At 39.4% G+C, this 53878-nt stretch overlaps 3 protein-coding genes and 1 gene segment (V, D, J or C); 3 read left to right on the top strand and 1 right to left on the bottom strand.

Annotated features, from left to right (window-relative positions):
* The first annotated feature begins 9590 nt into the window (after nt 1-9590).
* On the top strand, nt 9591-13347 carry LOC127360943 (YLP motif-containing protein 1-like). The gene is made up of 3 exons (XM_051395462.1): nt 9591-10218; nt 11665-11973; nt 12082-13347. Exons 2-3 carry the CDS (start codon nt 11760-11762, stop codon nt 12381-12383), a joined length of 516 nt encoding a protein of 171 aa, XP_051251422.1. The 5' UTR covers nt 9591-10218; nt 11665-11759; the 3' UTR covers nt 12384-13347.
* An 8646-nt stretch (nt 13348-21993) lies between these two features.
* LOC127360945 (N-lysine methyltransferase KMT5A) lies at nt 21994-26509 on the bottom strand. The gene is made up of 5 exons (XM_051395465.1): nt 26460-26509; nt 23214-23333; nt 22651-22813; nt 22282-22474; nt 21994-22107 (listed from the first exon to the last, which is right to left on the bottom strand). The coding sequence occupies exons 2-5, from the start codon at nt 23323-23325 to the stop codon at nt 21994-21996; spliced, it is 582 nt and encodes a 193-aa protein (XP_051251425.1). The 5' UTR covers nt 23326-23333; nt 26460-26509.
* A 5120-nt stretch (nt 26510-31629) lies between these two features.
* On the top strand, nt 31630-44026 carry LOC127360944 (immunoglobulin lambda-1 light chain). Its single transcript, XM_051395464.1, has 5 exons — nt 31630-31753; nt 31846-32162; nt 40800-40848; nt 42685-42993; nt 43110-44026. The coding sequence occupies exons 1-5, from the start codon at nt 31711-31713 to the stop codon at nt 43385-43387; spliced, it is 996 nt and encodes a 331-aa protein (XP_051251424.1). The 5' UTR covers nt 31630-31710; the 3' UTR covers nt 43388-44026.
* A 9282-nt stretch (nt 44027-53308) lies between these two features.
* On the top strand, nt 53309-53798 carry LOC127360942 (T cell receptor beta variable 16-like; the record flags this gene model as incomplete). The annotated part of the segment is given in 2 exon segments: nt 53309-53379; nt 53472-53798. Coding segments are annotated over 2 exon segments (370 nt in total), but the record flags the coding sequence as incomplete, so codon positions are not given.
* Nucleotides 53799-53878: the final 80 nt, after the last annotated feature.

The raw sequence follows: 53878 nt of genomic DNA, 5'->3' as shown, positions 1-53878 counted from the left end.
AGTATTGATTCCAGCATCCTTTGCACTCTGAACCATTGCACTATTGTCGACTGTGTACAGCTGTTATTGTTGTTTATATTTGTAGACTGTACATATTAGTCTGTGTGTATTGTGTTGAGCCTGTTGTTCTGTTTCTTTATGCTCAGTCTGTGTTTGTACACTGAGAGCAACGTAAAACCAGAGTCACATTCATTGTATGTGTGCACATACCTGGCCAATAAAAGTGATTCTGATTCTGATCTTACAACCAGCAAATGACAGAAAATCCAGCGTTTACAATTTCACATGCAACACCAGCTCAGTTAACGCCGCTAGCCGTTAGCATATAACGGTTGTGAGTTTAGCTCAGCAATCTCTCATTCAGAAACAGTTCAACTCACAGAGGAAAGGAAATCAAAAAGTTTATTTCAGCCTTCATTTGACTGTTAATTAGCAACAATGTTTTTCTGGAAAAATCCCACCAAAGGAGGCCATCCACTCTTCTTGTGTAACCCGGATCTCAGGTAAGTGTAACTGATCATTTAATTAGCTCTGAATTAAAGCTGGGCTAATATCAGAAAACTCTAGGTACGACTACGGAACCTGAAGTAGTAAAAGGTCAGCAGAGAACAGACAACACAAAACAGGTAAGTTTGAGGAATATATTATACAAAATTAAAGACAGTTATTTACATTCCCTGCCTACCTAAGCCGGCTTCCTGAGTGCACAGGCGCACAATAAAAGGGCCCCAAAATAAATAACCTCAAACAAAAACAGTCCATGAAAGTTCTTGGTGTGTGTGTGTGTGTGTGTGTGTGTGTGTGTTCTTTTCACTACCCGGTAGGTTTACGTGGGTTCTTATCTGTATTTCAAATGAAGGCACAGGATGATGATGGTTCTTGGTCTCTTGGTCCGTTCACTGACTTCTGCGGTTGGCTCGCCACTGACCGCCAGGGTCAGATTCAGATGATCTATCCCTCTCTAAAAAACCAATCTATGCATACAGTACAGAATGCATTAGTTACTATTGTCTCATTTCTGTTTAAATACGATCAACTTATCTCCATTCAAATGTCAAATCAAATATATAACCAATTGTAAAGGATATAAATACTCTAATCATTATGTAAATGAATAGGTACACATCACCCCACATAAGATAGGTCAGTGCCAATGAACAACAATCAATCAATCATGTACTTCCATCTCACAGCATAGAAATAAAATCATGAGATTTCTGAAACCAAATATTTATGTTTTTAACCTTTTAAATCTATTTATGCATCTTAATAACATTTTAAACATTTTAATATATTCATTCTTTTTAACAGTTAAGATGAACTTGTGTTCCTCATATCCATATCAAACATGTATATTGGCAATTAAATGAACTAAATCATCTAAACTAAACTAAATCTACACTTGGCTTAAGTTTCCTTTCCTAATATCCCTTTGTTGTTGTTTATTCCAGATTTGAATGTAGCACTGTAAAGGTTGCAGTTCAGAGACCATGGCATTGTTATCTGAGATCAAGAAGAGACACAATGATAAGAAGATGGCCAGAACCTTTGCATACAGGAGGCCGTCAGAGACGAAGTTCAAGATCATCTTACCAGGACTGTTCACTGTGGCAGAGGTATGAAATGCTTGGTTATAATCAATATTTTTAGTCATTTGATAGATTGTTATGTATCAAATAACAATGTGAAAGAGTTGTAATGGCTCACAGAATTCCAGTAGCATATGGAAATGTTTATCAGTATGTGTAACATGTAACATTGGCACAGAAACACTTTGAGTTGTTTAGAGCATTGTCTGCTGTTTATCATTTTGAGAGAGAATCTCAGTTCAAGTCTCTTAGTACTTCGGGCGGTTATGCTGGGGACACACAGTGTCTGCTCGTCTCTCTGCTTAGACACAACTTACAGTGGAATAAGTATGTCATTTAAAAAACACAATCCACAGCAGTGATATTGTTTCTAATAAATACAGTGGATTGGCAGATTCTTATATTTCATCATGTGGGCCAAACATTGGGGGAATCAAAAGTCAAGGAGGACAGTGGGGAGAAGGGCAGAACAAACAAAGGTTTGGTAAACATGGGATGCATGTATCATTATTTATCAGAATCAGATCATTTCATTTGATCCTTTATATTGTTTCTAATAGATTATCAGAGTGTTTTGTAAGCCGAGCTCCGCAGTGTGCTCTGTCTGATCCACCCAATTGGTTAACATGAGCACCGAAAGGAGGCAGGCAGCGCTTCGGGGCACTTCTGCCTCCTGTGTGTTCCTGGTCTTACTATAAAGTACAAGTTCTTAGTAGGTACCATAACAATAATATGTTGTGTGTGTGGATATTGTGTTTTCAGGTGGAAACAGAATGTGTGAGGCTTACTACTGCTCCTCTTCTCTCAGAATTATTTCCCTCAGCAACGCCTTTGCTACTGAGACAGCAGTTGCCTGTCTACATGGGAAACATTCAATCCACTTTGAAAACATATCCACTATTACAAGGCAATACTTATATCCCCTGCATGGAGTGAGCTCAATAAAGTCCATCATCATGTGTTCAAATGGTCCTTCAGGTTTAGGATGGGCTAATAGAGGTAGTGAAATTCCTCTCCCTACATTGTTCGTAGCACAAATAACACATTTTTTACAAAAGTTTTCAGCAAAAGTAGAAAACCCTGGTGCATACCAAAATTTATTTACAATATCTAACATCCCCCCTTTTGACACATGATCTGGCCCATGGGTCAATTTTGCCAAAAAAGGGAATATAGACTTCGGCAATACTGGGAACCCATTGGTGTTTACCCATACTCCGGACATGAGTTTAGTGCACCCTTTCCTTTTCCAGAGGGCGTTCTCCCCCAGCGTCAGCTCCTGCTTGAAGCAAAGAGACATCATTAAAGGAAAGAACATCATCCTGGACAGAAAGGGGCATTTGCAAAATAGGGGGAGACAGGCGAAAGAGCAGCAGCCTTTGCTGCTTCATCAGCAGACGCATTTCCCTGCGCATTCAGCTGCCTGTGCAGAGAGGTTGTTAGGCAGTCTGGCACTTTCAACAATTGCATGTTCATTACACACAGCAAAGGACACACTTGGTAATCCATTTGATGGATGCCTCATGCCAGAACCATCTACAAAGAAAACAGAATCAGAGTTAGGAAGTGGAGTGTCGAAAAGCGCATCTATTGGTTGCGATACTGTGTCCACCACCTCCAGACATGCATGTGGTTCTCCATCATCAGCTGTAGGGAGTAAGGTTGAAGGGTTAAGAACAGTACAGCGCTTTAGAGTGACATGCGCCATGGTTAGTAAAACATTCTGCCAATGTAATATTCGTGCTGGTGTCAAGTGAGCTGTTTTAGCTTGAAGGATTAGAGAATGGACAGCATGCAGAACATGAACAGTTAGTGTGCACATAGCAACAATGTCAGCGGTGGACTAAGACTGCTTCAGTAGCGGCTGCTACAGCTCTTAGACATGCTACCATAGCCCTCTCAGTAATAGACAATCGTTTGGAATAATAACCTACTGGTCGTTGTCTATCCCCATGGGGTTGAGTCAGGACTGCTGACATAAATCCATCCCTCTCAGACACAAACAGATTAAATGGTTTGGTAGCATCTGGGAGTCCTAAACAAGGAGGACTAGATAAAGTCTGTTTTAAGTCGATGAAGGCTTTTTCTGCCTCAGAAGTCCAAGTCACACAGTCAGTCATGGCCAGGTGTTTACACCCGTGAGTTATGTCATACAGGGGTTGGGAGATCTCCGTAAAATTCTGAATCCATGGAAGGCAATAGCCTACTAAACCTAAAAATGACATCATTAGTTTTTTGTTGTTGGTTTTGGGACATCCAAAATAGCTTGAATGCGGTCCGGACCTAATTTGCGACCCTCTGGTGTAATTATATGACCCAGATAACGCACTGATTGCAACACTAGCTGCACCTTATACTTAGAAACTTTATGACCATTATCTGCAAGAAAACAGAACAATGACACTGTATCCCTTTGGCAATCCTCCCTTGTAGCTGAACATACAAGCAAATCATCCACATACTGCACAAGCGTACTTCCACATGGCGGCTGCCAATGTGACAGGTTTTCAGCTACAGTTATAGAAAACAATGTTGGACTTGAAGCATAACCCCGTGGCATTCTCGTCCACGTATACCTCTTGCCATTGAAGGTGAAAGCAAACCAGAACTGTGAGTCAGGATGAACAGGAATACTGAAATATGCATTAGCCAAATTGTGCAAACTTCCCTGCTCTGCCGTGTACGGGAAGAGCCGATCGCTACCGGAAGGACCCAAGTTGTCCCGAAGGAACGTCAGAACCGTCCCGACGGCAGCTAATTTACCTGTCGAGTGCTGCACACCTCCTTCTCTGTTACGACAGCGTTGAGCAGAGCCAAATAACGTTGTGCGTGAGTGCAGAGTAAGTTTATATTCACTGTTTATTGTTATGTTAGCCGCTATGTTGTAAAAGTACTGACGCACACACGGTTTTTTGTACATTAGATATATTACCAGAGTCCGGTTAATATGTTTGAATTCCCTTATATGTATGTTCTAGACATATAATACTATTTGATTGTGTGTTTAATATTGCGTACGGGCTCTGCACCCGACGACATTTACGTTTATTACAGTTGCTGTGTATGACATTGTAATGATGTGGTCTGAGGCGCCCACGTGCGGCCATTACGGAGTGTCATTCCGACCTCATGTTATTTTACTGCTTAGTACTGTGTATCTGTTTAGTTCACAGTCATATTGCTTTATTTCGTTAAAATAATAATATATTTGCTGTTTATTTATTTTGTGTAATTCAGGAAACCACAACAAGACACATCCTGTACGTTGTTCATGTGAGGAATTAATAAAGAAGGAAACCATGTTCTGGAGTAGCTGCAGTTTTTCTTACCGGAAACTAAGGCCAGACTGTGTACGCCAGCATCCAAAATATATTCTACACAAATCAATTACTGTAAACCAACAAGCCCCTGATGGCACTTGTGACATTAATGTTGTAACATTGGGTACAGTCGGTGCCAAATGTTGCACAGCTTCATTTATACCCCTAAGATCTTGAACTGGTCTCCAGGACCCATTTGGTTTCTTAACAGGTAAGATGGGGGAGTTGCATGGTGAGTTAGGGCATTCCACAATGGCACCCTGATCTATTAGCGCCTGAATGACCGGAATGCCCGCAACAGCTTCTGGACTAAGTGGATATTGTCTTTTAGCCTGTACTCTAACAGGGGTTGCTCCCTTTATATCCCCAAAATCAAATTTACTCTTAGCCCACAAACTTTCTGGTACTGTTGATAACAATGCTTCCTCTTCAACTGTCAAAGGCATTAGTCTGACTCCATGTATGTGTGTATGTACAGTCCTAACATGATACAGACCTGCAATAACTGATGTTGCTTTTATCCCTGTTGGATTACAATGTACATCAATACTCAAAGCACACATTAGATCCCTACCCAGAAGGTTCACTGGGCATACATCAGAAAGGAGAAATTGATGTTCTCCCCTGTAATCCCCAAAACTGACCGATAATAGATCAGATACCGGTTCAAATGATGGCATACCTGATGCACCTATCGTTTTTAGACGTTTTGTTGTTCTAGGGGCTTCAGGAATTACTTTACTTTGGATTACAGATACCTCTGCTCCTGAGTCTACAAGGAATGTCACTTTAACTCTATGCACAGTAAGAGTCAACCTAGGAGGCGTTCTAGAATCCAATGTTAACTGTACGTATTGCTGATATGTAACAACAGGTTTGTTATGGTCTGCATCTGTTTCTATGTGTGTGCATGTGTCTGTGTGTGTGTTTGTCCCTATCTCTATGTTTATGTGCTGCTCAATTCTCTGACCTGCCTCCACTGTCTCCTATGGTTGCTCTGCCTGGAATCCTGGAGAATGCACAGCAAGTCCTCTCGGTGGTGCATGTGGCCACGTCTCCTCTGGCACGTGTCCCCTTTGTCTGTGGGGCCCTGCGTTAGGACACTCCCTCCACACATGGCCTAGGTTGTTGCATTTGTAACACCTCATCTGGATTGGCCTTCCCTGTGGGCCCCCCTCTCTTCCTCCCCCTCCCAGGAGTTCTGTTGTTGTGGGGTTGCCATTGCTGTCCTGGGGTTGGTGCACCCTGCTGATAGTACAACAGCTGAGCAGTTTGTAGCTTCTTTGTCTGTTGAGTTTCCACTTCAACCTTGTTCCTTTCAGCATGTAATACATGTGTCCACACCATCGCTATGGACCCTTTCTCCCAGCCGACACACGTAGCCATCACACCATTCTTCAGGGTAGGGTGGAGTCCATTCACCAAGGCAGTTTTTAACAAGTCACTGTAAGCCTCATTGTCTGGATCAATGCCTGAATGAGCTGCAAAAACAATCTCCATACGAATGCGATAATCAGCAGCTAGTTTATATTTTTACTTTCCTTCACACATACGCCCTCATTGTATTACACTCTAATACGTCACTTAAGGGCCACTTTAATATGGGTTACTATCCACCCAGTGTTATATACTTAATACTTTTTACTTCTACTTATTTTACTTTTATCCACAAGTCTGGTTATCCTTTTTATGTTTTTTTTTTTTTTTTCTATTTCGTTCCAACACCTCCTTTGGCGTTTACATGAGTACCAGCCCAATACCACAATAGGATTTTACATGGAAACGCCAGTACCCCTCAGACGCTGGGCCAGTACCCCTCAGACGCTGGGCCAGTACCCCTCAGACACTGGGCCAGTACCCCTCAGACACTGGGCTTGTACAGACCAAGCACAACCACTCAGGAAAATGCTATCTACCTAGGCTTTTTCCACACATGAATTGATTCAAAACACCGTATGGAGCGGTCGCTGTCCACAACCCCGGCCTGACGTCCGGCGGGATCCTGTCCTCCGTTTGTCGGAGCGGAAATCTCCCTACTGCAGTTTTACCTTCAGTCTAGACCCAGGCGTTGATCAGCGACACGTCCATCCCATCCTCGTCGCCAAAATGTAGTGGAAATTCTTCTCAAAGTTGAGAGGTGCTAAGTCTCTGAAGAACTTTCAAGCCGGTGTGATAATCAAGTCAATTTAATTCATGCAGCATGGAGAGAAGGTCACGTCATGAATGTTCTCTCCCGACTTCCAAAATGCTCTCCCTCATATACATTTCAGTACATCTCATTACATCACAAACAATGAAACCCCCTGTGTTTCTTGCAAATGTTACTCCTGTAAATCCAGGTCTCTCTCACCAAATGGTCCTTGCATTTGTGCCTTCCCCCTGGCTCTTCCTATCATAAAACTCAACCCTTTGACCAGGGGCACATCTGTTTTATTACCCCCAAATCCTGTTTCTTTCCCACACTAGCAGTGGCTGGTACATGAGCGCACTGACACCACTCAGTATTACTTCCAAGTTCAGGAATCCTTTAACTTTCACCGCTGTTGTCCGTCTCCATGGGGACCGCTCTTATCACTATATTGGCTCTTATTGGCTCAAAGGAATGGGCCGGTGTGTTTGTGACTTTGTCAGTAGTTATTTGCATCTAATCAAAACTGTCAAACTCCATTGTATGAACATTGAACAGCTAGTTTGGCTCGTCTGTAGTACAGGGTTGTGCCAGTGTAACCCCTACCTGCACCTGTCACTTTAAGACAGTGCTAAATATCAAATAGGAAAATGAGGGTTGACTTTGATTCTAGATTCAGTGAGGAGACTGCTGAGATTTACCTGCCTAATTGTTGAATCAGACCTGCAATATCTACCCCAAATAACACACATGACAACAGACTGACAATTTTAAAGGAGGTATATTGAACCCAGTACAGATCCTTCACAACACAGTATCTCAAAAAGGTAAATTAAAGTGAATACTGTATTATAATACTACAGTACCTATATCATCAACTCAAAGTCGGACTCACAATACACAGTTCTTTTAAATATCTTTGTTTGATTTTAATATTTTGAACCAAAATTAAAAAATTAAAAAAACCTCTGAGATCTCAGGTATGAAAAAGGAAATTGTCCCAAAAGTTAAAATGAATAAAAAAATGAATAAAAAAAATAAAAAGTAAAAGGGAAAATATGAGTGCACTGAAAGTCCTACCACCCTCTTCTACAGTGAATGTCCAAAGTGAGTATTGTGATGGGAAAGAGATGGAGATGTGGATGTGGATGACCCCTCTTCCGAAGGTGAGTAGCAACCAGGATGGAGATGCAGATGGATGACAGCAGAAGATGGTAGAGGAACCGAGGACTGAGGACCCAATGGAAGGACTCAGCCTACACAGCCAGGCAAGATAATTACTCATGTAGTCCACATAAGGTCCATCTGGATATACTTAAATAAAGTTACTGCTTTACAGTGTCCATTTTACTTTGTGTTGCATGAATTCTTAATAGCCATCATAACTCACAGTACACTTAACATGAATTCACATAAACCTTTCAAAATAAAGTGTTTCCTTAATATATAGCTAATACTGTAACCTATTTACATTCATTTTACTGTTCACGACTCCAAGAACTCAACACACTCATAAGCTTAACTGCATGAAATTTCTGCTGGCCTAACAGCGTAACAGCTAATTAGCCTGCACCAAGCAGTTATCAAGCGTTTCACACACAGTAATAAATGGAATAATAAAGCACATAAACACAGACTTCAGACATTAATGAATTACTCCAACCTGCTTCAAGTTCATCCCGACTGGTTTTAGTGAGAGTAAAAGGCTCATCTTTAAGTTTTTAACAGCGTGCTAATGTAGCACAGTGATGGTTACTCACCGGGAAATCAATTGTTTACGACTCTAAACTGTTCTACGGTGTCCTACTTGAAGTCGCAGCTCGATGATCGCCTCTTCTACATCTGTGTTCAACTTATCTGTCAGTTTTCTGACTTACTTTTATCATCTACACACACACACCATGCATCAGTTGAGGGGATTGTGCAGAGATTGGTACCGAGGTAAAACCACCACTCCAGTTTGTGCTCACCGAAAACAGCGCCTAACAACTGCTGCTTCAATTAAAGGGACAGTAACACGTATAGATCAGATCGGAGTAACGGCTGGCTGGACCGCAGTTATCATATCACAGTCATTATCTCGAGATCTCAAATTAATTATATCTTTATCTCGGGAAAACGGAGGAAATAAAATGTATGAATACATGGCCCTTTAGGGCTTCCGTAGAAAACAATGATGGAGGTATTAATAAATACATTTTCTTAACGGTGGCTTACTTTTATACGGTAATTTATATATTATTATATATTATTATCATCTATATATTTTAATGTATGTATATTTGACTGTTTCATCTCCACTTTAAGACTCATCCTTCACCCAATGAACCAATATCACAAATCACCAACTGGCCTCAAGGGGCTTTACAATCTGTACAGCATAGGACACCCTCTATCCTCACAGCCTCCATTCAGATAAAGAGAAACTCCACAAAAACCCTTTAACAGGTGAAAAATCAAGGTGGAAAACTCCTGATTATTTCTACTGCTTTGGGAACGGCTGCACATTCAGATGCTGCGGTCGGTAGGCTAGCTCCTTCAAACTTCTCTGTTTAGGTTCAATCTGTTTTCAGCTTTATTGCTCAAACACGTATTACCTCTGACAGAAATAGACTGCAGTCATCAGCAAAGGAAGTGTGGGGTTTGGATTAAAGAGACGATCCACCCAGCCAGAACGGCAGGACCAGCCCACCTGCTACTTTCTTTTCATTGTGCAACCTTGGTTGTATACTGACAGAATAACTTACTTTGTACCTTGAAGAGCAACAGAGGAGGGATCCCTCTTCCAGGATGAGATACAATAAATGTTGTATGTACAGAATAGACCAAAACAACAATATGTACAATAGAATGAATAGTATAGGTAGACTGTAAACGTATATGAAGAATATGAATCAGGGAGGACATGGAGCAACTTCCAGGAGCCAGGACCAAGAATGTCTGTACAAGATTTTATTTGTCCATCCATCCATCCTTTGGTCCAGGTCCATTCCATGTGGACTAAAGTAGTGGACGGACAGACATTACCATCCATAAAGCAACACTGCTAGTGTGTCTAAAGAGTCATTCAACAGCAGACAGGTTTTTGTATTAGTCTCTCTCACTGTGGGAGGGAGTTGGGACTCCCTCCTTAGATACTACTACTACATCTTTGGCTCTGGAACTAAACTGTATGTAACAGGTAAGAATAAACCTTCATTTTCCTTCAGTTGTTTTATTGAACAAGTTGAAAATGTGTTTTTAATGAGTTTCTGCTGCTTCAGGCTTTACATGTTAGTTTTTTCATAATTAGTAGAGAATTCTTGCAGCCATGCAGCTATTGTTACATAAAAAAGGTTCATAATTCCTGAAAAGATGTTTAAATCTCACTGCACAACTGAAGTTATTCTTTATTTCTGCATGAGATCAAACTGATTTATATAGAAAAAGTATGATATTGGCAATGTTACAGATATACAGTATTTGATCATCTCAGTAATTCAGAACCATCTCCTGTTTTAATGAAACTAGATAATATATGATATTGGATATTGTTTAATGTATGACAGTAATTGTATTTTCAAAAGGAAATAAATATTTTTGATGTAAAAATGTTTTTCTTGATACATGCCTGTTAGTCTAAAATATATTTATACATGAAGACGGACACTGAATATAATATTTCAATAAATACAATGACTGCATACTAATATATTTATATTTATATAAATTAAACATTATATTTGCAGTGTTACAAATATAAAGCATTTGATTAACTCAGTAATTGAGCACCAGCTCTTGCTTTTATAAAATAGATAATATATATTATAATAAATTTAATCTAATTTATGTCAGTAAATGTGTTTTGAAAATTAAGGATAAATAATTTGTCATTTTTAACTTGTAAAATTAGCCTCATGACATTCGAAGAAAGATTTATACATGAAGGAAAAATAAATATGAAATACAACATTACAAAAAACTGAATTTATGCAAATTGGTCATATATACATATTGATTATATTATATTTATAGATTGATAAGTTCCTTTGTTATATCTATCACATGGCAGTATTCTTTAACATTCCATGTATCTTAACATTTTCATTGTAATTGTGGATAAACGTGTAAAACCTTTCTAATTGATAATGTATTGATATATTGATTTGCTTTTCAGTCGTAAATATATGTTCTAACTACTGACCACCACATCTTCATGTGCCACTGTATACATTCTGTAATCAATAAAATTACTGTTCTATCTCATATAAAAGTAAATATAGAAAAACAATTCTCTACTTTATAATCATGAATTTAATTATTGTATGAAATTATTGTTAGTATTAATCAAAATCATAATAATATGTGTGAAATTATAGTAAATGGACCGCACATTAAAACAAAGAAGTACATAATACATAATGTTCTTTATTTTGCCGTTTACCATCTGCTGACATTAGATGATTGTGTGTCTGATATGAAGGTGAATCCAGTATATGTAGTGGACTTTGTGCTGTATTGATGAGTAGTTTAGTGATCAGAGTCCATGTAGTTTCCAGGATCAGACTGAATGCAGTGCAGTGCTGTAAGCTGCTGTTGACTGTGTGAATGTGTGTCTGTGCTGCTTGTTGCTGCTGTCAAACTTCAGATAAGCAGATAGTGAAGCCCGTGGCGAGCGTGTACCCAGCAGCATCCAGAGCCCACCTGGAGGGGAAGAGCTCCCTGCTGTGTGTGGCCTCAGACATGTTTCCTCCTCTGGTGCAGTTCTCCTGGAAAAGACAAAAGGACAGTGGTCCTCTGGAGAAGGTGACCTCTGCTGACACAAAGCAGCTGAAGCTCAAAGAGTCGGGATGTACAGCCACCATCTTGCAGATCCCTCAGCAAGAGAGCAGCACATATAAATACCGCTGCTTCGTCCATCATGAGGGGGACACAGTGGAGGCCCAAATAAAACAAGGTAATGAAGGATTGGTGACTGTGTTCAGCAGTGATTCAGCTTCATGTGGAGACGCTGTCAAAGAGAGCAGAGGACTGACATTTCTTTTTGACTCCTTTTCTGTTTCAGGGGTTTCTACACTTCCGCCACCTACAACTTCACCATCACCTCCACCGTCACTTCCACCATCACTCCAACCATCACTTATTCCATCACCTCCACCATCACTTATTCCATCGTCTCCAACATCGCTTCCACCATCACTTATTCCAGCGCCTCCAGCTTCTGCCCCGTCTCAGTACCAGGTGAAGCTGCTCTGTCTGATGTACACAGTGCTGATAGTGAAGAGTCTGGTGTACTGCTGTGGACTCTCTCTGCTGATGATCCTCAGAAACAAGGGACCGTCCACCAACTGCACACATGCTGACTGACTGTTTTCTGCTCTCCTTTTCTCTCCGTCAAATCTCATCAATTCATCTCATTTATCACTTTGATCAGCAGCCAGAAATTTCAATTTAGATATAAATTGGGAAACCAATCTTTTTATAAACAGGTTTGATAAAGTGCTCCAAAAAATATAAATACATACACATACATATTTGCAGTTAGTGAGTGTAAATTCTGTGCTACTGTAGTGTTAATTGAGTTTAGTTTGGCTCTAGTTTATTTCCAATTTTTTAATTGTGACTCGTATGATCATAGAAAAGCTGAATCATTATCTGTCTGCTAGATATTCACTGTTTATTTTTTTCTATGTTCTTATTTTGCAAATTTCAGTTTGGCTTCATAGCAATAAAGTTAGAAACACAATCAATGTCACTGGCTTTGTGCTGAGCCCCTTTTATAATTGTGTCAGTGTGGATGTAAAATTCTACGCTGATGACACTGTTATTTCCACACATGAACAAACAGCAGAGCGAGCTGCTTTGAAGCTTCAACTGTTATAAAATGATGATACCGTTGCTTGATCAGTTGGTTTGAAGTTTGAATGTTGGCTAAATGATGATTGTGTATATTTTTTATAAACAGTTTGACAACGATGAAATGGATTAGTATAGTTACTGATTATACTTTAATTACGATGTATTAAAGTAAAGACAGCATCACAAAATGCTTCATAAAGAAACACAAAAGTTATACATTGTAAAAAAAAAATTTTAAAACCTTCTATTTGACATAATTTATAATAAAATTCTAATTTGAAACATGTTCAATAAGAACCAATAAATGAGAAATTATCTTTGTATTGATGATGTTAGAAATGTATGCAGGCTGTGATCCTTTCCCACATGTCCTAATATGTTGTATTATGTTACAAGTTGGAGTCAGGCTGGAGAAACTGCCATTAAACTATCACCTTTACAGAATCAATAAAACTGTTTGAATTAAAGACAACTTTCACAGTGAGTACTGAGAGCTGAAATCAAACTGAAGTTCCTGGAATGATTCTTTAACCAGAGTCGATGGTTGTAACTGTCATTGTGTTATTAATGTGAAAAAGTGCAGCTAACGGTGAGGAGGCTGCAGAGAGGAAACCCACACAGCCCGTCTGCTGCAGGAAAGGAAGTGTTGATTCGCTGTCAACAATTTTTTATGAGTCCTAATAACTACTGAGAACAGATTCATATCTGCTGCTGTACACACTCATGAACTCCTCAAACTCTGCTTAAATATTGTTTTCTAAAATTTTATAGGAATGATTTTTCATTAGTTTCTAAGTTTTGTTTTCCTTTTTTGTTCTCTGCAATCTTAACTTACACACTCTAGTAAGTGAAATTAAATGAGGAATTGGTGACAGTTTCAAGATGGTTTCACATTGCACATTAAATATTAAAAAGTGAGATTTCATAATGATTGTGGGAAGGGGCAGGAGGTATGACAGAGATTATGCTAGAGTGTCAGTAGAGGGAAAATACATATCTCAAGTTTCTCAACTAATAAGAAATTAAATTGGAAAAAACTTAAACAGGGATCATCAGAAAACTACTAATGAACTTTTTTGCTGAAAAAAACAATTTGTAAGATTGTCAACTCTCTCAAACTCTAATGAGGCCTCTGTCCTTCTTATCAGAAAACTGAACATTGTGTCAGTATATGACATTTTATTCATCAGATATTTGTGTTTTTCTGTTCCATCATCGTTTCTTCAAATTGAATTAACATATATTATTTCAAGACATGTTTCTCTCTTGATGATTAATTCATGATGTCTCATTTTTTGTTTTTATTGTTTATTGTACTCATTAGGGGAGGGGATTTCTGGCTCCTTGACCTCTGTTGACAAGTCTTATTTCTTCATGATCTGGATTTTAAACAATCTTATGAGTCAGCAATCAATAACATAAAATAATAATAAAGGTACATTTATGATATATTTAATATCATGTTAAGAGATGGTTTTTCTATCATGTATGTTATAACCCTGAACAGTTTGATCATTTTCAACATATTGCAACTGTCTCACCAGACGAGACCTGTGTGACATTACATGTCTCTGTACGGTGTTAGATAGGTGTCACACCAATAAATAAGCTCTTCCACCATGACTGTGTGACAGATTGGAAACTAAAGTTTATCATATGGTGGATTTCTGTGTTTGCTGCTGGTGCTGACATTAAACATCAGAGAGAAACACCACCACCCTGTGGTTAGTCAGAGGAAGTGCAAGGGTATCCAGAGGACGCTCATGATGGTCGCCATGACAACATGATGATGCTCTTGCCGCTAATCATTTTAGATTTTTTTAATTTTAGATAGTTCTCAGTGCCTTTAACAAAGGGAATCTAAACCATGAAGTCCCCAAATACGGACAGTTTATTAAAGGAGACATATGATGCCCCTTTTCAGGTTCATAATTGTATTTTGTGGCTCTCCTACAATAGGTTTAGATGTTTTAATCTTCAAAAAACACATTATTTTTCTCATACTGCCTATAGCACCTCTTTTCAGCCTCTGTCTGAATCGATCGGTTTCAGCTCCTGTCTCTTTAAGACCCCCCTCACGAAAAGCCCAGTCTGCTCTGATTGGTCAGCATTATGTCGCGATCACGCAGATGACGCTCTGGCCCCTCCCCTTCGTTGCCGGCAGGTAGTTCCTCACTGCTACTGAGTTTATCTGCATTTCTACCGTCAATATTAATTCAATAACTGCTTCTAAAGCAAAAACTTCACCAGCGGACATGTTAGAGCGGGAGTCTGACCTGAAATCACAGAGGAATGAACAACATCAACAATCAGGACTACAGCTTTCTGTGACGTGTTCCTCAGGTAAATACTGCTATATTAATTCATCCATATTTCATAGTCTGATTTTTTAACTTGAAAGTATTATTGCCAAAGTTAACCTTCAGATATTTGTAAAAGCTGCAATTATGTTTGGACCCTATTAAAAATACTGTATACTGAATATTCTATCATTTATATTATATACTGTATTATGATGTCATTTATCTTCCAACATAATAAAGTTTGAATGTGAGACAGTAAAGTATTGTGTTGCTTACAGTCATTAATACAGGTTTAACATTTTCATATTGATAGATGTTACACGAACCAGGTTTTCAACTCTTGTACATCCAGGAAATCTTCATAAAACCTCTGTGAAATAACATGTTATTTATATAAAACCACACTTATTACTGAATTTAAAAATGACCAAAACTCTTCTTAAAAGTAAAACACTTTGTTTCATTCACATTCCAGTTACACATGTTGTAAGTAACAAAGCTATAACTTCAATGTAAACCGTGCAGATCGTGTCCTTTACCCTGTCCGGTAACACTTTATAATGAGTACACACTATTAAGCATTAGTTAAGCATGAATAAATACTGAATTCATCATTTATAACGCATGAATACACATTAGTATGTAGTTTATAAACACAGTTAAAAATGTTTTATTCATCATTGATAAGCACATTAGTTATGGATTAGTAAATACTGAATCCATCATTTATAAAGCATGATTCTGCTGTAAATAGTCATTACTATGTGGTTTATAATCACAGTTATAAATGTTTTACTCTTCATTGTGCTGTACATTTCTGCATGCACTTGCACATCCACTATTCAGACATGTATTAATGATTAGTGACTGTGTTAGCAGATGTTCTATAAAACCCACAACAAATTCATGTTCTAATGATGGCCTATAAACAGTGATTAATGCAGGAATTCACAGTTACAAAGCACTTACTACTCGTTAATTAAGTATTTTACGCGAGCTTATCTAAAGTGAGCACTATCTATGGCTTATTAAGGATTTACAAATGAGATATAAAGGCTGACAATGCCTCGAGACTCACAAAATGTTCAGTTATCTTAACAGACGAAGGAGAGACACAACACAAAGGGATATAGAACATATTGTATTGATATTTACTGCAACTTCCCAACATATTGTATGAAGACGAACAAGGCTGGTTTATGAAGACATGCTATTGTTGTGATCTTATCTGTTTGGGACGTGTACGTTGAGCTCCCGCTCTCAGCACGTCATCAACGTGATGACGTGCTGAGAGCGGGATGTTACGTCATATTTACGTTAACTCTCAGAAGTTTCTGACAGTGCAGCCAAGGGGAGCATGGAGAAGCACATTGGAGTCGGCGGCCATCAGCGGCACTAGTGGAGAGTATGTGTCTTTGTTTGGTAGCACACATTATGGTTGAAAGATAACGTTAGCTTGTCAGCAGCTGCAGGTGTTTGCCCTCGCTCCCCGACTAACGTTACTAACGTTACTAACGTTACTAACGTTAGTAACGTTATCTTTCAACCATAATGTGTGCTACCAAACAAAGACATATACTCTCCACTAGTGCCGCTGATGGCCGCCGACTCCAATGTGCTCCTCCATGCTCCTCTTGGCTGCACTGTCAGAAACTTCTGAGAGTTAACGTAAATATGACGTAACATCCCGCTCTCATCACGTCATCAAGTTGATGACGTGCTGAGAGCGGGAGCTCAACGTACAACGTATCTCATTTGTAAATCCTTAATAAACCATAGATAGTGCTCACTTTAGATGAGCTCGTGCAAAATACTTAATTAACGAGTAGTAAGTGCTTTGTAACTGTGAATTCCTGCATTAATCACTGTTTATAGGCCATCATTAGAACATGAATTTGTTGTGGGTTTTATAGAACATCTGCTAACACAGTCACTAATCATTAATACATGTCTGAATAGTGGATGTGCAAGTGCATGCAGAAATGTACAGTACAATGAAGAGTAAAACATTTATAACTGTGATTATAAACCACATAGTAATGACTATTTACAGCAGAATCATGCTTTATAAATGATGGATTCAGTATTTACTAATCCATAACTAATGTGCTTATCAATGATGAATAAAACATTTTTAACTGTTTATAAACTACATACTAATGTGTATTCATGTGTTATAAATGATGAATTCAGTATTTATTCATGCTTAACTAATGCTTAATAGTGTGTACTCATTATAAAGTGTTACCGACTGTCCTGATGCTGCAGCTGTCTCTGTCCTCTGATGGGTCCAGGAACACCTGAGCTTCATCAGCTCACCTGTAAGACAAGGCAGATTCAGTGTTACTTGTAAGGCAGCATATAATATACAGTGTAATATAATACAGTATAATATAATACAAGTACAACAGCTCATTGTGGCTCAAAATAGTCCTAAGTTATAAAATAATAAATCAGTGTTTGACTCCACAAAACAGCCTAGTGAGCGTCGTAGTTACACAATATTACTAAACTAATGAATCCCTGCAGTTTGACCCCCCCCCCACACACACACACCACCACCACCCAAAAGATTAAATTAAAAGAGATGTGCTCAAATAAGAATAGAGGAGATAAGATAAACAGGCAAAGAGAGTTTAGATGAAATAAGACTAAAATAAATAAGATCAGAACAGCTCTTTTCAGATAGAGATTAGGTAAGAGAACTATTGTATCCATTAGAACATTAGTATCAAAGACAAAAAACAGAAACACTGAACAGTATATATCTGTTTACACCTGGTAGTAACAGGCTCCAAATGTTGTGTAGCAAATGATAAAGTCTATCTATCTCTATCTATGAATAACATAATTTACATGTTGTGACACAACAAGCATAACCAGTGTAAACATACATTAAATGATCACTTTAAACTTTGTTCTTGAGAGCTGTGATTCGATTCTTAATGTAGAACTTTATGGCCAACCAATTTCTGTTTTTGAGTGCTACTTTTTCCTGCAGAAGGCACTTATCACAGACGCTTTTCCCCGGGACGCGGCACGAAGTAATGAAGGACATCATGTGCTTCTCGACAGCAAACACCTCCTCTTTCTCCCACATCCTTTTCTTGGAAGGCTGGCGACCTGTAAAACAATAAACACAAATGAATATTTCTGTGCTTCTCTATGGAAATATTACATGAGGAACAAAAGTCAAGAAATTATTGACTATGAGACTGTGTACAAAATTTGGACAAGATAGAGGTCTGATATTGTAATAATATAGGTGCAAAATCATGTGAAACTGCATATTTTGTATTGAAAAACATACCAATTTTAAGCTACTCCAACTTGTGTGAATACGGGCTGGTCTCGTTAAAACTTTACCCCTTTTCCTTTTTGGTGATTGTTGGTGACAGGCTTGTGGAGGTGTCATTGGGCGCTGCCATGATCTTGCATCGCTATGGCTCACATCTGGCGATGTGGTCTCGTCCTCTTCCCTCTGACTAAATGTCTCCTGAGTCTCTGAAAACCAGAAAAAAACAAATTACAAAAATATCAATAATGAAATCTTATTTATACCACAGTAAATAAGACATGTCCCAAGCAGAATCTAAGGACCGGTTTTGGGACCAATCTAGGTGTGGTTTAATGGACTGGTATCAGCTAAAATACATCTGATTAAAATCTGATCCTTTCTTCTCTGTATTTTGTGTTTTGCTCAATTCGGCCTGCTAGTGTTGCTGAAATTCTCTTCATACAACCAGGCTCTACAGTGGAAGTATTTTGCTAAGAGTCTATAAGAGTCAGATCAGAGTCAGTTACAGCAGATACCAAGACTTGGAACAAGATAAGAGTCAAAACACTTGATTTTGACATCCTGGATTACCTAGGCAGGGTTACATTTAGTAATATATCAAAAGTACTTACCTTGTGAGTCTGAGTCACATGCCACCTCAGTGTCACTGTCCATGTGCGAATTTTCTGTGAGTTGGGGAGGGGATGGGAGGGAGGAGAGTGACTGTTAGTGATCATAGAATGCAATTCATTTGATTCTGACAATCAATCACTTTAGACAAGCAAATACAAGAATCCAAGAACAACAAAATAAATAATTAGTACCATCGGGATCAATGCTGATGTCATCCAGGCTCTTGCCCTTGAATTGTGCTAGGCGTCCCTGATCCAGAGCCATGAGAACTTTGCTAATTTTAGCAAGTTGGAGTGTGCCCTCAGGAAGTCTGTAGAACTGTCGATGCACCCTTATGTCATGGCCAAGGAAATCAGCTAACTGATCCAGCTCTGTATTACTGAAGTTGAGAACTTGAGACAGAGTTGCAGTTTGTTTGCGCAGTTTTGTAGAAGTGAGACTTTCAGGACTCTTTGCGCCGCAAACTTTGGAGAAGTGTCGAAGACAATCAGACCCACGGTAGCAGGTAAAAGCAGATGGTCTTGCAAATAAGTAGATGTTCTCCTGAAGAACCCCACATTCCTCCCGTTTGCTGACAAGCAGATCCAATGCTTGTTGCATTGCTGGGGTCAAAAGCACAGGAACTTTTCTTCCCCTTTTTCCTCTTATCTCTATCCTCCTGAAGTGCTGACAGAGTTTCTTTTCCAGATCTGAGAGGGCTATGTTCACATCTTCCTCAGGGTCTGTTGGATTTTGAGACAAATATGCAGAGCGGGGCATTTTTGACACCTCTCCTGCTCGCCGTCGGTTGAACAAGATGACTTCTGTCAAAGTAACCTTTGCCAGCTGTGTCCATGCCTGGGGGGGATGTCTCTGTGGACAGCTTGCTGTAACTATGTCGTTGTTGCACATCTAAATAAGAATGAGAGTCTAGACATCTTTTGTGAATGGTAGCAACAGGGGGGCATTCCACTTAGATTCCTGAAGTGTTCTCAGTGACGCAGCTGATATTAGTTCATTCCACCTGGTTTCATATACTCTGCGGAATGTACGAGCATCTTTTGCTGCACTGTAGTCAGTCTGTACATTTGCACGGCTTTCAACAAGCATCGAAGTCTTTGTTAAGCTGTGTCCAATTTTGAGAGCAAGACTTGGTCGCGTGTATGCATTGGTTTCACTGTCATAGCCAGCTACACGTTTCACTGCTTCCACAACATGCATGAAATTTACAGGTCTGACGTGGTCTTGAATGGTCTTCAAGGGAGTGGTTTTCCTAGAGCAAACCAGAAGCCGTGTTTGCCAACATCATGTCAAAGCCGGTTGTATAGATGCTCACCAAACTCCATGATACAGACATCAGATTTGACTGCAGAATAAACTTCATCTTGAATCATGTTGCTTAAGAGCTTCCAAAATTCTACTTTGACACCAGGGGGTGGAGGTGCAGCAAATGCACAGAGGGCCTGAACACGTGTTTTGCCAGGTTTTTGTGAAACACCAGGTTTGAACTTGCAGATCGTCATGTGCCGCCAAAGAACTTTCTTTGTGAAAAAGCCATGACAATATATGCAATGCAGGAAATTTTGTTTTGGTTGCTTGCGAGGAACAAGATTTCCAACACCAGAATTTAACACATCAATATTGTGTGCAAAGTTGCCCCTATTCCTCAAATGTCCCAGATGCATGCGTCTCTCTTTGGAGCCTTTTGGGAAGGACACAGCCTGTGCAACCTCTGGTTTATTCTGATGAGCACGTTCCAAATGCCTTGCCATTTTTACAACTCCCAACTTACAATACAAACAGTATTGTTTTTTGTTGTATATTCTTGATCCATTCTCCTTTTTAGAGACAGCAGGTATGGAAAGTGAACCACCAGCCACACTATCAAGTGGATGAATCAGAATGAATGAATGAATCTGATTATTCACCTTTAGAAAAGAAAATATGAATGAAATTAAAGTCAGCAAACTAATATCTTGTGTGATATATCAGTAACAAAGTGTTAATCTCTACACTGTGTCTTACCTGTATGCTTTTGGTCCTCCTCAGCAGTGGGACACACTCTTGGTCCTGTTCAGACAGGCTGAGTTCAGTCTGCAGTGACAAAAACAAATTCAAGTTATGTTATGTTTATTTGGACATTGACATAAAAGACAGATTGATAACACAATACAGGGAAATGCTAAAAACATTTATTAAACGCAATTTACCTCAGATGTCTTATCAAAATTGGCAGGACATGTAGATGAACACTGAGATTCATCAGAATCCATGTAGTTTACAACAGACTGATTCATTCCAACATTTTTCTTTGGAAGATGGAGTCCTAGTTCATCTGAGCACTATAAAAAAAAGAGACAAGTAAACAATAACGCGCAAACATAAATGCATACTTTACAAACAGGAAATTTTTAAAAAAACTTTGGAATCAAGAGAAATTTAAATTCTGCTCCTGAAGAAAATTGCACTTTGGGGGACTTACTTTAGTGGCCCAAAAAGAAGATATTTTGGTTCATACAAAAGATGAAGGCTGGCAAGACAATATTGACTTGTAACCAACAGTTGGTATGACTGGTAGAAGGCAAACTGTGCTCAGCTTCAACAACACATGCCATACATGGCATTTTTGAAGTTTAGGGACAGAAAAACTTAAAGAAGTATAGTTAATTATGTAGAATATCTTTCAGTTACCGTGGACCCCACAACAACAAAAGATCTGACAGGTGTGTGTGAGACTGGCCTTCTAAACACACTGATTGGACCCCATTAAATCACAAAAACCAGAAAGTGCTTGTTGGCAGCATATGTATGAATTCAGACTGACACTGGTGTTAAGAATTTAACCAAAATGTGCCAATACTTAATTAATCAAACTGGAGAGGCTTAAAAACTGAAGTTTTAACAGATAATTGACAAAAAAAGAAATTCAGACAAATATTAATACCTGGTTCTGGGAGCAAGTAGATCTATCAGGATCCTGGTCTTTGGTTCTGGAGATGTCAGCATGAGAAGACTCAGTGACAGTCAATGGTCCTCCAACCTGAGGATTGAGTTCAACACACATATTCAGATCATTTTGATGAGTGGTCAACACCAGCTATCATACATGAAAACTGAAACGCTATTCTGAACAATACAAAAGTTAAATTAACCAGTGGCACAACACCAGTATTGGATTAATTATTTGGCATTCAAGAACTCAATTATTTCAAACCTTTTTCCTCCAAGGCCAGTCAGTTCCTCCATAGTCATAGGTTATTTCTTCTCCAACATTAATGTCCCGCAGAGCAAAGAGACACAGGTGTGGTTTGCCTTCTGATATGACCTTCTTCATCTTGCAGTTTGGATGGTTGTGGTCATCATTGACAAGTCTTCCCAGACTGCCATCTTCTCGAGCTGCATCAATACTGCAGAAAAGACAAATCCGTGATTAGGCTTCAAAAAATTAAATCACTTCTCTCCGTTGTCAATAATCCATCAATATTTTGAAAATGTACTTCAGATTATCTGAACTGACTGATGAATTAATATCACACATTTGCTGCTTAACTGTTCAGAAATGTCAAATTCATGTAAGCCTTACCACCATGTTCTTTCTTGCCAGTGGAAGTCAAACATGAAGACTGTACATTTAACATGATATGTCCTCCTCCTCCGTTGAGATTCTTCAGAATTTATCAGTTCTCCTCTGTACTCCACCACAAAGTCTCCTTTATGGAAATGTGCCTTGGCAAACACCCCTCGACCTAGTGCACAAATACAGATACCACACTGGTTCTCACCCTAGAAGTTAGCGCAATGGACAGGATATTATTAACAGGTTTAAATTATTAAACCCCCCCAATCCTTCTCAATAAAGAAATAATTCCCTTTAAAAATAATAATTCATAATTTGGTTTTAGCATCCTTATGGCACACTATGTTGGTCAAAGTATTGTATAACCACTATAACTGGCCTGAAACAGTGGCAATATTGAAAATATTCAGTTAGGCCATCACAACAAAACTAGGCTAAGATGAACAAAATTCACTGCCTTATTTTATGCAATGATCCTTTATATTTAATAAATCCCTAAGTCTTATCAAGACTACTACATAAAACAAAAAACTACATAATATCCAAACCAAATTATATCAGATTATTACCTTTAAAAGAGTTTATGTATTTCACTTCCAACTCTGCTGTCTTGTCCAGGGCCTTGGCAGCATGTTCTACTGCATCCGTTTTGGGAGATTTCCTGCGTCTCACTGCAGCCATTGATGATCCTATAATTACATATAGTGGCGTTTTAATGTAACCAGATACTCCACTAAAGCATACACTGTATTAAAAATATTTATATGGTAGGCAACTACATCGAAACATTGAGAGTACATTTCAGCAATAATAAGTGGCTTATCTCAGTTTCAGCCCAAGAAAAATTCACAGATCCATCAGAGAAATAACTATTTAACATGAAGTTCAATTGCCATGTGTCATTAAATCACAGATCCATCAGAGAAATAACTATTTAACATTAAGTTCAATTGCCATGTGTCATTAAATCACAGATCCATCAGAGAAATAACTATTTAACATTAAGTTAAATTGCCATGTGTCATTAAATCACAGATCCATCAGAGAAATAACTATTTAACATTAAGTTAAATTGCCATGTGTCATTAAATGTCCTTCTGTGTCAGAATCAGACTTTCACCTTGAACTTAACTCAACAAAATGCTGGGCTTTTTTACTGGGGATAGTTGGCACGTTAAACTTGAAACTGGAGTTTAGATAAATAATTGTTGTCTTGTGTCACATTCATCACACTGTAATGTGGTTTATTGATTCAATTAATGATCAAACTCAGGTGGCATAACATAGCATAACATCCCACGGTAGTAAGAGAAGCAATACACAAAGCCTGTTGCTTTAAAACTTTATAATGTGCAACAGCATTGTAATAATTCACATATTTGATTTCATGTTCAGGTGAATGTGTCCTTTTTATCCATTAAAGAAACGTTTCTCTGATTTTGACCACATGCTAACATTTAGACTTAAACACTTAAACCAAATAAAATCTGCTCAGAAAGAAATCTTGATAAAAGTACTTTTATTAACGCTCTCATTTCCATGTGCAGACATCAAACACAGAAGTCCAGTGCTGCTGTTGAGGAAGGGAGCGCTTGTTTTGTGTAGTGAGCACGTCCTGTAAGGGTGGTCATGCTATCATTGCCTAAGACTCCAATGTCCCCGCCCACCAGGCACGTCACTGTACATGTATCAAGTGAACCCAAGCTGTCTTTTGATACAAACGAGGCTATTTATTCAGAAATAGATGATCAGTTTTTATTTATTGATAGAAGTTAACAAGATAACTTTTAACTCCGTTTCATTTTTAATATGTGTGATCTATATTTTTAGCTTAGCGTTAGCATCTCCGTGCTACACATACAAACATAAAATATTGCTAATTAATGTATTTACTGGCAAAAGTTTAGGATCTTATGTGTGAATATTATGGACATAGTGCATTTAATATATATGTTCAACAATTATTAATTGCTGATAGTATTGAGTCTTTACAGTTAATTAATTCAATTACCTTTAAATTACCTTTGTATTAGCAGCTAGCTAATCAAACAGTTAGCCTCCGTGGAAGTCAGCTGCTTGTGTGTGTAGAGTGTGTGTGTAGAGTGTGTGTAAAGTGTGTGTAGAGTGTGTGTAGAGTGTGTGTAGAGGTAGTACCAGAGCCCGTCTACAGAGAGCCTGGCCTCTCTCTATTAAGTCCCATTGTACTGAATACTGGTTGCAGTTCCAGCAGAGGTCCACTGGGGGCGCTCTCCCATCAGTGCAGAATGAATGGGAGCAGATGGAGCTAGACGGCTACATTTGTCTCTTTCACCTGATTGTGGTTGAGAGATCTCAGATGTGATTGTAGTTTTTAAAGTTCAACATGGGTTATAGGTCGAAAGCTGAATGAACGAGTTCTGATGTCCTTTAGATTTCTTACAGGACGAGTTGTTGTTGCCCATAACGCGCTAGCATTCTGCTAATGAACGCTGATTGGTCAGTGAAGGACTGATTACGACCAGAGATCCCGCTTGATGGCATCGTGGCATCCGAAGCCCGACCACAATGTTAAGGCGGATTTTTTTTTTTAACACAGAAACTTTTTTTGTGTTGCTGGTACTTTTATCTGCCTATCGTTACGTCTGTGTCGTCGATGCCTCGAGAGAAAAGGAAGCACAAAGAGACTCGAGGCTTGCCGTAAAGCGGTATCTCTGGCCGTACGATGTGTATGACGTCACTGACATTTTAAAAGACTTTTTAAAGAAAATAAGTGACTCTAAAGAATCTAACACCCAGCAATGTGTCATTTCTTTGCGTCCCCTTTCGAATGCAACATTCAAATTACTAGACAAACAATGATATCCTGAGAAAAGTGGATTGTGAGGGTACAGCTCCATAGAGCTCCATTCATTCTGCACTCATCCTGTGAGCGCCCTCATGTGGAACCAGAGGGGAACTGCAACAGTTCAGAACCCGGAAGTTTACTGAGAGTGGAACTTCTCTCCTTATTAGACATTCTCTGGTAGTACCACCCTCTGCCATCAGGGGGCGCTACTGAGTGAGATCGCCCACACCCCCCGAGGGTTATCGATCACACTGCCCCTCATATTACATCATAAAGTCCGACAGACTCAGTAACCATAGTAACACAGTGACATCACAGAGCTGCTGTGTGCTAATCAAAGCTACAATGCTACCAAACTAATGACCTCCGCTGCTGAATTACACACAGTACGGGGTCTTCTTCTGATCACAGCTGTATTGATCCACACGGTGAACAGATACTGAGCTACCCAGCAGATAATAAGTTACCAGGTTAAAGACAATTAAACCTATCTGACGTTATCTTCCCGGTTCTATGCAGCTCAACGAGCTAACAGCTGATGAGCAGCTACAGTTTGTTCACTCGGAGGTTTTCTGCTCTTTCTAACAGCGACACAAACATATTACTGACTGAGCACGTTTAACTCAATACAGACCAACATAAAGCCAATTTAACAGTTACAGTGTTACGGACCCCCCAGCACGAAGCTGTACATAATCAAATGATTCAAAAGCTGGTTTTGCATAATATGTCCCCTTTAAACAATCATATTTTTTAAATAGAGGACAAAATTGGTAGATCAGGACATCTCTGCACTTATTGCAGAAATATTGGAAATATTTGGATATTGCACTCAACCTTATTATGATTTTGACAGTTTTTCAGTATGCTGTCCTGACTTGTAGTAAACCTACTTCAAAAGATGTGGCTTTGCTATTTTTACTATGTATAAATCAGTAGTGAATTCATTTTTTCACAAATCTGCATTACTAGTGGCCTTTTCTGCTCTCACCAGACTGACGATACAGCTGAAATTTTCGCTGTTTGATGCCCAAATATAGCCCCTCGATGTTCCTCTGCAGGTCATTTTGGGTTGTTGCTCCTTTGAATGACAACAAATTAATTAATGCCCATCTCAGTTTACAATCAGCCTCTTTTCAGATCCCCTGTACAAGAGCAGAGCCAAATGATTCTTTAAAATATGCCATCAAATAATTTTTTCCAAGTACCTGAGGTCCGCTGCTGAACATCAGACACCCACTGCTGGACTGTGTCTTGCTGTAGAGATAACTCAGCGGTGAGTTTCTCCAGGTCCTTTGTTGCCTCTGTAATCCTTTGTACAGTCTGTCCGAAAGAAATCTGTGTTAACAAATCCTGAGACACAATTTAAAAACAAAAATGTTATTATACATATTTGCCTAGTTAGTACCTTGATGTATCTTTCGGCCAGTGTCCGGTCAAGGTTTTCTGCCTTTCGCTTGTTCCAGCCACTTGCCTGGATTGTTAGCATGTCTGTGCGAACTTGACACACAATGTATGTGCAGTAATTTAGGTTCACAGTGAGGACCAAAGGTCAGATACTACATTGATCATTCTCTAATATTGTCACATAAACCTGGAAAGAATCATACACTTAATTAACGTGTCAGAAGTTAAATTATTAGAAAGAGAATCCTGATCAGTGGAAAAGTGCTGACTAGACAATTGTTTTCAAAGGGAGCACCTATGCATGGAACTCTAAAATGCAAAGGCCGAGCCTCAGTGTTCAAACCCCTTCTCAGAATATGGGAAATATTTAAGTCTGGTGCTGTTTGTCTTCTCTGGAGTTGGACACCTGCAGAGATTTGACTCCACCTGACCACGAGGAAGCACTCTATTGTAGAGAGGTGCTACACCTTCTGGTTTGGTCGATGTGGAGAAGGATTCATACTGCAGCATGATAACGACCCCAATCACACCTCAAAGCTCTGACAGAACCACTTGAAGACCAAAGACTATAATAAAAAAAATAGCGCTACTATCAAAACAAACAATATGTCAGCTTGTGGTCTCAATTTGGACACAACTATACATGAACAATGCTTACCGGCTTTTGACATGTACTTGGAACATATGGCTGCTCGGGAGAGGAAGCTGTTAACCTGTTCAACCTCCTTCCCGATTGTTGTTCCAGCTCCTTCTTGATTGTATGTCTCCCCCCCCCATTTTAACTAACACATTTACATGAATGTTATCATTTGGAAAACAAAAAGTAGGGGCAGAGGACAGTCAATCATAATGTGTGGTACAGATGGTAAGAAATACATCTAATTGTCATTACACACATCCATTAATGCGCTTTTGCATGCATGATGGGGAGAAATGGGCGCATGTTCAGCAAGTCCTCCAGCTCTGGACAGTGGTCCACAACTCTCTGCAGATATGGCCAATATTTGCAGACCACATCAGAGCAAAGAAACTGGACGGTCTGTGAAGCTAGCTGTATCTGGAGATATAATGGGTATGCAAATATTTCTCCACAGCACGGCTTTTGAATCGATGTAATTTGCGGTTCCCATCCGCTGCAACTGCCAACATGGAGGGTGTGCATGCAGGACACTGAAAATGCTGGACCTGAGACAGCTTGTCAACCTCAAATTTGGCATAGGCCTATTCGCGGAAGGCCCTCTGCATCGTGTCCCCACATATCTTACCACTCTGAGAACAAACATTTTTTAGATCCTGTGGCGGGACAAGAATGGACCAGAATCAAAGTTCAGTGAAAACCCACTAAGGTGGGTGCTTTATTTTTCTTTGTGCAGCAAAGCAATGAGTGCAGCGGTGTAGGCCCCTCGTGGTGTGGCTGGTGTGTCGGGTTGGGTCAGGTCTTGGGGAAATCAGCTGGGTAGGCGAGGTGTGGTAGAGGGGCTCACTGGTGAAGTGGTTCATGGAGGGAGCAGGAGACCTCGAGTTCCAGTGCAGCTGGGCGGGTCGTTCGGCTCCAGTCCTCCTTGTGTTCACTTTACGGGCTTTCTGGGTGCAGGAAACAGAGCAGTGGTTAGCTGGAGAGGCAAACACAGACTCACCTCCCTTGGTCAGTGTGGCTCCTTTTGTCCTGGCCTGACGAGGGCAAACGGGAGGCAGCTTGAGGTGGTAATTAGTGGTTGCCAGCCGTGCCTTGTTGTAGCCTAGCTGCTTGGCCATGTGCTTGGGTTGACAAACACAATAGGAGGCAGCACTCCACCGGCCATGTCCTCTAGAGGGTGCTGAAGCGACCTTTGAAGGCGTGCACCCGGCATGGCAACGATTCAAGTGCCATTTGGCCACAATCCTCATACGTGGTGAACAAGTCCACCATGTACAAGGTCTAAAATTGACAGTGGCTGGCCAGTAACCACTTTCAACCAGATCACTTATGGTCACTGGCAAGGTTTTTCCACAGGAGCAGTTTACTAATGGAAGGAAGAGGTTGTATCTTCCTGAAATTTCAGAGAAAAACAATTATCTCTTGTTCACAAGAAACAAAAAACACAATATGAAGAAATACAAAAACAATGTTACCATTAACCACGGAATAATGAGTTGATCAGCAAATCAACCTCAGACATGTAGTGGGCGAGGGTTTGATCCGTCAGACGGACTGAAATCACAAAGGGAGTCCTATGTGGAATCTGGGGCCACAGCTATGCTCTACGTTTTGGCACTTTGGACCAGCGTAGACAGGGTACGTTTTTATATGAGACTGGGTTGAAAAATACATGTCACATCATTTCCTGCTCCTAAATTCTGATAAAACTGAGATGCTGCTCATTGGCCCTGCTCTACATAAACACCAGTTTGATCAAGCAACAGTAACTCTCAATGACTGTGTGATTGAACAATAAAATCTAAAATAGAAACAAAATACTAGAGATGAATTCAACAACATCAGAAGGCACTAATAGTAGAAACAGTTGTAGTAGTAGTGACAGTAGCAGTGTGAAGCAGTGTGTTGTTGCAGACACTAGAGGGCAGCAGAGTGAAGGTTTTATTCTTCACAGCAGCACAGAACAGATAGAAGTACTGTCATATAAACTGTAGTATGAGCTGATAACTACAGGTTGAAAGTGAGGGATTCACTGGAAAATAATATATGAACATAGTAAAGATGAATTCTATAACATAATTTAAAATAATTATAAAATTGGGTAATGGTTAACCTAAGGCTAAATGTTAGTCTTAATGAATATTGTATCACTGTTCTTAAAATTTGTAATGCTAATCACTAGCAAATAAAGTGAATTAAAAATAAAAGTAAGTAAAAATATTAAAGGTGCATTGCACTTATTGTGTTCATATTAAAATCATTCAGCTTTAAATTGGTTATACATTTTAATAAGTTGTAACCCAACTACACTGTGTTTGAGCTGCTTTTGTTTATTAAAATGTACATGATAAATACATTAGTAGTGATCCAATTAAATTTCATATTTAAAGTCTAAAATATTAAAATGATGTCTGGAAACAGTTAAAAACAATGTCACATATAGAAAGTGATGGTAAATAATTAATTTGTAGATGTTAAAATACCAATTCAGAATCAGAATCAGACATCCTTTAATAATCCCAGGGGGACATTACTTTTGTTACATTACTCCATACTATAATAGACATATATATATATATATATATATATATATATAGTATAATTTAAAGTCCCACTTTCAAATATGCAAAAATGGCAAGTGTAAAGTGGTCGCAGGCATAAGTGCGTTCAGCTGTTCTCTGGAGTAAACAACGGCAGCGTGTCCCGGTGGAAGCGTTATTAAAACACAAAAACTCTCTCAAACAACCTCGTTAGAGAGGGCAGGACTTCATAGAGTTACAGTGAAAAAATAAGAATGAACAAAAAGAGAATAAAAGTTAAGAAGTTAAAAAAAGCAGACTCAAAGGCTGGAGTAACAGGCAGCATGCAGCTTTACGCGCATGAGCCAATTGTTGAGGTTTATAGAAATTCATGATTAAGATTTGTTGGTGCTTAAAGTACCAGTTGCTATTACATGTGCTAATTCATTCCATTGTCAACAAAGTATGTTCTAGTCACTGGTTATTGATGCACTAAGAAAATAAGTTAATGAGGTCTCATGTTAGAAATAAGAACAGAACAGAGTAACTTAATACTCGCACTACTTGTGCAGGTTGGTTTATTGAGCTACCAGAAAGAATCTAGAGGATCCAATGATGGCGAGCCCAGAGTGACTGTGGAGGGTCGGGGACGCAGTGAGGACCGCCGCACGACCAGACACAGACAACTTTACCCATTCAGGAACAGATAAGACTGCGTACACACTATTAACTCTACCCGGGTAGTAGCAGACTCAGTGCACACACGTACAAGGATCAGGAACTGAACCCTGAACTCTGAACTCAATATCAGACTCCTTAAAGGACTATTTCTTTTATTTTACTATACAACTGAGAGAGCTCTATTTTACTTTAGATTTTATTTTCATTCCATCTAAATTGCTGTTGATATTGTTGGGTGAGGCAATAAATACTGTCAACTGTTCGATCCCCATACTAACTCGTCCTGAGCTATTAAAGGCACCACACCTCGGACCTAGCTAGATGTTAGTTGCCCTACTACTACTTCCTTTGGGTTAGCATTAGGGGCACTACAAACAGAATCCACAATAAAGATGTGATACTGTGTGTGGAAAAGGTTTTATGTGTCCTAGAAATGAAATGATGAAATGAAATGACAGAAATGTAAGGGGACGTTTAAGGCTTCAAATCACAGTTGAGGAGTTTTGTGGATTTGTAGTTTTGTATTTTCATCCCAGCTGTTAAACAACAGATAACAGTCTGTGTTACTAAATTCACCACCAACCTGAATGTGTTTGTGCCAACAGGAATGCTTTTTTCTATTTCTGCATCATCGTCACCCAGATTTTTCATCTGCTGTCAGATTCAAATCAAGACGAAGAAACTTCTCACTGAATCAGTTCAGAGAAACAGAGAAGTCTGGGAAAAAAGAATCATCCAGAAAAAAGCTCCAAATAATGAGAATAAAACAAAGAAAAAATAGTGTCAATAAGAAATTAAAAGCACACAGCAGCTTCAGCCGAGCTGTCAGTCAGCAGCGGCAGCCTTATCTGTCGGCCGCAGGGGCTGATGGGAGGTCTGAGGACCTGTTAGAAACCACGTGGCCCTCGTCTGATCTCACAGCTCGTCCTTGTTTGGCCTCAGCTGCATCAGAGCGCCACTTCTCCCCAGGTTCACCAGAGGAAACACCACTGCACAAAATGCTTTTCCTCCCAGCTGCTGCTCTGTGCTGTCTGTGTTCAGGTGAGTGTTTCCAGCCAATCAGGAGCCAACAAAGTCAACCTTTAACAAACACTGTCACACTAACCTTCATCTATCTGTCTGTTTCTCTACAGCGCTGGTTGCCATGGCAGCAGAGCTGAGTCAGGATCATTTAACATTGACCAGGAGAGTTGGTCAAACCGTCTCCTTCAGCTGTGGAGGAACTCACCAGTGTGACCATCCTTATGTATTCTGGTACCAGAAGAAAGACACAGAAACATTCAGACTGATTCTTGATATTGATAGGAGTAATGGTAACATAGATAAAAGTTACAATCATCCTCAGAAAGATGATTTCTCAGCTGTGAATAAAGAGAACGGCTGGGAGTTGCAGATCAAGACAGTTAAACTCAGTCATTCAGCCACCTACTACTGCTCCTGTTATAAGTCTGTTCCCCACAGTGAGAAATGATCCCTGCAGCCTGAACAAAAACCAACAGATGTCAAACAGTGTGTGTGACAGGAAGAGAGCAGTAAACCACAGCCCAGGTTCACATATTTCACCTCCATCTCAGCCAGAGTCACAAACATACTGAACTGAGGGACTGATTTTCTTTCCTGCTGTCAGGATTGATTTCATATTCTATTGATTGATATTTTGATCAGATATTTCAGCAGGTTTATTGTTGTTCCACACAGTGAGGAGAAAGGATACAAACAGAAGCACAATGATGAAATCAAATCAAGAGAAAACAATAAAAGTACAAACTAAACAGAAACAGATAAAAAAAATTTTGTATAATAGAAGAACAAATTCCAAAGAAGATGTTTGAGATAAAGATTCAGATCCTCCTCTTTGTTCTGCTGCTGGATACCTACAGCGTCACATTTTGAAGCGGAGGGCCACTGACCGAGCTGCAGGATTTGACCACTTGGGAGTGAGACCGGGTTGCGCCTGCAGGAATCTCTCTACACCCCCTGGGACTCTGTGTTCAAAAAGAAATGATCAAATGAAATATTTGCTCAACAGAAAGCTAAAGCTTCATCCTGCACTATTTCCACAGAATCAATGCTCCACCGCTACACAGCAAGCTCGCCAGAATTACAGCCAATATTTCAGAAGAAAACACGAGTGCTTCTTACTCAAAGCGGCGCCAAAGTGTAGCTTAATATCTGAATAAACACAAAGAATGAACAGATTCACTGGATGGGTGTCACCAGGCCCAGCCCTAACCAATTTGGTGCCCTTGGCAAGATTTTTGCATCGCAATAAATTCCACTGCCAGTTATATACAAACATATACTCACACAGGAAACTGAATAGCTCTGTCTTTGACATTTAATTTTATTTTTAGAGAAACAAGTTGCTCAATCAAAACAGTTTACAAGAAAATAATAAATTAGAAATAAATAATACAAAAAGTATAAATAGCCCACACAAAGTATAAAATTTAACTATGTACAAAATAAAAACTGTAAACAAGTGATAAAATAAATTAAACTACACCACCATATATATATATTGGCAGAGTTGTAATGGCTCACAGAATTCCAGTAGCATATGGAAATGTTTATCAGTATGTGTAACATGTAACATTGGCACAGAAACACTTTGAGTTGTTTAGAGCATTGTCTGCTGTTTATCATTTTGAGAGAGAATCTCAGTTCAAGTCTCTTAGTACTTCGGGCGGTTATGCTGGGGACACACAGTGTCTGCTCGTCTCTCTGCTTAGACACAACTTACAGTGGAATAGGCCCTTTTCACATGACGTCACACAACTTCCGTTGTGGAGCGAAGCAGGGTATCCTGACTTCCGCCTTTGCTTCCGCTATCTCACTGAGCGGTGTTTCCAAAATGGATTTCACACAGTCACTCCTCAAGCTCCCAAAATTTCGTTTAGGAGACGTACACAGACTGGCAGAAAAATTCTCAAAGACTCCAGCCTCTAAACTCGACAAGGGTTACAAGTTCTTTATAGAACAGTACCTGTTTTATTATCAAGGTAAGTGTTTTGTCGTTAGTGGAGATGCTAGGGTAATGATAACTTAACGTAGGCTACAGGCGTTTTGATCATCTATTAGTTGTCTGTTTCTCGATGAAGTTGCTATGGTAGCTTTATAAATATTATTAACAGCTGTTATTGAGTCGTGCCTTGAATAAAGTTTAATATTGTTTAGCCTTCATGTGCAATGCCGAGCCTTCTCTCACCTAACATTGTTTTGGAACAGTGTCAGACGCTGTTGACCACTCGGTCACAGTGAGAGCACGCTGTCACAGGTCAATGAAGAAAAACGAGGAGCCTCATTATCTCCAGCTTTTTTGAATAGGATTTTAGGGCTCAGTTTTAGGGCTCTTTTGTTGTGTTATGCTGCGGTTGCAGACTTTGCAGTATCCCACGAAGTTCCACTGTGGGTGTAGTGTGTTTCTCAGTCTCATGTCAGTATTTTAGGAGCCACAATCAATAAAACAGCTGCACACGTAACTGTTAAGGCCTAGGTTAGTTGAGGACAGCAAAGACTGAGAAAGACACTGTTGACGAGTGTTTACATGCGCACTAATAATCAGTGTATTATTGTATTTCTGGATTATCATTGAAGTGGCCATGTCAGTTCAATTCAATTCAATTCAAATAACTTCATGTATCCCAGAGGAGTAATTGAACAGCACACTGATCATTATTCTGGGCATGTAAATGCACTCAATGAAAAAAAAAAGTTCTTTACACCTACTGTTCCATAAGTTTATATTTTGTCACGTGACTGTTTTAATACTTTAGAAATTATTTATCAGAATCAGATCATTTAGACTGTATGAGGATTACAAATGGCTGGAATATTCTGCTTCAAAGGACCGTGTCTTCTGCTTTGCATGCCGCCACTTTCAACGTCCAGGAAACCATGGAGAGAAGGCAGCATTTACCCACGATGGCTACCAGAACTGGAAGAAGGCGACAAGTTCATTCAATACACACAATGCTAGTGTGGAGCAGTTCACTGACACTGCCACTGCCACTGCCACCGATCTCGGGCACTCAGTTTTCACAGGCCTAAAAGAAAAGCGCACAGAGCTCTCTTTCTCTTGGAGAGCCATATGGAGCAAGGCAGAGGCCCTGTGCACCAAAGTCGCAAAACCACCGTAGCTGGCGCAGTTGTATGGGATCAAAAAGGACGACCTGCTGGCCGAGGTGCACCAAATGCGCCGGCTCTTGGAAAGAAAAAAAGAACAAGATGAAACAGTCAGCAGCACACTGGAATTTCTGTCCATGCTTAAACCTTACAAAGACTCCTTTGAGGACATCTATAAACTTTTGCGCATATCTGTTACACTGCCTGTAACCTCCGCTTCATGTGAGCGCAGTTTCTCCTGCATGCGCCATGCGGCACGTAAAAACCTACCTGAGAAACAGAATGGCAAACCCTCAGCAACCTTGCCTGCCTGTCCATACACGCAGAAAGAACCAAGGCCCTGGATGTCCAGAAGATTATAGACTCATTTGCACTTAACCACAACAATAGACGCATCGTCCTCCTGTAAAACAACTCTGAGTTTTTTCCTGACGTTGCCATCATAGACTGGTTGTGATACATTTGATGATGATGATGTGACATTTAATCCGTTACACTGTAACGAATGCACAGCAGGACGTGGCATGTATTTTTGTTTGCAGTAGAACTATAATCACCAAGATTGTGATGAGCCAGTTCCTTTTACGCTCTTTAAGTGTGTGCCCAGTTAACAGGCACAGGGTGTTTGCACTTCTCGCTGTGGCTGCACTTTGTAGCCTATGTTATTCATTTCACTATTAATTTAACTTAAGTTATGATGTTGTGATCCGAGACAATATTGCCAATGCATAGTTGTTTGTTTTCATTAATTATGCATATTTGTACCTTTAATATAACAGCTTCGAAGTCATTTCGATGGTAAACGAACTCGTAGTATAGCGAATCATCCTCATAGCAAAGCTGGGGAGGGACGCCGCTGGCAGAACCAGCAATGCAAGTCTGAAGGTGGCGCCCCGCCAAATCTCGCAAGAATCACAAATTACGGCGCAACGTCACATACATCAGCGACATAATCACAATACAACATCAATGGAAAACACTAGCAGGCAATCACTCAGACGTGAATCATGGCAGATTCGGCGAAGAAAGCGCGGTCGGAAGAGTCAAGGAACAGGAAAGGAGAAACAGACAGCGTGAGGAACCGGACAAGAGTCTCACTCGGTCAGACTTTCACTCGTTGGCGAGAGCTAAAAAGCAGCAAAGGATGTAACAGCGATGCTGAACTGGCTTGTAAACTTACTTGCTTTCTATGTGGTATGTTGTTGCGCTTGCTTGTTGTATGTCAGTTTTTACGAAGTTGTTCATTCATCCATTGTTGATAATAATACCACTCAACTAATGTCCTATGTCTAGCTAGCTAGAATAGCGGAGCTGTTAGCAGACACGAGCGAGTTTGCCAGCTGAACTCAGGTGTTGTGAGGTGTATTTATCACGTAGTCCTTTCTCTGGTTCCGATGTCGTATGGCGTGTGAACTGTGCTTATGCAAACTTTAGCTGGCTAACAGTGAACTCTCGACTGTACCTTTACTTGAAATTGTGATTTTTACGAGTCAATTACATCTTACCGAGTTACGGAACCCAGGAATTCATACCTAGTTTGGAGTGCAGAAAGTTCCTACATGTGTCTCAGCTTCTCTGTGGGAATGATGTTGATCATGGTATGGTGGCCTGTGGACCTGCAGCAAGTGCTGGCTCAAATACTGGCAGCCTAGCAGTGGCTGGTACATGAGCGCACTGACACCACTCAGTATTACTTCCAAGTTCAGGAATCCTTTAACTTTCACCGCTGTTGTCCGTCTCCATGGGGACCGCTCTTATCACTATGTAGCGCCCCTAGTCTGACTAGAAGAACACACTATAGACATATATCTATAGAAGGGGGTGAACACAGTAAATGCTGAAATGATCACCTACATGTGCCCTGGAGGGGACGGGCCTGTAAAACCCTTTTTAGAAAAGATGAGCAGGGCATATGAGTACATTATTAAAAGTAAGGCAAACATCTGTTTTTTATGATTTATGCTTTGGGATCTGCTGTCATTGTGAGTAATATTTATATTAATATTATTTCAGATTCTCAAAGGATGCAATTGCCAGAAGCTCCCAGCCCATCTCCAACTCCACAGTCTACCTGCTCTCCCTCCCAACCCTCTTCTCCTCCTCATCCTCCAGACCCTTCCACCTTTCTCCCATCTACTTCTCATCCCCAAATGGACTATGAGGAGGGAGACTTACACCCTAACCCTCGTCCCTGTCCGGCCTCCAAGCACCGCCTCAGCATCTCCCTCTCAAAAAACCATGACTGAAAGTGAGTGTTAGCATTAATCACCTTCTGCCATATTTTAAGTAATGTGTCTAAAGTCATCCACCTTTGTCACAGGTGTGTCTGCACAGTGCTCCTGCTCTCCCACACCTGCTATCTCCCTGACCAGTGCAACAGGTGAAGGGAAGAAAAAGAGGAAGACAGGTATTTTTTGTTTTTGTGCTACAGCCTACTCATCAAATTAAATGTGCAATGCAATTCCTTGATAGCAGCATGATAATATTGTTTGTGTGCATGTAGACACAATGAACCAGACACATGGAAAGAGCGATTGCAAACAGAAGACTTTTCGGAGAACAGTTTTTTCCCTAATCCCTGTTATTATCAGTAACAATAAAAAACATAAAGGATTACTCACTAACTTGTCCTCATCTACAGGTAGAAGATAAATTATTCATGAGATAAAACAAAAACTAATGTGGACACATATGAGACAAGATGGACACTTTTTCTCTTCCTCTATGCGTCAGCATTGTACAGCTCAACTCTACTCTATTCACTTTTGGGTCCTCGACTTCCTTTTCCACTGTAGATAGAACTTTGGATGGGACCCCCTCAATGTAGGCAGAGGTGATTGTCAGAGCAATGAAGTTGGGAAACAAGCTTTACTTTGGTCTTGAGAAGCTGCGGCCTTTCTTTATTGACAGACTCTAAGCTACACTGTACATTTACTGCCACACTGACAACACACTACGCACATAAACAGCTACACTACTCATAACAGAGGATATGAAGCTATGTTCTGGACAAGTCTGGACTTTGTCAGTTGACCACAGCATGGTGTTGTGGGCTGCCATTTTTGAGTGAATAAAAAAAACGTAACTATTAATGATAGTTTGGCTTTTTAAAAATCTAGGCTTTATGCAGGACGTCAACTGTCATGTGACTCATCAGTGGTTGGCAGTAATGTCACACCACCTTTTAGTATCAGATCAGCTAGCTCGGAACCTTGACCAAGGTGTACCAGGTCCACAATAACAATCAAAGAACAGTGAATAGGTGAGATATCATGATCAAGAAGGTGGTTCAAACCCAGGGTGAAGCTCAGCCATTGCTTCGGTTGTGCTGACCCCTGTGAGTTCTTGACAGTGGAAATGCAGCTGTATTTACCTGGGGGATGTCATAGTCTGTTTCTACATTTATTCTCCTTCTTTCTTCTGTTTGTTTTTAGCATAATTTTAGGCTTCCGAAAATGTTAGAAGCAAAAAATATTTCACTACAATGAAATAAAAGAAACAACTTAAGGAGGTAATTAACTGAGTGAGTGAAATAGCAGTTCATTTAACAGTGGTTGCTGGAATGGCTAACACTTCTTTTTGTCTGTGTGTGTGTGTGTGTGTGTGTGTGTTTCTGTGATTCTGTGTGTGTGTGTGTGTGTGTGTGTGTGTGTGTGTGTGTGTGTGTGTGTGTGTGTGCAGGGAAGAGAAGAGGTAAAAGTGAGCTGGCTGCCTTGTTCCTCGTGGTAAGAGCTCAGAACTTTGACCCACATTAGCTGATTTTAAAGCTTTTTTTACAGTATGCTTTATAAATATATATGTACTTACTTCCACACTGGTTAGTAGCAGGCTTCTGTTGTTCTATGATACCCCATTGATATAAACTAATATTGTGGTATATGCAATGATCTTACACTTGTTTGCATTCATTATTTTTTTTCAGTGGCAAAACTTGGGAAGACACCTGGGAGCCTGCCAGCAACTTTATAGGCCCCAATTAATGTTTTTGTTTGTGTGTCTTTAAGACACCTGTATGTTGAATGTTGTTCTCTCTCTCTCTCTCTCTCTCTCTCTCTCTCTCTCTCTCTCTCTGTGCATGAATAAAAATAAAGATTTGTTCATTTGTTTTATTTCAGTTCAGTTTCAGTTTGCCTTTTTCATTACATTTTGAATAAATGTTTCTTTCACACACTCATCCACATCTCCTTTAGTTTTTAATATGCAAGTCATATATACAATGTTACACCAAAATATACATAGGGATGTGTAAAAACATCAGTATGTACAGAATCAATGGCATATATGCAGTCAGTGTTGTACTGACCGAGGTTGTGAAAACAGTCCGACACAAAGTGGTTCACACACAAAACCAAAATAAAAAAATAAAATAAATACAATTATGAACCTGAAAAGAGGAATAATATGTCTCCTTTAAGCATGTTGTTCTCTAGCCAATGTCTACAGGTCCAGGAAATGGTCAAAACAAACCTGCTGCTTAGCCAAAAGGAGCTCTGTACGTCTGCACTCGATTGCTCTTCCTGAACACCTTGACCCGTCTGTGACCTTAAAACTGTAATCTAGTGGTTTGAAATTGGTTTTTAATTTAAAATTTTTTTTTTTTAGTTTGATTTTTAAAAAATTATAAAAAGTTTTTTTTTTTGGGGGGCTTAAATTTTGTTTTAAAATAAAAAATTTAAATTTTTTTTATTTTTTTTTTTAATGCAATTATTCAAGTTGAGCAATTCAGATTCAGTTTCTACTGACACAAAAATCAGCCCATACCATCGCTCTTACTAGGTTGGGTGAGTTGGACCTCTACATTATTCAAATGAGGGAGCGTGAAGTTGAAAAGTTTACACTGTTCACAATGATACAAACAGTACCAAGGTGAGTTCAAACATTAGGAAACATTCCTGTAGCTCCGATTGGTTTAATAAAAGTATCTCAATGAAAGGCATCTTCACACAACAAGCTACATCAACAGCTAATAACGGACGAGGCCTCTTAGCATGTAGCAACCAGGCTAACCGGAGTTTCTCTCAGAGGCTCACTCAGTGAAGCTCCTCTTATCCACATAATGTACAATTCTTGTTCCTAATGAGCAAGAGACTTAGATTATTATTATCATTTATATATTATAATGTATGTATATTTGACTGTTTCATCTCCACTTTAAGACTCATCCCTTCACCCAATGAACCAATATCACAAATCACAAACTGGCCTCAAGGGGCTTTACAATCTGTACAGCATACGACACCCTCTATCCTCACAGCCTCCATTCAGATAAAGAGAAACTCCACAAAAACCCTTTAACAGGTGAAAAATCAAGGTGGAAAACTCCTGATTATTTCTACTGCTTTGGGAACGGCTGCACATTCAGATGCTGCGGTCGGTAGGCTAGCTCCTTCAAACTTCTCTGTTTAGGTTCAATCTGTTTTCAGCTTTATTGCTCAAACACGTATTACCTCTGACAGAAATAGACTGCAGTCATCAGCAAAGGAAGTGTGGGGTTTGGATTAAAGAGACGATCCACCCAGCCAGAACGGCAGGACCAGCCCACCTGCTACTTTCTTTTCATTGTGCAACCTTGGTTGTATACTGACAGAATAACTTACTTTGTACCTTGAAGAGCAACAGAGGAGGGATCCCTCTTCCAGGATGAGATACAATAAATGTTGTATGTACAGAATAGACCAAAACAACAATATGTACAATAGAATGAATAGTATAGGTAGACTGTAAACGTATATGAAGAATATGAATCAGGGAGGACATGGAGCAACTTCCAGGAGCCAGGACCAAGAATGTCTGTACAAGATTTTATTTGTCCATCCATCCATCCTTTGGTCCAGGTCCAATCCATGTGGACTAAAGTAGTGGACGGACAGACATTACCATCCATAGAGCAACACTGCTAGTGTGTCTAAAGAGACATTCAACAGCAGACAGGTTTTTGTATTAGTCTCTCTCACTGTGGGAGGGAGGTTGGTACCTCATCTTTGGCTCTGGAACTAAACTGTATGTAACAGGTAAGAATAAACCTTCATTTTCCTTCAGTTGTTTTATTGAACAAGTTGAAAATGTGTTTTTAATGAGTTTCTGCTGCTTCAGGCTTTACATGTTAGTTTTTTCATAATTAGTAGAGAATTCTTGCAGCCATGCAGCTATTGTTACATAAAAAAGGTTCATAATTCCTGAAAAGATGTTTAAATCTCACTGCACAACTGAAGTTATTCTTTATTTCTGCATGAGATCAAACTGATTTATATAGAAAAAGTATGATATTGGCAATGTTACAAATATACAGTATTTGATCATCTCAGTAATTCAGAAGCATCTCCTGTTTTAATGAAACTAGATAATATATGATTAAGTATTTAATATTTGTCAGTATGTGTCTTTAAATGTTTGTATAAGAAAAAAGTGTTTTAATGGTAAGATTTTGCTAATTGTTTTGTATATGATGTTATAAATGTCTTTAAAAGGAAAATTCATATTCATATATTCATAGCTGAAGGCCAACAGATACTGGATTTAATTATAACAAATACACCTCAACATATATTTTAATGATGTCAGTGATCATTGTGCAATATTGGCAATGTTACAGATATACAGTATTTGATCATCTCAGTAATTCAGAACCTCAGTGGGTAGAATTCAATTTCAATTCAATTTTATTTGTATAGCGCCAATTCATAACAGAAGTTATCTCAGGACACTTTTCAAATAGAGCAGGTCTAGACCGAACTCTTTAAAACATTAATTACAGAGACCCAACAGCTGAGCAAGCACTTGGCGACAAGGGCAAGGAACAACTGCCTGTTAAAAGGCAGAAACCTAGGACAGATCCTTCGGCTCTAGGTTGGTGGTCTTCTGTCTCTACCAGTTGGGGTGAAAGAGAGAGAGAGAGAGAGAGAGAGAGAGAGAGAGAGAACTGGCGACCCATGTATCAAGTCCTTGCTGCAGCGGCCCAGGGTTCGAATCCGACCTGCAGCCCCTTGCTGCGTGTCATCCCCTCTCTCTGCCCCCCCTTCCTGTCTGTCTTCAGCTGTCACTATCATAAACGCAATAAAAGGCCCCAAAAATAATACTTAATAAAAATAATAATAATAATAATTATAACACATAGCGTAAATATGTATCAAATATTGAACATATTATACTTTCACAAACTATTCAATCAATCAGATTTTCAAAACAAACACAAAGATAAAAATAAATAAAATTAAATACAGTTAATAAGACCTTACAGATATAACAATAGTGTTTAAAGCTATACTAAAACTAGATCAAATAGATTAAGAAAATCAATAAGATTGATTAAAAAGCAAATAAAGAAAGTGATCAAATACATTAACAATGAAATTTACAAGGAAATATGATAAAATAACAGAATAAAATGAGGTGAATAATATCTAAAAAACATTTTAGCTACAGAGTTCACTTTGAGTTTACATTTAAAGATTTCTACATTTATTTTATTTTATGACGTTATATTAATTATTCTCCCATGAAGGATCAATAAAGTCTCATATCCGTAGATATCTGGCAGTTAGAGTGAAGAATATTGGTAAATATATAATATATCTAATATATTGTAATCATCCATCGGCTGTTGTGTTTGATGTTAAGATCAATTTGTCCTTTGCTATAAAAAATAACATTAACCATAATATATAAAATACTTTTTCTTTTCTTGAAGGCAGATTGAAGAATTGAACTTTGTGCTGTATTGATGAGTAGTTTAGTGATCAGAGTCCATGTAGTTTCCAGGATCAGACTGAATGCAGTGCAGTGCTGTAAGCTGCTGTTGACTGTGTGAATGTGTGTCTGTGCTGCTTGTTGCTGCTGTCAAACTTCAGATGAGCAGATAGTGAAGCCCGTGGTGAGGGTGTACCCAGCAGCATCCAGAGCCCACCTGGAGGGGAAGAGCTCCCTGCTGTGTGTGGCCTCAGACATGTTTCCTCCTCTGGTCCGGTTCTCCTGGAAAAGACAAAAGGACAGTGGTACTGAGGAAGACGTGACCTCTGCTGACAAAAAGCAGCTGAAGCTCAAACAGTCGGGATGTACAGCCACCATCTTGCTGATCCCTCAGCGAGAGAGCAGCACATATAGATACCGCTGCTTCGTCCATCACGAGGGGGCCACAGTGGAGGCCCAAATAAAACAAGGTAATGAAGGATTGGTGACTGTGTTCAGCAGTGATTCAGCTTCATGTGGAGACGCTGTCAAAGAGAGCAGAGGAGCAGAGGACTGACATTTCTTTTTGACTCCTTTTCTGTTTCAGAGGTTTCTACTCTTCCGCCACCTACAACTTCACCATCACCTTCACCGTCACTTCCACCATCACTGCCACCATCACTTATTCCATCGTCTCCAACATCACCTCCACCATCACTTATTCCAGCGCCTCCAGCTTCTGCCCCGTCTCAGTACCAGGTGAAGCTGCTCTGTCTGATGTACACAGTGCTAATAGTGAAGAGTCTGGTGTACTGCTGTGGACTCTCTCTGCTGATGATCCTCAGAAACAAGGGACCGTCCACCAACTGCACACATGCTGACTGACTGTTTTCTGCTCTCCTTTTCTCTCCGTCAAATCCCATCAATTCATCTCATTTATCACTTTGATCAGCAGCCGGAAATATCAATTTAGATTTTAATTGGGAAACCAATCTTTTTATAAACAGGTTTGATAAAGTGCCTCAAAAAATCTAAATACATACACATACACATACATATTTGCAGTTAGTGAGTGTAAATTATGTGCTACTTTAGCGTTAGCTTAGCTTAGTTTAGCTCTAGTTTATTTCCACTTTTTTAATTGTGACTCGTATAATCATAGAAAAGCTGAATCATTACCTGTCTGCTAGATATTTACTGTTTATATTTTCTATGTTCTTATTTTCTGTTTTTGTATTTGTGAATTTCAGTTTGGCTTCATAGAAAAAAATTAGAAACACAATAAGTGTCATTGGCTTTAGTGCTGAGGCCCTTTTATAATTGTGTCAGTGTGGATGTAAAACTCTACGCTGACGACACTGTTATTTCCACACATGAACAAACAGCAGAGCGAGCTGCTTTGAAGCTACAACTGCTATAAAATGATGATACAGTGGCTTGATCAGTTGGACTGAAGTTTGAATGTTGGCTAAATGATGGTTGTGTTTATTTTTGACAAACCAATAAAATGCGACTTAATTCTAACAGTTTGATAACGAGTAAATTGATTTGTTTTGTTACTGATTATACTTTAACCAGATGTATATTCATTTTTATTTTTTTATTATTTTTTAAAACACATTTAAAGACAGAATCACAGAATGCTTCAAAAAAGTTATACATTGTAGAAAAATATTTTTAAAACTTTGAAAACTTTAAAACTATTTGACATAATTTAAATTAGAAATTGACTTTGTATTGATTTTAAAAATGTATGCGGACTATTATCCTTTCCACATGTCCTTGCTATGCTATATTATGTTACAAGTTGGAGTCAGGCTGGAGAAACTGTCATTAAACTGTCACCTTGACAGAATCAATAAAACAGTTTGAATATTATTATATTCAGACAACTTTCACAGTGAGTACTGAGAGCTGAAATCAAACTGAAGTTCCTGGAATGATTCTTTAACCAGAGTCGATGGTTGTAACTGTCATTGTGTTATTAATGTGAAAAAGTGCAGCTAACGGTGAGGAGGCTGCAGAGAGGAAACCCACACAGCCCGTCTGCTGCAGGAAAGGAAGTGTTGATTCGCTGTCAACAGTTTTTTATGAGTCCTAATAACCACTGAGAACAGATTCATATCTGCTGCTGTACACACTCATGAACTCCTCTCCCTCTCTGCAGTTCTTTGTCTTTTCTCAGGTTGTCCATAGTTCTGTGAATTTAACATTTTATTTGCTTAAATATTGCATTTTGAAAATATTTTCTTAAATCTTCTTTAAATAGAATAACACTGTCAAACCAAACCAGATAAATGTGAGTCTGTGTTCAGTAATATTGTAACACTTTACACTCCTTTTTTGTTAATGCAGTCTTGACTAACACACTCTAATGAGTGAAATCAAATGACCAACTATCATTGTACTGTATTATAGGCGTAAGGAGTTGGTTTTAATTCTATTAATTCAAAATATAAAGACAAACCAAACCAAACAAGACAACTGTCACTCTGTCCTATAAGAAGCTTTAGAGTTCCTATATGTACCATAACCATCTAGGTCACTTATCTTTTATTTTCTCATTACACTCTTTCCTATTTGGTTTGCTGATATCTCATGAATTCTGAAAGTGTGTATGTTAGTGTAATTTTGTGTTAATTATTAATAAATAATAAAAAATTAGCAATTGGTGAGAGTTGTATGATGGTTTCAACTCAAAAAGCTCTCATTAAATATTAAAAAGTCAAATTTCATAATATTAGCAGGAAGGGAAGAAGTGAAGTCACTGGGGATCATCAGCAATATGTGAAGTTTCATGAATGTTTCTCGTTTATGAATGTATTATTCCAGGATTCATCCCTGTTTGATTTAATATTATAATATTAACTATATTAATATTGTTCAGTCACATACGTACCCCTCCAATATTCATAAACTTTATGTCTCAAACTCTAACGAGGCCTCTGTCTTCCTGTTTAGAAAATTGAACATTCAGTCAGTAAATGACATTAATATTCATCACAGATCTTGTAAACAAATATATTTTCTTCTTTTCTACCATAATCGTTTGTTCAAATGTAGTCATTTAATATTATTTTAGGGATGTTTTTTTAATTATGTTTGTTCTAAAACTTTGATCATTTTCACCATGAAACACTGTTGGAAGAATGACAACATATTGCAACTGTCTCACCAGACGAGACCTGTGTGACCTTACATGTCTCTGTACGGTGTTAGATAGGTGTCACACCAATAAATAAGCTCTTCCACCATGGCTGTGTGACAGATTGGAAACTAAAGTTTATCATATGGTGGATTTCTGTGTTTGCTGCTGGTGCTGACATTAAACATCAGAGAGAAACACCACCACCCTGTGGTTAGTCAGAGGAAGTGCAAGGGTATCCAGAGGACGCTCATGATGGTCGCCATGACAACATGATGATGCTCTTGCCGCTAATCATTTTAGATTTTTTTATTAGAATTATAGTTCTCAGTGCCTTTAACAAAGGGAATCTAAACCATGAAGTCCCCAAATACGGACAGTTTATTAAAGGAGACATATGATGCCCCTTTTCAGGTTCATAATTGTATTTTGTGGCTCTCCTACAATAGGTTTAGATGTTTTAATCTTCAAAAAACACATTATTTTTCTCATACTGCCTATAGCACCTCTTTTCAGCCTCTGTCTGAATCGATCGGTTTCAGCTCCTGTCTCTTTAAGGCCCCCCTCACGAAAAGCCCAGTCTGCTCTGATTGGTCAGCATTATGACGCGATCACGCAGATGACGCTCCGGCCCCTCCCCTTCGTTGCCGGCAGGTAGCTCCTCACTGTTACTGAGTTTATCTGCATTTCTACCGTCAATATTAATTCAATAACTGCTTCTAAAGCAAAAACTTCACCAGCGGACATGTTAGAGCGGGAGTCTGACCTGAAATCACAGAGAAATAAACAACATCAACAATCAGGATTACAGCTTTCTGTGACGTGTTCCTCAGGTAAATACTGCTATATTAATTCATCCATATTTCATAGTCTGATTTTTTAACTTGAAAGTATTATTGCCAAAGTTAACCTTCAGATATTTGTAAAAGCTGCAATTATGTTTGAACCCTATTAAAAATACTGTATACTGAATATTCTATCATTTATATTATATACTGTATTATGATGTCATTTATCTTCCAACATAATAAAGTTTGAATGTGAGACAGTAATGTATTGTGTTGCTTACAGTCATTAATACAGGTTTAACATTTTCATATTGATAGATGTTACACGAACCAGGTTTTCAACTCTGTACATCCAGGAAATCTTCATAAAACCTCTGTGAAATAACATGTTATTTATATAAAACCACACTTACTCAATTTAAAAATGACCAAAACTCTTCTTAAAAGTAAAACACTTTGTTTCATTCACATTCCAGTTACACATGTTGTAAGTAACAAAGCTATAACTTCAATGTAAACCGTGCAGATCGTGTCCTTTAGACTGTCCTGATGCTGCAGCTGTCTCTGTCCTCTGATGGGTCCAGGAACACCTGAGCTTCATCAGCTCACCTGTAAGACAAGGCAGATTCAGTGTTACTTGTAAGGCAGCATATAATATACAGTGTAATATAATACAGTATAATATAATACAAGTACAACAGCTCATTGTGGCTCAAAGTAGTCCTAAGTTATAAAATAATAAATCAGTGTTTGACTCCACAAAACAGCCTAGTGAGCGTCGTAGTTACACAATATTACTAAACTAATGAATCCCTGCAGTTTGACTATTTCTCTCACCGTAGCTCTATCGTTAACTCTGGTGCACGTAGATCACACACACACACACACACACACACACACACACACACACACACACACCGAGGGTTATCGATCACACTGCCCCTCATATTACATCATAAAGTCCAACAGACTCAGTAACCATAGTAACACAGTGACATCACAGAGCTGCTGTGTGCTAATCAAAGCTACAATGCTACCAAACTAATGACCTCCGCTGCTGAATTACACACAGTACGGTGTCTTCTTCTGATCACAGCTGTATTGATCCACACGGTGAACAGATACTGAGCTACCCAGCAGATAATAAGTTACCAGGTTAAAGACAATTAAACCTATCTGACGTTATCTTCCCGGTTCTATGCAGCTCAACGAGCTAACAGCTGATGAGCAGCTACAGTTTGTTCACTCGGAGGTTTTCTGCTCTTTCTAACAGCGACACAAACATATTACTGACTGAGCACGTTTAACTCAATACAGACCAACATAAAGCCAATTTAGCCCGGTCACAAAACCCACAACAGTTACAGTGTTACGGAGCCCCCCCCAGCACGAAGCTGTACATAATCAAATGATTCAAAAGCTGGTTTTGCATAATATGTCCCCTTTAAACAATCATATTTTTTAAATAGAGGACAAAATTGGTAGATCAGGACATCTCTGCACTTATTGCAGAAATATTGGAAATATTTGGATATTGCACTCAACCTTATTATGATTTTGACAGTTTTTCAGTATGCTGTCCTGACTTGTAGTAAACCTACTTCAAAAGATGTGGCTTTGCTATTTTTACTATGTATAAATCAGTAGTGAATTCATTTTTTCACAAATCTGCATTACTAGTGGCCTTTTCTGCTCTCACCAGACTGACGATACAGCTGAAATTTTCGCTGTTTGATGCCCAAATATAGCCCCTCGATGTTCCTCTGCAGGTCATTTTGGATTGTTGCTCCTTTGGATGATGACAAACAAATTAATTAATGCCCATCTCAGTTTACAATCAGCCTCTTTTCAGATCCCCTGTACAAGAGCAGAGCCAAATGATTCTTTAAAATATGCCATCAAATAATTTTTTCCAAGTACCTGAGGTCCGCTGCTGAACATCAGACACCCACTGCTGGACTGTGTCTTGCTGTAGAGATAACTCAGCGGTGAGTTTCTCCAGGTCCTTTGTTGCCTCTGTAATCCTTTGTACAGTCTGTCCGAAAGAAATCTGTGTTAACAAATCCTGAGACACAATTTAAAAACAAAAATGTTATTATACATATTTGCCTAGTTAGTACCTTGATGTATCTTTCGGCCAGTGTCCGGTCAAGGTTTTCTGCCTTTCGCTTGTTCCAGCCACTTGCCTGGATTGTTAGCATGTCTGTGCGAACTTGACACACAATGTATGTGCAGTAATTTAGGTTCACAGTGAGGACCAAAGGTCAGATACTACATTGATCATTCTCTAATATTGTCACATAAACCTGGAAAGAATCATACACTTAATTAACGTGTCAGAAGTTAAATTATTAGAAAGAGAATCCTGATCAGTGTAAAAGTGCTGACTAGACAATTGTTTTCAAAGGGAGCACCTATGCATGGAACTCTAAAATGCAAAGGCCGAGCATCAGTGTTCAAACCCCTTCTCAGAATATGGGAAATATTTAAGTCTGGTGCTGTTTGTCTTCTCTGGAGTTGGACACCTGCAGAGATTTGACTCCACCTGACCACGAGGAAGCACTCTATTGTAGAGAGGTGCTACACCTTCTGGTTTGGTCTATGTGGAGAAGGATTCATACTGCAGCATGATAACGACCCCAATCACACCTCAAAGCTCTGACAGAACCACTTGAAGACCAAAGACTAATAAAAAAAAATAGCGCTACTATCAAAACAAACAATATGTCGGCTTGTGGTCTCAATTTGGACACAACTATACATGAACAATGCTTACCGGCTTTTGACATGTACTTGGAACATATGGCTGCTCGGGAGAGGAAGCTGTTAACCTGTTCAACCTCCTTCCCGATTGTTGTTCCAGCTCCTTCTTGATTGTGTGTCTCCCCCCCATTTTAACTGTAACACATTTACATGAATGTTATCATTTGGAAAACAAAAAGTAGGGGCAGAGGACAGACAATCATAATGTGTGGTACAGATGGTAAGAAATACATCTAATTGTCATTACACACATCCATGAATGCGCTTTTGCATGCATGATGGGGAGAAATGGGCGCATGTTCAGCAAGTCCTCCAGCTCTGGACAGTGGTCCACAACTCTCTGCAGATATGGCCAATATTTGCAGACCACATCAGAGCAAAGAAACTGGACGGTCTGTGAAGCTAGCTGTATCTGGAGATATAATGGGTATGCAAATATTTCTCCACGGCACGGCTTTTGAACCGATATAATTTGCGGTTCCCATCCGCTGCAACTGCCAACATGGAGGGTGTGCATGCAGGACACTGAAAATGCTGGACCTGAGACAGCTTGTCAACCTCAAATTTGGCATAGGCCCATTCGCGGAAGGCCCTCTGCATCGTGTCCCCACATATCTTACCACTCTGAGAGCAAACATTTTTTAGATCCTGTGGCGGGACAAGAATGGACCAGAATCAAAGTTCAGTGAAAACCCACTAAGGTGGGTGCTTTATTTTTCTTTGTGCAGCAAAGCAATGAGTGCAGCGGTGTAGGCCCCTCGTGGTGTGGCTGGTGTGTCGGGTTGGGTCAGGTCTTGGGGAAATCAGCTGGGTAGGCGAGGTGTGGTAGAGGGGCTCACTGGTGAAGTGGTTCACGGAGGGAGCAGGAGACCTCGAGTTCCAGTGCAGCTGGGCGGGTCGTTCGGCTCCAGTCCTCCTTGTGTTCGCTTTACGGGCTTTCTGGGTGCAGGAAATAGAGCAGTGGTTAGCTGGAGAGGCAAACACAGACTCACCTCCCTTGGTCGGTGTGGCTCCTTTTGTCCTGGCCTGACGAGGGCAAACGGGAGGCAGCTTGAGGTGGTAATTAGTGGTTGCCAGCCGTGCCTTGTTGTAGCCTAGCTGCTTGGCCATGTGCTTGGGTTGACAAACACAATAGGAGGCAGCACTCCACCGGCCATGTCCTCTAGAGGGTGCTGAAGCGACCTTTGAAGGCGTGTACCCGGCATGGCAACGATTCAAGTGCCATTTGGCCACAATCCTCATACGTGGTGAACAAGTCCACCATGTACAAGGTCTAAAATTGACAGTGGCTGGCCAGTAACCACTTTCAACCAGATCACTTATGGTCACTGGCAAGGTTTTTCCACAGGAGCAGTTTACTAATGGAAGGAAGAGGTTGTATCTTCCTGAAATTTCAGAGAAAAACAATTATCTCTTGTTCACAAGAAACAAAAAACACAATATGAAAAAATACAAAAACAATGTTACCATTAACCACGGAATAGTGAAATCACAAAGGGAGTCCTATGTGGAATCTGGGGCCACAGCTATGCTCTACGTTTTGGCACTTTGGACCAGCGTAGACAGGGTACGTTTTTATATGAGACTGGGTTGAAAAATACATGTCACATCATTTCCTGCTCCTAAATTCTGATAAAACTGAGATGCTGCTCATTGGCCCTGCTCTACATAAACACCAGTTTGATCAAGCAACAGTAACTCTCAATGACTGTGTGATTGAACAATAAAATCTAAAATAGAAACAAAATACTAGAGATGAACTCAACAACATCAGAAGGCACTAATAGTAGAAACAGTTGTAGTAGTAGTGACAGTAGCAGTACAGTTTGAAGCAGTGTGTTGTTGCAGACACTAGAGGGCAGCAGAGTGAAGGTTTTATTCTTCACAGCAGCACAGAACAGATAGAAGTACTGTCATATAAACTGTAGTATGAGCTGATAACTACAGGTTGAAAGTGAGGGATTCACTGGAAAATAATATATGAACATAGTAAAGATGAATTCTATAACATAATTTAAAATAATTATAAAATTGGGTAATGGTTAACCTAAGGCTAAATGTTAGTCTTAATGAATATTGTATCACTGTTCTTAAAAATTGTAATGCTAATCACTAGCAAATAAAGTGAAGTAAAAATAAAAGTAAGTAAAAATATTAAAGGTGCATTGCACTTATTGTGTTCATATTGAAATCATTCAGCTTTAAATTGGTTATACATTTTAATGAGTTGTAACCCAACTACACTGTGTTTGAGCTGCTTTTGTTTATTAAAATGTACATGATAAATACATTAGTAGTGATCCGATTAAATTTCATATTTAAAGTCTAAAATATTAAAATGATGTCTGGAAACAGTTAAAAACAATGTCACATATAGAAAGTGATGGTAAATAATTAATTTGTAGATGTTAAAATACCAATTCAATCAGAATCAGACATCCTTTAATAATCCCAGGGGGAAATTACTTTTGTTACATTACTCCATACTATAATAGACATATATATATATATATATATATATATATATATATATATATATAATTTAAAGTCCCACTTTCAAATATGCAAAAATGGCAAGTGTAAAGTGGTCGCAGGCATAAGTGCGTTCAGCTGTTCTCTGGAGTAAACAACGGCAGCGTGTCCCGGTGGAAGCGTTATTAAAACACAAAAACTCTCTCAAACAACCTCGTTAGAGAGGGCAGGACTTCATAGAGTTACAGTGAAAAAATAAGAATGAACAAAAAGAGAATAAAAGTTAAGAAGTTAAAAAAAGCAGACTCAAAGGCTGGAGTAACAGGCAGCATGCAGCTTTACGCGCATGAGCCAATTGTTGAGGTTTATAGAAATTCATGATTAAGATTTGTTGGTGCTTAAAGTACCAGTTGCTATTACATGTGGTAATTCATTCCATTGTCAACAAAGTATGTTCTAGTCACTGGTTATTGATGCACTAAGAAAATAAGTTAATGAGGTCTCATGTTAGAAATAAGAACAGAACAGAGTAACTTAATACTCGCACTACTTGTGCAGGTTGGTTTATTGAGCTACCAGAAAGAATCTAGAGGATCCAATGATGGCGAGCCCAGAGTGACTGTGGAGGGTCGGGGACGCAGTGAGGACCGCCGCACGACCAGACACAGACAACTTTACCCATTCAGGAACAGATAAGACTGCGTACACACTATTAACTCTACCCGGGTAGTAGCAGACTCAGTGCACACACGTACAAGGATCAGGAACTGAACCCTGAACTCTGAACTCAATATCAGACTCCTTAAAGGACTATTTCTTTTATTTTACTATACAACTGAGAGAGCTCTATTTTAGTTTAGATTTTTATTTTCATTCCATCTAAATTGCTGTTGATATTGTTGGGTGAGGCAATAAATACTGTCAACTGTTCGATCCCCATACTAACTCGTCCTGAGCTATTAAAGGCACCACACCTCGGACCTAGCTAGATGTTAGTTGCCCTACTACTACTTCCTTTGGGTTAGCATTAGGGGCACTACAAACAGAATCCACAATAAAGATGTGATACTGTGTGTGGAAAAGGTTTTATGTGTCCTAGAAATGAAATGATGAAATGAAATGACAGAAATGTAAGGGGACGTTTAAGGCTTCAAATCACAGTTGAGGAGTTTTGTGGATTTGTAGTTTTGTATTTTCATCCCAGCTGTTAAACAACAGATAACAGTCTGTGTTACTAAATTCACCACCAACCTGAATGTGTTTGTGCCAACAGGAATGCTTTTTTCTATTTCTGCATCATCGTCACCCAGATTTTTCATCTGCTGTCAGATTCAAATCAAGACGAAGAAACTTCTCACTGAATCAGTTCAGAGAAACAGAGAAGTCTGGGAAAAAAGAATCATCCAGAAAAAAGCTCCAAATAATGAGAATAAAACAAAGAGAAATAGTGTCAATAAGAAATGAAAAGCACACAGCAGCTTCAGCCGAGCTGTCAATCAGCAGCGGCAGCCTTATCTGTCGGCCGCAGGGGCTGATGGGAGGTCTGAGGACCTGTTAGAAACCACGTGGCCCTCGTCTGATCTCACAGCTCGTCCTTGTTTGGCCTCAGCTGCATCAGAGCGCCACTTCTCCCCCAGGTTCACCAGAGGAAACACCACTGCACAAAATGCTTTTCCTCCCAGCTGCTGCTCTGTGCTGTCTGTGTTCAGGTGAGTGTTTCCAGCCAATCAGGAGCCAACAAAGTCAACCTTTAACAAACACTGTCACACTAACCTTCATCTATCTGTCTGTTTCTCTACAGCGCTGGTTGCCATGGCAGCAGAGCTGAGTCAGGATCATTTAACATTGACCAGGAGAGTTGGTCAAACCGTCTCCTTCAGCTGTGGAGGAACTGACCAGTGTGACGATGATGATGTATTCTGGTACCAGAAGAAAGACACAGAAACATTCAGAGTGATTCTTTATATTGATAAGAGTAATGGTCGAGTTGAATCAGGTTACAATCATCCTCAGAAAGATGATTTCTCAGCTGTGAATAAAAAGAACGGCTGTGAGTTGCAGATCCAGACAGTTAAACTCAGTCATTCAGCCACCTACTACTGCGCCTGTTATAAGTCTGATCCCCACAGTGAGAAATGATCCCTGCAGCCTGAACAAAAACCAACAGATGTCAAACAGTGTGTGTGACAGGAAGAGAGCAGTAAACCA

This window comes from Dicentrarchus labrax, unplaced genomic scaffold, assembly GCF_905237075.1.
Source record: "Dicentrarchus labrax unplaced genomic scaffold, dlabrax2021, whole genome shotgun sequence".
NCBI lineage: Eukaryota > Metazoa > Chordata > Actinopteri > Moronidae > Dicentrarchus > Dicentrarchus labrax.
Note: the sequence above shows the minus strand (reverse complement) of the source record. Positions and strands in the feature narration are given on the sequence as shown.

Excerpts from the sequence above, each read along its gene's own strand:
- LOC127360945 (XM_051395465.1), bottom strand. The coding sequence starts at position 23,325 with ATGGCTGCAGTGAGACGCAGGAAATCTCCCAAAACGGATGCAGTAGAA. Across the intron at positions 22,814-23,213 it reads ATACATAAACTCTTTTAAAG|GTCGAGGGGTGTTTGCCAAG; the intron begins GTAATAATCTGA and ends TTTGTGCACTAG. Across the intron at positions 22,475-22,650 it reads TGGCAAGAAAGAACATGGTG|TATTGATGCAGCTCGAGAAG; the intron begins GTAAGGCTTACA and ends TCTTTTCTGCAG.
- LOC127360943 (XM_051395462.1), top strand. The coding sequence starts at position 11,760 with ATGTTTCCTCCTCTGGTGCAGTTCTCCTGGAAAAGACAAAAGGACAGT. Across the intron at positions 11,974-12,081 it reads GGAGGCCCAAATAAAACAAG|GGGTTTCTACACTTCCGCCA; the intron begins GTAATGAAGGAT and ends TTTCTGTTTCAG.
- LOC127360944 (XM_051395464.1), top strand. The coding sequence starts at position 31,711 with ATGCTTTTCCTCCCAGCTGCTGCTCTGTGCTGTCTGTGTTCAG. Across the intron at positions 31,754-31,845 it reads TCTGTGCTGTCTGTGTTCAG|CGCTGGTTGCCATGGCAGCA; the intron begins GTGAGTGTTTCC and ends GTTTCTCTACAG. Across the intron at positions 42,994-43,109 it reads GGAGGCCCAAATAAAACAAG|AGGTTTCTACTCTTCCGCCA; the intron begins GTAATGAAGGAT and ends TTTCTGTTTCAG.